Source organism: Anarhichas minor, unplaced genomic scaffold (genome assembly GCF_050575085.1).
Source record: "Anarhichas minor isolate MPS153535 unplaced genomic scaffold, ASM5057508v1 ptg000140l, whole genome shotgun sequence".
Classification (NCBI taxonomy): Eukaryota; Metazoa; Chordata; class Actinopteri; order Perciformes; family Anarhichadidae; genus Anarhichas; species Anarhichas minor.
In genome coordinates this window covers 27,856-99,944 of record NW_027466586.1, presented here as the reverse complement: position 1 = coordinate 99,944, position 72,089 = coordinate 27,856, and the positions used below count along the sequence as shown (strand labels likewise).

At 40.7% G+C, this 72,089-nt stretch overlaps 3 protein-coding genes across 3 annotated transcripts in view; 2 read left to right on the top strand and 1 right to left on the bottom strand.

Moving 5' to 3' along the window:
- The first annotated feature begins 11,997 nt into the window (after positions 1-11,997).
- Positions 11,998-36,854, top strand: gsg1l (gsg1-like). The gene is made up of 5 exons (XM_076085169.1): positions 11,998-12,286; positions 22,143-22,190; positions 31,929-32,081; positions 34,067-34,178; positions 36,494-36,854. The coding sequence occupies exons 1-5, from the start codon at positions 11,998-12,000 to the stop codon at positions 36,852-36,854; spliced, it is 963 nt and encodes a 320-aa protein (XP_075941284.1).
- A 15,321-nt stretch (positions 36,855-52,175) lies between these two features.
- hoatz (HOATZ cilia and flagella associated protein) lies at positions 52,176-52,640 on the bottom strand. Its single transcript, XM_076085134.1, has one exon. The coding sequence runs from the start codon at positions 52,638-52,640 to the stop codon at positions 52,176-52,178; it is 465 nt and encodes a 154-aa protein (XP_075941249.1).
- Positions 52,641-55,783: 3,143 nt separating this feature from the next.
- The window catches only part of LOC142943572 (myosin-14-like), a 26,054-nt gene continuing 9,748 nt past the window's right edge, over positions 55,784-72,089 (top strand). The window contains exons 1-23 of the mRNA XM_076085158.1: positions 55,784-55,948; positions 56,967-57,137; positions 59,778-59,934; positions 61,944-61,971; positions 62,428-62,527; positions 63,396-63,425; positions 63,779-63,871; positions 63,944-64,007; positions 64,137-64,235; positions 64,830-64,973; positions 65,848-65,943; positions 66,054-66,172; positions 66,273-66,425; positions 66,512-66,685; positions 67,591-67,764; positions 68,210-68,324; positions 68,397-68,584; positions 68,971-69,092; positions 69,511-69,580; positions 69,846-70,006; positions 70,464-70,572; positions 71,820-71,951; positions 72,033-72,089. The exon at positions 72,033-72,089 is cut by the window's right edge and continues 150 nt beyond it. Coding sequence (XP_075941273.1) covers positions 55,784-55,948; positions 56,967-57,137; positions 59,778-59,934; positions 61,944-61,971; positions 62,428-62,527; positions 63,396-63,425; positions 63,779-63,871; positions 63,944-64,007; positions 64,137-64,235; positions 64,830-64,973; positions 65,848-65,943; positions 66,054-66,172; positions 66,273-66,425; positions 66,512-66,685; positions 67,591-67,764; positions 68,210-68,324; positions 68,397-68,584; positions 68,971-69,092; positions 69,511-69,580; positions 69,846-70,006; positions 70,464-70,572; positions 71,820-71,951; positions 72,033-72,089 — 2,721 coding nt within the window. The remainder of the gene's footprint in view (positions 55,949-56,966; positions 57,138-59,777; positions 59,935-61,943; positions 61,972-62,427; positions 62,528-63,395; positions 63,426-63,778; positions 63,872-63,943; positions 64,008-64,136; positions 64,236-64,829; positions 64,974-65,847; positions 65,944-66,053; positions 66,173-66,272; positions 66,426-66,511; positions 66,686-67,590; positions 67,765-68,209; positions 68,325-68,396; positions 68,585-68,970; positions 69,093-69,510; positions 69,581-69,845; positions 70,007-70,463; positions 70,573-71,819; positions 71,952-72,032) is intronic.

Here is a 72,089-nt window from a genome sequence, read left to right as displayed (position 1 = left end):
TTGTTTTACTGTAAAGTAGTTCAACTCTCCTGTTCCTCCGTCTCTCCGGCCGTTCTGCTGACTTCATGAATTAGTCTCGTCGTTTGTCTCTTTTTAAGTTTTCATAAGATGCAGATTTATTTTCCTCCTGCTGAAGATACTTCCTGAACCACAACATGATTGATGGAGTCATTATGAAAGAAGATTGTGACATTTGACGTGCACGTAAAAGCATGAAGTCAAATAAAAGAGACGCTTCTGTCATGTTTTTAAATGTCCCCGACAGACGTAAACTAATCTGAGACCATGAAAATAAAAACACTGATGGAATTTGAATTTACTGGAAGTGTTTGTTCTGTATCTTCGGTTTGCAGAATCACTACTACTTTAGAACACGCAGGTATAATAAAACATAAATCACAAAATAAATGATCAAATAAGAAATAAAATATTCTACACTGAACAGAAATGTAAACCTTTTTATTTTTCCTCCTGAAATAAAAGATCTGAGACTTTCTCTCAGCACGAAAAGCTCATTTCTCTAGAATTCCGATCACAAAAGTGTTTGAATCCACGTTAGTGAGATAACCCATCTACCTGACAGGTGTTGCGTATCAAGCTGCTGATCAAACTGCATGATTGGTGCACAGGTGAGCGGAGGGATCTCACAGCAGAAGGCAGTGGCGGACCGTGCACTTCATACCTGGGCCTTCACTGCTGTCCTGCAGCTTGTTTGGTTTCGTGCACCTGGAACTCTTTGAGGTGGGAAGTTGGAAAGCAGCATAAAATCTTCAGTTCTCTCACCAAACACAACGACATGCTGTCGGCTGTCGGCATGCTGACTGCAGGAATGTCCACCAGTTTGTTTCTCTACCACACATCTCCAATTTTGCCCACCGATGAGCCACACATTCACCTGCAAGATCATTTAAAACCAGCCAATGTTTTCTCTTCACGGATGAATCCTGTGATCTGTAATCCATCGTTCAGAGCGACTTTACTGAAGATCAAACCTGGCATTTAGAGTGGCCTTTGACTGTAAAGATCGCTCTGCTCACCTGTTTCATCTCGATACGCCACACATGTCAGGTGGACGGATTATCTCGACAAAAACTAAGCGCTCACTAACACAGATTCTTTTGACATTTGTGACCAGAATTTGAGAGGAAAAGTATTTGATTTCAACTCTTGAAAAATGGGAACAAAAACTAAAGTTTCTCTCTAACATTCTCTTCATGTTTTGTTCATGCTCTACATAATAAAAGACACAGAAGTGAAAAGATGGCGTTAAAGGAAGAGATGAGAGTACATTCTTCTGCATTGGCTTCAGCAAAAAGTTTAGAATCCGTGCATCTGATGTGAGTTTCATGAGGCTTTTCCGCTGCTGTTATAACAAACACAACAGTATCGACGCGGCTCACTGAGAAACATCTCATCTGTGACCCACGAACGCCGGAGCGTGAAACTAAATCATGACTTCAGTGATTTGAAGGTCTTTGCTCCGTCTCTGACTGGATTGATTGCTGGAGTCACACGGACGTCACAACACCACCAACTTATTATGCAGCAGGTTAGAAGCTGCCAAACCCAGCTCATCAACACACTGGTCCTGCTGAGGCATGAAGGTCCTGGATCCAGAGCTTCATGCTGGTCCTCTATCAGACCTCCATCAGTAAAGAGACCATCAGAGAGAAGATGGTCTGTTTCTATAGAGTTATTCTTAATGCTCGTCATCGGAGCCACCGGGTCGGATTCTGGTGAAACCAGATGAACTCATGCAGGTTCACCAGAAACTCCTTCAGCTCAGACTCCAGCAGAGACCGGTCCACCGTGGAAAGACCCAGATCCTCCAGCAGAGACCGGTCCACCGTGGACAGACCCAGATCCTCCAGCGGAGACCGGTCTACCGTGGACAGACCCAGATCCTCCAGCAAAGACCGGTCCACCGTGGACAGACCCAGATCCTCCAGCAAAGACCGGTCCCCCGTGGACAGACCCAGATCCTCCAGCAGAGACCGGTCCGGTAAAATGAGAGGTTTTCTAAAGGGACTCTAGTGCTCAGAAACACGACCACTTTAGTCCGCAGGGACCAACAAAATCAACACAGAATGAAAGTTCCTTGTAATTTTAATAAGTCATAATATGTGAATGTTGTCTTTACAACTTGCTGGAATGCCTTAGACAGCTGGACACTGTCTTTTTTTAAATTATTATTTTAGCATTTTTGCCTTTATTTGACGGCTGGAAAAAGGGGGAGAGGGTCGCAGTAACGTGGGATGAGCTGTAACCTTTCTGCTCTGAGAGCGTTTTATTGTCACTTTAGTTTTTGTCCAACAAACAGGAGCAAAGCACATTTGTCTGCAGACTATTTTCACCTCCAGATTAATCCACATTTGCTGCCCTGAATTAGACCAAAACCATCCCATAATGTCACGTCTCTACTCTCGTTGCTCTGTGTGTTTGTGCTTCTCCCATCAACCTTTTTAAAGCTAACAAATGTTCAGTGGAACCAATTAAAACCATCAACATAATCTGTTTGGTTTGGACTCCCACAGCCGGCGACATTTAGTTTGCATCATTAGTTTACATTTGTTTGTGTCGCACTGGTTCCTCCACCCAGACGTAAAAAAAACGTCCTTGCACAAACCCCCCAGTCACACTGATACATATCTTAATACATCATAGTTTGAATTCATATACAGGGGCTTTCTCCTCTTCCACAACAATAAAACATCTCAGCGAAACATGTTTGTAATTTGGGGGGGGGACTTTTTGGCATAAAACCAGTGGGAGATAATGGCTTAAGATAATGAAAACACCGGCGTTTGGCCTTCAGAAAGTCATTTTGGTGGAACCCCGATACGGACGGCTGGCGGAGACGGATAGATGGACAGAAAGTCCCGTCAGATTAGGAGAGGGAGGCATGAAGAGGAGCTTCAGCAGAGGGTATAATGAGCTGCAGGTTAGCACACAGCCACAGCTCTTTACCGAGGGGAAATCAGGCAAACGTGGGATGAGCCCGCTGCACACACACACACACACACACACACACACACACACACACACACACACACACACACTGCATACAGTTATAGTGTGTTGAGAGGCCAGCAGACAGACAGATGGACTGATATTCATGCATCCACACAGCTCCTCTGCAGCTTACGGAAGTCAGTCACAGAGAGGATTAACAAAGCGCTGCTCTGTTTCTCTTTTAATCTCCTTCTCTCTTTAAAAACATTCAGGTTCACCAGCTGTTTCTGAGAGGAAACACAAGCTTTCTGCAGGCTTTACACACCGAGGCGATAGATGTTTTCAAACTGTTGTACTTTCACACAGAACGCGAATATTAGGCCACGATGAAAGCAACAAAAGTTTTTTTCCACGACAAAGCCGCTTTTTCCGAGCTTGTGCTACGTGTCCTCACACAGCGATTTGTATGATGTGTTACGAAAAAGTTTTTTTTTTTATGTGTTACGCGTTTTCCTACAAAAGTCCGCCAACACGTTTCATTTTACACTCATTACATTCTTTTCAAATTAAACTTCCGTCTTCACAGGAGACTACTTAGTTAGGTTTAGGAAAAGATCGTGAAATACTTAGTTAGGTTTAGGAAAAGATCGTGAAATACTTAGTTAGGTTTAGGAAAAGATCGTGAAATACTTTGTTAGGTTTAGGAAAAGATCGTGAAATACTTTGTTAGGTTTAGGAAAAGATCGTAAAATACTTAGTTAGGTTTAGGAAAAGATCGTAAAATACTTAGTTAGGTTTAGGAAAAGATCGTAAAATACTTAGTTAGGTTTAGGAAAAGATCGTGAAATACAAAAGACATTAGCTTTTGTTTGTGTTCGCCTTATACGTGTAAGTGATGGTGTGATTTCCTCTGGAGGAGAATGTTCGCCGTCACTTTTACTGTTTCAGGTTGATTTTCATATGAAAATATCTCTAAAAAATGGTCCTCTAACTGTCCAACAACCACAATAATGTAGATAAGAGAAGAGAGGAGTTGATCAACATATAAATATAAAATGTGTTACTGTGCGCTCGGAGCAGAAGTGAGTGATACTGTGAGGTATGTACTGAGTTCTGTGGACTGGGTTTTGTTGTTTTTGAGGCCATGAGAAAACAGTATGTCGATACTACTCAGGCATGTGTATTTTCATTCACTCAATATTCTCCCGAAAGGACTAGAATAAGCTTTATTTTCTTCATTGTAACCGAACGTATGAGCTCACCTGTCTGTGTGGTTTCAGCTTCTAGAAGTTTTATTTTTATTTATAATTTCAGTCTCTAGCTTGCACATCATGTGGTCCCTTCGACTCCTGTTGTCAAGACTCAGCACCGTCACCTAATCCAGCCTTTTATACTACGTCTGCATTGACACGCCACACACACCTCTGTCTGCAATCTATCCTCAGGGAATTTGCATAAATGTCATTTACTGGCCAAAATAAACAACTTACCCCCCCCCCCCCCCCAATGCACCCATCCAGACACTTAATTGGAAAAACAGGAGCAGGAGGAATCTGCTGAGCGTGGAATTGATTTGCAGGTTATTTTCACTGCAAACTGCTGTTCATTCTTTATTTATTTATTTAGCTGCTGAGAGTGAGAGGGAGGTATCGTTCCCAATGAGATGACCAGCAACAGCAAAGAGGATCATTTACTCAAGTAAAGGCAAGTCAAAGTGCTGCATTCAAAATGCAATGAAATAAAAGTAAAGCAGTGAAAGTACATCAGAAGTACTTCAGAAGAGTGGGAAGGAAATAAGAAGCAGCTCTTTAATGAGTCACTGTTTTGTGGACGTTATGAAGCCTCAAGTTTGGCCATCTAGTCGTCATCTTGACTTTTAGCAACCGATGAACAGAAGTGACCATATTTGGACTGAGGAGGAGTGACGTAGAGACGCCGTATAGTCTCTGGTAGACCTGTCAATCACCGTGTAGCCCCGCCCTAAAGCATCCCCTGCTTTATGGTCTGTTTGACTCTAAATGGACCATAATGTACTAAATGAACATCATGCTGTATTGAAGAAGACTTGAAACTAGAGATTGAGACCATAAACTCATGTTTACAATGTTTACTGAGGTAATAAATCAAGAGAGAAGTAGAGTCATTTTCTCATAGACTTCTATACAACCAGAGGAGTCGAAACATTTTAATAGATTTAGTCCTTTATTGATTGTCATCATTTAATAAAATTCACATTTAAACTCACATTTATCTCAAGAGTTTCGTTGTCAGTTTCTTCTCAAACTTTCATTTCATCATGAAGAAGGAAAAGAAGGAAGGAAAGAAGATTTAAAGAAAGATGGCGGTTATTTTTTAAATGACTTTTCTCCTCATGAATGTCAGATATGAATCTGTAAAGTAGCTTTATTTATCTTTGAGATGAATGAGGAGACAGTGAGAGCCAGAGCCTCTAAACACAGAGATGTATGAGGTGGATGTGTATTGTTGTGAGAGGTGGAAACAGAGCGACAGCCTGTAAACACTGTTTATCTGCTTTGCTCTTGTGCAACACATTTAATTAAACACAAGTTATAAGTTCACACGGGCAGTCTGGATGAAGGAAATTACTTTTGATCCATTATGCAAGATGTTATGGGAGCGCTGAGGCCTGATCCTGGATCAGACAGTAACAGTTTTAACAATCCGACAGCGTGGAGTTCAGTGTCTGCACTGAGTCTAATGTGAGCCGATAAAGAGACACACAGACGTGTGAATACCTCAAGAACAACGTTTGTTTTAGTCGCTGTAATAAAAATAAAACTCAGAGAGAGTGACGTGTTTATTATGTTTCTACATGCAGACGGATAATTATAAAAACAATGATGAATCACTCGATATGAACTGTAAGTATCGATCAGTAAACAGTTTTACTATTATACTCTAGTATAATACTAGTCTCCTTTTCAGAACAAAATAATATATAAATATACTTTCCTTTACTGTAGATATATTTATATATCTTTTATTATATATAAATGCTGTATGTATCTTATAATATAGATACAGTGTGTATATTGTGTGTCTTGTGTATATATATATATATATTTATTTATATATGTGTGTTCAATGTTTGAGGTGTGGAGTGATGTATAATATATATATACTGTATACTTATATATATACAGTATATATGTGTGTGTGTGTGTCTGAGGTGTGGAGTCATGAGAGCTGACTCTGATTAAACACAACACCCATTCAGTTCACAGGCTGCAGTCAATTTCTGACAAGGTCGCTCTCAAATATCAGCCGTGTTTGTGTGCGCGTGTGTGTGCATGTGTGTGTGTGTGTGTGCGTGTGTGTGCGTGTGTGTGTGTGTGTGTGACAGGTAGAAATGAGAAGCCTGAGGACGGAGTGTTCGGTGTGTTTTGTCTCCAGCAGGGAGTCAGATGTTGATCACTTCCTGTTGGGGTTAATTCCCAGAAGCCCCAAAGGATCTCTTTAAAGAGATCCTTTAAAATGAGGGAACAGTTCATGATGAGGATGTTCACCTGCAGCTCATTTCTTCTGGAACTGCATTTTTGAATTGTTGTTACGATCTTAAAATAAGACTTTAATGAGCGGCAGAAGGTCTCATTAGCATCGATACTGTCCTTATTTTAATGACCATGCAGTTGTTAAAAAATCATAGTACATCCATGGGAGTATACTTACAACAATATATCATATGTTATACAATTATATACTCATTATTTCTGGTTAAATTGTAATGTTAAAAAACATTAAACGAGTTGCACATGTTCAGGCGTCTTTATCTTAGTTTGTGTGACTCTATTTGATTTCAATGTCAACTTTAATTTGGCTGAGAGATCATATTCTGTGTGTGTGTGTGTGTGTTTAATCTGGAGAGTGGAGTCATTTTCCCCTCTAATGAGTGTGTGTGTGTATAAACTGAGTCCTAATAGGATCAGTAGAGTCCTTTAACAGCCCACAGTGCACACTTAGGAACAGCTGGAGGGAGTTCTCACACATACACACACACACACACACACACACACACACACACACACACACAGACGTGTTTCCATCACTTTAGAGGGCATTACATTGACTTACATTCATTTCCTGGAGACTTACCATGAACACAACCTGTCTGTTTCTGACCTTCTACTAAACATTTCCTCAAAATACGCTTCGTAAGAATTCTTCAGATTAAAGTTACTCCTCGTTTTTCGTGTGTTTTCTTAGCAACACGGGGGAATTTGCACTCGTCGGCGAACTGTGCATGTTTATTTGCCATCAACACGATCTTTCCTGAACCTCGACCTTATAGCTTAATAATGAACATTAACTGGGGTTTTGTTTCTTCTTCTTCTTCTGGCTGTTCCCGTTTCTCAGCATGGAAACCTGATTTTAAGATCCACATATTTTGATTTTGGACCGATACCCCCCCATACAGAAACACTCATTATGGGAATCAAACCCTGAACCTTCTTGCTATGGCAATGCTAACCACTGCACCGCCATGACTGTCATTTTATTTATTTTATTTATTTTATTTATTTTATTTATTTTATTTATTTTATTTATTTTATTTATTTTATTTATTTTATTTATTTTATTTATTTTATTTATTTTATTTATTTTATTTATTTTATTTATTTTAATCTATTATTATTGGTCTAAAATCAAAGTTCTTGACAACAGTGGATGTTTTTAACGCTCAAAAGATGGATTTTTTTAGTCTTTAAATTCTTTAAGTGTAAATCCAGAGAGTCCAGAGAAAAAAGCTGCAACAAACATAATTCAGCGTGATGACTTTGTTGGGCTGAAAATCTGTGCAAACACAGGAACAAAAGAGACCCGGACTACCTTTAAATATAAATCCTGCCCTCGACAGAAGATTCTGCTCAAAACAAAGCCTGCAGAGTAGACAGGTGCAGGAAGTGTGAGTGAGCACCGGCAGATAAGTTGGCAGCGCTGTGTTGTTGTTGTTGTTGACGTGTTAACTCGTGATCTACTGGCTGCAGCCAGGATTTAATTCAGACGGCAAACAAAGCTGAGGCAAACCCACAGATGGTCCCATATATCCAATGGGAAATCTTTTCAGGAGCTGTGTGTGTGTGTGTGTGTGAGAGGGGATTTAAGTGTCCCATGGACAAAGTGATTCACAGCTCTATCTTATGAGATTTAAAGCTAGTTGTAGTCGCAAACAACTCTAACACAAAAAAACACTGATGATTCGCTGACGTAAAAGTAGAAACCAACAAAATATGTTAAGTATTGGATTTGTTCTTCAGTGGATTGATGTAGATTGAGACCATAAACTCATGTTTACAATGTTTACTGAGGTAATAAATCAAGAGAGAAGTAGAGTCATTTTCTCATAGACTTCTATACAACCAGAGGAGTCGCCCCCTGGTGGACACTAGAGATAATGCAGGTTTAGGACACTGCATCCTGGTTTTCTCCGCCGCCTGGTTTTCTCACAATAATAAGTCTTTCTTTCTGAGTCAATTCATGTCAACTAAAGGCTACAATTGAAGCAAGGTATTATGGGTAAAGGGACATGTACTGTTCGCTTCAAGACTGTAAACACAGAAATATACCAGAAACATTTTAGATTCAAAGCCTTTATTGTTGAGCCCTCTGTGGATTTCTTGTAATTAAATCTAAAGGATCTGGGTCTGTCCACGGTGGACCGGTCTCTGCTGGAGGATCTGAGTCTGTCCACGGTGGACCGGTCTCTGCTGGAGGATCTGAGTCTGTCCACGGTGGACCGGTCTCTGCTGGAGGATCTAGGTCTGTCCACGGTGGACCGGTCTCTGCTGGAGGATCTGGGTCTGTCCACGGTGGACCGGTCTCTGCTGGAGGATCTGAGTCTGTCCACGGTGGACCGGTCTCTGCTGGAGGATCTGGGTCTGTCCACGGTGGACCGGTCTCTGCAGGAGGATCTGGGTCTGTCCACGGTGGACCGGTCTCTGCTGGAGGATCTGGGTGTGTCCACGGTGGACCGGTCTCTGCTGGACTCTGAGCTGAAGGAGGTTCTGGTGAACCTGCATGAGTTCATCTGGTTTCACCAGAATCCGACCCGGTGGCTCCGATGACGAGCATTAAGAATAACTCTATAGAAACAGACCATCTTCTCTCTGATGGTCTCTTTACTGATGGAGGTCTGATAGAGGATCAGGACTACACTGAGACTGGTTCAGGAACAGATAGAAGTTCCTCACAGTAGCTTTAAACTGCACGTCGTTGTCTCAGTATTCTGTAAACTCTAAACTCTCTGGTTGCTACAATCGCTCTGATCCGGAGGACAAAATGTTCTCTGAAACTCAAAATATATCAGTTTATTTCCCAGAAGTCTCCGTCTGGACTCGCAGCGTTTAAACATGATGTCATCAAACGTTTACATAACTGTTCATATTTGAACGGTTCGGTTCGTCTGCAGTGAAATTCCAACAGATATTATCACACATTCATCAACGTGTTCTGCTTGTTTATCGACTCTCCTGAAGTGCTTCGTCACTCTGGATCAGACCGAGCATGCTGCACGTCACACACACCCACCCACCCACACACACACACACACACACAGACACACACACACACACACACTCACACACACACACACGCACACACACACAGACACAGAGGCAGGGTATTGATCTGGAGGTGGGGGCCATAAAACGAGCGGTGATGGATCGGTGCGGTGGGCGGCTCGGCCTTGTCGCTGGTCATTTTCATGCCCCGGAGTTGTGAGCTCTCTGCCGGCTGATCGATAAAGAGGGCCGGCCCGCTTTTTCTCCACGTTCTCCTCGTTCTCCATCACACCGGGAAAAACAAACAACAGAGAGGTGCGCTCCATTAGCTCGGATGTATCGGCCCCGTCGCAGTGGACCGGGGTTTCCCTAATAACCAAAATACGTCTTTCATCTTCATTCCGTAGCGGATTTTGTCGTCATCTCGTTGATGTGCTTGAGCTCAGACTTTGCATGTTGGCATGAAATATTTTATAAAAACAAGACATGAAGTATGAAGCTCTGCTAAACATCCAGTCGCTCATGTGATGTGCATTATGTGGGATCATACTCATAGTAATGTGGCTTTATTATAATAATAATAATCCCCATTAACAGCTGAGAAGATTCATGTTTTACTTATTGTTTTCTTTCAATAATAATTAAAAGATTATACTGGACGGACAATAATCACTTAAGTCATTTCTCTAAATACCAGCTTCTGAAATATGAGGATTTACTGCTTTCTGTCTTACATTGTAATAAACTGGATATTTGTTGGTTTTGGACTTTAATCTGACAAAACTACACAATTGCATGACGTCAACTTTGATTTTGGGGAAAAGGCGATGAGGCATCATTCTTCATTTTACAGATTTAATGATAGAGAACATAAACGGTAATGAAAATATTTGTTAAGCTGCAGCCCTGCTTCCATTAAATGTCATTATAGGATGTTCAATATTCAATATATTTTTTGTTATCAACAATCTCATGAAAGGACCAAAACGATCAGTGTGTTTGTGCGTCTCTAAAGTCTGTCTGACTTCCTGTTCGTGTCTCTCAGCTACATCGGTTCCTACCGAAGACGCAGATCTTTAAGAACAATAATATGTGGAGTCATTTTTTAAGGTGGACAAATATCTGGTATCACTCTATGAAGCACTCTTCATAAAGGTTTTGTGTGTGGTCAATAATGTTATTGACATTTCCTTTATGAGGACAACTTTTGGGTTGCCAGGTTGTAAAAAGAATCCATCTGGCTGACGAGACAAACAGCGCTGTTATAAACGTTGGTGAGCCGTTAATAACAGTGTATGACGTTACAACACGTCTGCAGTTACAGATTAATAGAAGTTAATGGTGAAAACAGTCTGTTGGCATCGTGGTGAATTAAAGGGTTAATAAAAAGAACAGCAGCAGCAGAGCTGTGACACCAGATTATTTAACATTCCCTTTTTACATTTCTGTTAAAAATGTTTTAAAAAATGCAAGAACTAAACTCTGCATTGGTTCTTTAATTGTCACCGAGCGGTTTGTTGCTGATTGAAGTCACACAAACACACGTCTACTGTTAAAAGAGTAGAGCATGCAATTTATGAAACAATTATAATAATAATGATAATAATAACAATAAATAACCCTTTTTAATTTAAAAACTGCACTTTAAATTAATTCAAATGTATTCAGTGGAGAAGCTTCATTCGTCTTTCAGTGACTTTAACTTAACTATCTAATCAGAGCCTCAATGATTCTTTTTTCTTTTACGTATAATAACAATAAACTGAGTCTGGTGTCTTTCTGAAAATAACCAGACTTTTTTTCAGTATTTTCTTTAAAAAATATTGATTATGACATTCAGTTGCAGCAGCTCTCTGCGTGTCTTTGTAATGAGAACAGTCCGGTCACGGTTATGACGCAGGAGGAACCGAGAAGAGAGAGAGAGAGAGAGAGAGAGAGAGAGAGAGAGAGAGAGAGAGAGAGGGACTGAGAGAGAGAGAGAGACAGAGAGAGAGAGACTGAGAGAGAGAGAGAGAGAGGGACTGAGAGAGAGAGAGAGACAGAGAGAGGGACTGAGAGAGAGAGAGGGACTGAGAGAGAGAGAGAGACAGAGAGAGGGACTGAGAGAGAGAGAGAGACAGAGAGAGGGACTGAGAGAGAGAGAGAGAGAGGGACTGAGAGAGAGAGAGAGAGATAGAGAGAGAGAGAGAGAGAGAGAAAGAGAGAGACAGAGAGAGAGAGAGAGAGAGAGAGAGTGACTGACTGAGTGAGTGATCGCTCTTATGTCGGTGATGCTGGGTACCGGTCTAGGAGCAGGTCTAGGAGCAGGTCTACGTGTCTGGGATGCGGTTCTGAAGTAGATGGAAGATTTCTGTGTCGGGGGATTCCGGACCACCTGTCACGTCTCTCCGCTCTGAAGACAAACGGACTCACAGAGGGGACCAGGGACGCGCGTAAATTTCCTCAGTGCGTCTCCACCGCGCCATGCCGCTCCTCCTCTGACCGCCGCCTCCTCTCTCGGAGGAACTTTCCCCCCCCCCCGAAGACCATGAAGACGACGCGGAAATGTCGCGCGCTGCTGTCCGTGGGTCTGAACCTGTTGGCGCTGTTCTTCTCCACCACCGCCTTCATCACCACGTACTGGTGCGAGGGCACCCAGCGCGTCCCCAAGCCCAACTGCAGCAAGCAGCGGCGCCACAACTGCATCGACTACGGCGTGAACGAGACGGACCAGAACAAGGTGCACTACAGCTGGGAGACCGGGGACGACCGCTTCCTCTTCCGCCGCTTCCACACCGGCATCTGGTACTCGTGCGAGGAGAACATCCACGAGCCAGGTGGGCACATCGGTCCGGAGGGTCGTTACCTCACAAAACAGACGAGTTCATGCAGCTAAAGACCACAGCAAGTTGTTCCAAAAATAAATCTCTTTTAAGACCAGAGCTTATAAAAGTGTGTCGAAGGCGCCTTTGGGACCAGTTTGGCTGTAAGCACGAGGGAATTATTCAACATCTTGTGCGTCAGCTGTTGTTTGTTTTTCGTCCCCAGAAGTTTAGTTTCGTTTAAAGGCTTTTAAATCAGAGCACTTGTGATTCCGAGAGATTTCCATCCTGAATAACAGAAGATAATAAGATAGTAATCTCTGTGCGTAAAGCTCGAGCGCATCTCACTCAGTTAGTTCTGGTTTGGTTCTGTCCTCGTGTTCACGAGCTTTATAGAGGTTGTTCTGGTGCGTTCATGGTGCTCGAAACACTGTGTTCCTTCACAGTTCTGTAGATCTAGGAGGAATAATTCCCAGCAGGGAGGGAAACTACAGGCTTCTTAAGAGCTGAAAGGGTTAATCGATTATTTGATCTATGTTAAATTAATTGGCAGCTATTTTTGTTTTAATCGCTCGAGTCATTTTTCAAGCAAAAATACCCAAAATGTTCTGGTTCCAGCTTCTCAAATTTGACGATTCGTTGCTTTTCTGTCTTCAATTGGAATAAACTGGATATTCTGAATCAGGTCTTATTCTGAATGGATCATCTTCTGATGAAGACGTGTGTGATGTGTTGATATTACTCAGCTTGTTGGAGCGTGTATCGCTTTTAGAATCTACACTAAGTACGCTGACATGCACCAAATATTCAGGTTTTTGCCCTTATTTAGAAGAAGACAATATTCCTAATAATCTGTTTACATGGATGATGAAAATGAATATTCCACTAATATTCCCGTTTACATGCAGCTGTGTATTTTCAAATGAACGTAAGAAGACCTCATGTCTCGTCCTCATCACCAGTGAATCCCACGCAGACGTCGTTCTCTTCTGTGTTTGATGAGTCGACGTCCTCACACGTCGTTCATCACGTCTAAATATGTCAAAGTGAACATCAGGAGCTCACAGATGTTTCTCAGCATGTTCCAGAGGTGGAGGACTTGTTGGACCTCTTTCATTCCTTCAAACAGCTTCTCTAAAATATATTTGTTCATATCTAGAAACCTGTTGATGTCCAAGTCCTTCATGATGTTTCTCCTCCTGTTCTTCTGACATAATCTCTACTGCAGCTCTACTAACTGCTGGCTGGTTGTTTGTGTTCAACGCACAGAGCTGCTGGTCAACAGGAGAGAGATGTAAAAACCTCTGTTGAGACTCTGATAGTGAATGAGCTGTATACATGTATGTATACATGTATACATATATATACATGTATGTATACATGCCCAAAGAATGATATAGAACCTGAACAATATTAACATATCACACATGTTTTACTCTGAACGTCATCCATTCAGAAGTCGTTTACAATATACAAACAGAATATGATGTTTATGAGCTAAATTAAATTCAGAATATTGTCACTTTCAGAATAACAGTGGAATATTAATGTGCATGTAAACATCGTCGCAGATGGTTGTTACTGCAGCTTGCAACACATGACTTCTTTACAGCAGTTATACACAAACAAACTACCAACAGTCTGCGAGATGCATATCCAAAATAAAAGCTCATATTTCTGTTGAGAAGGAGAAACACAAACCTACTTTTACACATTATGAAGGACTTTGATATCAACAGCTTAAGGATATGAACAATGTGTGTCACGGTAATCAGGGTTTGCTCGGCTGCATATCAAAGGGAATATTAGTGAATATTCATTTTCATCAGCCATGTAAACAGCTTAGAGGAAAATTGTCTTTTCAGAAATGAGGACAAAAAACTGAATATTTGTTGCATGTAAATAAAGTGAAATGTAGAGAAAATAAAAAACACCACGTGCACCAACAGCGTAAACAACACAAACTAGTACAAATCCACGTCTCTGCTGAACAAGCAGCGAGCAGATTAAACTAGAACCACCTGCTGCCGGTTTAATCATCAGCTGATGGAGATTCAACGTCATCCTCAAACTCCACCTGCAGCACATTTACCTCGTCAGCAGAGAAACGACCAACAGAGCGCAGCCACAGTCGTCATCATCATCATCACCATCACCATCATCATCATCATCATCACAGGTCCAACGTGAGCCAGAGCTCCGGTCTAATCAGCCTCAGTCACTGAACACACCTGTGTTGAGTTCAGGGCCTCTAAATGCAGAGGATTCATCAGAATTAGAAAACGCTCCATGAGGAAATATGGTGGATTTCCTGCGTCGCTCCGTGTTTAAATCCGCTGTTTTGCTTTGTTTTGGAACAAGTTGAGAATGTGTGATGGTGACTGAAGCAAGTCTACAACGTTTATACAGTTTTATGGTTTTATAAATGACTCTGGATCTTTGAGTTTATTGCACCGGTAGACACGAGGCAGCTCGTTTGTTTTGCATCAAGTCTGTGATGATGGAGTTGATTTAATGGAGTCGACGTTTGTGGATTTTACTTCCAGCTTTGGTGATTTGAAAAGTGAAAAGATGTCGAGCCAATTATTTAAATCCAGTTTAGATGATTATGTTTATTTTACTGCTCGACTCTAAATGATCTTTTTCCTTTTTTAAAGACTGTTTTGTGGTTGTTTTAATTCAATCACTTTTTAAGGTCGTAATATATGTTTTCACGGCAATTTCATCAGGAAAAATGCATCTCATAATATCTGTCACGTTTGTGTCATTTCATACAAAGGATGAAATGATCGAGTTTTTCACCCAAAAGACTGGTGTTTGTGTCCCACATCAAACCAAAAGTCAATGCAGATTCATTTAAAATGGTTTGTTATGTTATGTAACAAACGATAGTTTTTTCACCCAAACTATGATCTTTTCTTTCCTAAACCAAAGTAGTTTTGTTGCGTTAAATTGTTTCCATGGTGGAGACATCATTTTAACGCATCATAAGCACCACCATGTTAAAATCAGCTCACACAGAGCAGATTAAACCAATTAAAGCCCATTAATATATTCTCATACTGTTATTTATCCATTAAATAACCTGAAACCTGCTGTGAAGCCCCACAAGTATGGAGCAACCCCCCAAATCTTCACTTTAATTCAACAATTAAAGGCAGTTTGAAGCGTTCAGACAGCTCTGCTGGTGAAAAACTGCTCTTCAGTCAGAAGGTTGGGGGTTCAAATCCCACATGAGCTGTTTGTGTTTTCAGAGGACGGTTTCTTTAAGGTGTTTGGAGCTCACGCTCATGTTTTGAGAAAGACGTTAAACTTAAAGAATTTCTATTTACACCCGGCACAGTTGAACATGCTACTTCATTTAGCAAAAAGTTAGCTAGCTAAAATATTTATTGGTAGTACTACTACTAATATTAGTAGTAGTACTACTAATATTAGTAGTATAAAGAGGGACAAAGTAGGTAGAGGGAGGATGTTGTGGTTGATAAATGGGTCAAACTCAGGACTTAAACTTGAGAGTTTTGGGTTTGAGTCCCGTAAGAGTCGTGTTTTTACACTTAGTTGACTTATTGTTTTCTGTTTTTTAATCATTTAATATTTTCAGTTCATAGTCACAGTTCGTTACGGTTTAGGCAACAAAAGTATTTGTTATTCATAAATGAACTTTTGGATCAACTTCTGACTTTGGTGAGCGTGTATAGTTGAGCCTGAGCTGAAGGGTTGTAGTACGCGTCTCTTCAAGTATTGTGGCTTCAATTCCAGCTTTCGACATTTGTTGAATGTTTTATCTTTTCTTTTTCTTTAAAAGATAAAAATAAAAGTCCCTTTAAAGTATCGTTACCCCTTGGAAAATAATCTGTTGAAAACTTTTAATAAGAAACAGAAAACCATTAAATCCCTTAAACATTTTGTACATTTTAAAGGTTTTAACCTCTAAAATGTTTTCTCATCAGCAGCTCTGAGTCACTTCAGCTGAAGTCTTGATGAAACAGGTTTTTCACAATCAGTCGTCAGAAGGAAAATTCAAAGAGTGTCGGTGGGATTTGAACTCGCAGCCTTCAGGCTGTGGAGCAGTTTCTCTTTCAGCTGAGCTACCAAGAATCTGTGAAGCATTATTAATATTTCAAACAAAGCTCAAACTCGGGGGGTTGCTGTGTTTGTGAGGGTTCACGGCTACAAATCAAACTTGCATCTTTATAGAAAAATCTATTTTTTTAATTAAGGTACAAAGTCAGTTGAAAATACCTGAAATGCTATTTAGTGCACATTAAGGGATTTTACACAAAGAAAAAAATACTTCCATTTTGAATTAAGGTGAAATAAATAATGAATGAAAATAGGTTTATATATTTTAAAGGATTTAAATTTATTTTAACTAAAAACCTGCAGATGATCCATTAAAAGCTTCAACCAGACAGGTTCACAGTATAATATGCAGGTGAGGGTCAAACCATCAACTCCTCTATCACATTTAAAGTGACAACAAAAGCATTTTAAAATATTCATATAAAATAAATAAATACCTGTCAAGCTAGCTGGCTTGACCACCTGGGCTGACTTTGACTTACGTGTACTCCGGTTTGTCCTCGTTGAAGTTGTAAATTTGGTAATTTGCTGGTTGAAGTCGGTGTGAAATCGAGACGAACGGTTTTTGGTGGCGTTTGAAATTGTTGGTTTGTTGTTTGTTTGTTGGAGACATGAGATCACATACATACATTCATACATTCATCACAATCATTCCTGTGTGGCATACCTGTGGCGGGGATCGAACCCGCGGTGTCCCGTTGGAGGTCGGAGGTCGGAGTCCTTGACCACTGGACCGTCTTCAGCACTGCTAAATTCAGACAACCAGAGACAAAAAGACAACGCAGGAAAGTCCTCTTCATCAACCTGCAGAGAAAGAAAGTTTACAGACTTCAGAATGAAACAGATTCACCTGAAATGTGTTCGCATGTCAGACTCAGCATGTCCTTCATGGTGTCACAGCTGACAGAGTGATTCCTCCACCGTGTAAAGGTTGTGGGTTCAAATCCCTTCTTCTCATTTTTATCTTTTCCGTTTGTTATCCCTTAAAACCCCTCTAAACATTCAGACAATCCATTAAATCAATAATGTGTTTTAAAAGGGTTGTGGCCATTTCACAAACTTCTTTGTAAATAAAAGTGATGGCACTATTTTTGCAACTTTATTTTTGATTTTAATTTTAGCCAAACACCAATTCTGTCCAGTTGACTTCAGTTGACTTTGGAGTTCATCCAGTCCACAATGTTTTGATGAAAACATAGATTAAATAAATATAAAGTACCTGTGAGTTCCTCAGTGTCTTTATTATTTCTGGCTTTAGACGTCACATATATCAACGAGTACAGAGTTATGTTAATTAACATTTTACAGTGCACCTCTCTCCTCCTCATTCATTTCTTCTTCTTCTTCAGCAGTTTGTCTTTTAGGAACCTCATTTTAAACCTCCTCTAATGTTCACTGTAAAGACGACAGGCTGCTCGTCCTCAGGAGCCGCCAGCCATCAAAAACTCATTTACTTCAGTAATTCATAAACATCATAACTGGGAATATGAAGCAACATCAGAGTTTATGAAGCACTTTGTTCACAAAAACGGAAATTTTGAGACAATCAAGAGAAAATCTGTGAGGTTGAAGTCACAGAAGAAATGTTGCTGCCTCAGATTTGATCACATCTTTGGGTCTTATTCTCATATTTTTTCATCATACATACCAGTAATGATAATCAGTTCATATCTGGGAACACGGTGACATTGTTAAAAAGAGAAGTCAGACGGTCAAACAGGCTGTAAATAAACCTGTTAAACTCCTTCATCTGGAGGTCAAACTGAAAGTAAATCATTGTTGTCTGAAACAGAATGAACACGACTTCAGCAGGTCAAAGTTGAAGCGGTGATGTCACCCAAACCTAACTAAGTATTTCACCATCGTTTCCTAAACCTAACTAAGTATTTCACGATGTACATTGATGTACTTGGTGCCACTGTGTGTTTGTGAATAAGTGAAGGCACATCAAAGACAGCATCCTATCCAGCTCATGTGCGGCCTAGTCCGGCTGCATAATGCAGACAGTCACCACCGGAGAAGTAACGCTACATTAATCGTTGTTTCACAAAACCATTCATACTCATTACAGCTGCAATTAGCCCCGAACGACACGGGATCACTGATTAAACAGACTGCGGAGCTGCCGGCTGCAGGGCGACGGAATAAAAAATGAGTTGAGACGGTGAAAGAGGAGGAAACTTGAAACCACCTGAAGCCTCTTTAAAATGAATCCATTCCATTACAGCCTGATGGACTGGCAGCGTGATGACTGGGAATCTTTTTGAGGGGGTTAATTGACACATTAGAGCAGCGTTTTTGGAGGCGTAGGAATACTGATTGTGCTGTTGGTTAGTGCTGTCGCCAGGTCACAGACGAGCCCGCTCGCTCTTTAATTACATTTTAGATTCATGTCCTAATCAGACGGTGAGCCGATCACCTTTTGGCCGTGGAACACTCACTGCAGCTCAGCGAGTCATGAACACATTCATCTGTTGCCTCCACTGTCTCCTCTCACTTCCCTCCAGTTTTAACCTTGGAAAAGATGAATTGTAATACTTCAGATGAGTTTTCTGGGAAAGTATCTTGATAAATAGCATGCTTCATGTTTAACAGGGGAGCCAACTTTTAATTGTGATTATATTTTAATTTAGGTAAAGTTGAGGAACTGGCAGACAAGAAGGAAGAAATGCAAAAGGATCTGAGGGAACAAGTGACAAGTTTCAATAATTGTTTTTCACTTAAAATAAGAATAAAGATTGAAGACAGTTCTCTGCAGACTCCAGAACCAGCATCTTATACTGGTTCTGAATGGTGGAATGTAACAAAGTACATTTACTCAAGTACTTTCATTTTGTGTAGATTTTAGGGGTCCCTGTGGACTAAAGTGGTCGGGTTTCTGAGCACCAGACTTTAGAAAACCTCATTTTACTGCAGCAGGCTCTGACAGTCTGCCCCTCTCAGTCCTGGTTCTCCCGTGCCTCCTTTCCCTCCAGTGGGTCCAGCAATACGTCTTGGGTCTCCAGCATCGTGGTGTCGGTGTTGACTCCCAGAGAGGAGAAGCTCTGCTCCTGGAGGAGGAGGAGGAGGAGGAGGAGGAGACGCTGCTGCTGCTGCCAGGAGCTGAGCTCTCCTCCGGATCTGGGTGGACCGGTCTCTGCTGGAGGATCTGGGTCTGTCCACGGTGGACCGGTCTCCGCTGGAGGATCTGGGTCTGTCCACAGTGGACCAGTCTCTGCTGGAGGATCTGGGTCTGTCCACAGTGGACCGGTCTCTGCTGGAGGATCTGGGTCTGTCCACGGTGGACCGGTCTCTGCTGGAGGATCTGGGTCTGTCCACGGTGGACCGGTCTCCGCTGGAGGATCTAGGTCTGTCCACAGTGGACCAGTCTCTGCTGGAGGATCTGGGTCTGTCCACGGTGGACCGGTCTCTGCTGGAGGATCTGGGTCTGTCCACGGTGGACCGGTCTCCGCTGGAGGATCTGGGTCTGTCCACGGTGGACCGGTCTCTGCTGGAGGATCTGGGTCTGTCCACGGTGGACCGGTCTCTGCTAGAGGATCTGGGTCTGTCCACAGTGGACCAGTCTCTGCTGGAGGATCTGGCTCTGTCCACGGTGGACCGGTCTCTGCTGGAGTCTGAGCTGAAGGAGGTTCTGGTGAACCTGCATGATTTCATCTGGTTCACTAGAATCTGACCCGGTGGCTCCGATGACGAGCATTAAGAATAACTCTATAGAAACAGACCATCTTCTCTCTGATGGTCTCTTTACTGATGGAGGTCTGATAGAGGATCAGGACTACACTGAGACTGGTTCAGGACCAGATAGAAGTTCCTCACAGGCACTTACAGTACAAATCCAAGGTACTTGTACATTGCTATTTCCATTTTATTCAAACCAATTATTGTACCTTTTTACTCCACTTTTTACTCAGAGGTACATATAGTACTTGATAAACTTTATGTGTTGATGTTGATGTATGAATGGCGCATTACTACTTTGTACAAAAATAGAGTAAGCACTGAGATCTTCCTGCTGGTCACCAGATCTATTTTGTCAGTTTTCTGGTGTAAAGTATAAAACCTCCTCTTAAGTTGTACGTAGTTTGGAAGTCGAACTCTCAAGACTCAAGTCTTTTTTAGCCTCTGACTTCACTCATCCTCAGTATGCGGGAGATGAACCGAGTGTCTTCATCTGTGGTTTGGGCGGTGAGTGAGTGTGTGTGTGTGTGTGCGAGGGCGCCGGTGTTCAGGCTGGTTATGGATGGTCCCGCCTGCTGCCGGTGACACCGCAGAGGCTGAGTTATGGCTCGTGTTATAGCCGCCGATCTGTGACCTGCAGGGTCCCACTGAGCTCTGATCAACGTTCTGCAGCCGGAGTGTGCCAGGAAATAATGGAATGAAGGCCAAGATGATTCTGCATTATGCAAAACACCCACATTAATATTTTAGGCGACTAAAAACAGCATAGCGCCATTATTAATTACAACTGTTGAGTGTGTTCCAGGTGTAAGTACATAAGTTTGATGAAGCCACTAAATATCAACACGGATGAGTTTAATAAACTTTGATACGGTTACTGTGAAAGTAACTTATGCTACCAGCTGCTTTCAGGTAAATCCAACCTCCTTCTTTTAAAAGACACAACATGCAATCAATAATCTTTATCTTTATCTTTAGATCCTTATCTTTAGACCTTTGAAGTCAAAGAGAAGAAGAGCCACAATATCAACTGCTGAATAATGCAAAAGAAAAAGGAAAAATAATGTAGAAAGTGTCCTTCACCACACTAACATTTGCCAATTAGCACAAAACACAAAGTAATGTCAAGGTGTTAGATTTCTAGTTTCTTCGTCATAAAGTATTGGAGACATTAAAAGATTGACCTCATGATTGCACAAGATAAAAAGTTAATGGTTTCCCAAAGTTATTAAAATTCATCTGAAGAGAACATGAAAGTCTGAACCAAACTTCAGATCAATCTTTCCAATAGTTCTTGAAACATTTAATTTAAAACCCAAAAAAAGAACCTCATGGTGACACATGTGGAAAAGTCAGAAGTCCATCAAAGTCAGATGGGTTCGTCCTCTGGGGACCATGAATGTCTGTACGAAATGTCATGGCAATCCATGCAATAGTTCTTGAGAAATTTCATTCAAAAGCACAGATGTGAACTTCATGGTGGCACTGCAGGAAGAGTCAGAGGATGACCAAAGTCAGATGGGTTCATCTTCCAAGGAACATGAATGTCTGTAAGAAATTTTGTCTGTAAAACCTTTTGAGATATTTCATTGAAAACTACAAATGTGAGCCTCTTTGAGTGTGAGTGGAAAAGTCAGAGAATCACCAAAGTCAGACGGGTTCGTCCGCTGAGAACCATGTCTGTACGTAGCGAGTTGATGAAATGTTTATTTTTGTTTGAGCCAAACACCTTGATGGTGTTTTGTGGTGCAAATGTTGCTGACTTCCTTGAAGGCATTGCACGTTTTGGTATTCGTTTCAACGAGTGCTGATACTGGAATAGCTCGTTGTATCTCCGTTTACTAGCCTGACGCATTAATCGCTTGTATTCAGTTTGTCACTAACGCTTGTTTCCTCCTTTTCTCTCCACCTTTTGCATTCAATTTCATCCTCTTCTTCCTCTCATTAATCACGTCATCCTCTCTTCCGTCCTTCCTCCCCTCCCTCCCTCTCTTTTCTCTTCCTCCTCTGCTTCATTCCAAACTCATTTCACCTTGTGCTCTTCACCTCTTTTCCTCTTTACATCCCCTTCTTCCTCTCCTCTTCATCTCCCCCCTCTCTCTCTCAGGTGAGAAGTGTCGGAGCTTCATTGATCTGGCCCCGGCGTCGGAGAGAGGTGAGTAATGGCCGTCATTAGGCGTCGTCGCCGCTCCCCGCCGCTCCCCACCTGTTCGTTAGGCCCGGAGAAAACCATGGAAAAAACTACCTGCTAGTTCAATACAAGCACAAAGTTTTTCTGAGGAATCTGTTATTGTCATTTTATCCAAGCGAGATGAGACAGACCTTGCTTCAGTCGTAGGAGGTGTTGGCGTTTTTGTGACGTGTCCTTAAAAGTAAATTAAACCAATGCCATGGTTAGTGACTTCTGAGCATCAGCTCCCAAAACAAGGAAGGACAGTTAAATTTAAAGTGAGAAGACGGACGATTTCTAAGACAGATTGTGGTCTAGAGTGTCAGAATTGGTATTTGTCAAACAAATGTAAAAATAGTTAATTTTAGCAACAAGTCCTCCAAATGAAATGCCTCATTTGTAGCTGACCTTCAGACTGACACGTGGATCTATCGGCTGGATGACATCATTTGTCTTTGTCCTCCAAAACCGCTTTTAAATCCAGTCGGCAACCTCCGGTTCTGACAAGAGAAGCCAAAGCTTCATGTCTTAAAGCTGCATTCTCTCTAATGTCCACCAGGGGGCGACTCCTCTGGTTGTATAGAAGTCTATGAGAAAATGACTCTACTTCTCTCTTGATTTATTACCTCAGTAAACATTGTAAACATGAGTTTATGGTCTCAATCTCTAGTTTCAAGTCTTCTTCAATACAGCATGATGTTCATTTAGTACATTATGGTCCATTTAGAGTCAAACAGACCATAAAGCAGGGGATGCTTTAGGGGCGGGGCTACACGGTGATTGACAGGTCTCTACCAGAGACGTATATACAGCGTCTCTACGTCACTCCTCCTCAGTCCAGATATGGTCACTTCTGTTCATTGGTCGCGAAAAAGAACAACATGGCGACGGCCGTAAACCAAGATGGCGAAATCTTCGAACTCGAGGCTTCATAACATTCTGTGGTTGGCTCCCATGTTAAAGTTCAATGACCCCGACCTCCTTCCTAAAGCCATTAGAAGTCTGTCACTTGAACGTAAAGAAATGTCTCTTTGATGCTTTTTGCTTTTCTGATGAGGACCATCTCAGGTTTAGGCATTTGAACAAAACACCCATGCTGTTATTACATTTCTTTAGTCTCTGTAAACACCAACTGTCCAGACTGTCCAGGAGCAGACTGCTCTGCTGCTTTCCTGTTTGTCCTCAGCTCAGAGGACGAAAAGAAGGTGATGCTGGAGTCTGGCTTAAAGGTACAGTGTGTAGCATTTAGGGGATCTATTGGCTAAAATGGAATTTAATATTAGGAAGTATGTTTTCTTTAGTGTATAATCACCAATAAGAATCTTTGTGTTTTCTTTACCTTAGAATGAGCCGTTTATATCTACGAACAAACCAAGCTCTGGCTCTAGGGCCATTTGCAATTTTCCACGTTGGCCACAATAGTCCTTCTACATGCTTGGCACACGGGAGAAGTTTCAGTTGGTTGGAATCTGCGATCGCCCCGTTAGATGGCGCCAAACACTACACACTGAGGCCCTTTAAGGCCTCAGTAATCTTTGTACACAACTAGTGGCAAAAGGGTCTCTTGGTGTTCTGAAACCTGCATTGTTTAGTCCAGTTGAATTGGTTTGTTTCCCCTCTTAGCACAGTTCATTTGGGTGGATCATGACACAGCAATCGTACTTTGGTTGGTTCTGCAGGTGGGAACATGATCCGACTTCGATCTGACCCAAATTCAAAGCGTACTCTGCAGGTTTGAGCTCTCGTAGCCAGGTGCGCTTTGCATGCTGGGATGAAGATGGCTGATAATTGGGCTGATGGGATTTCTTTTTCAGGACCTTCTTGCTGTTTTTAGAGCGAATATTCTCACGTAAACTCTGATTCCATCATCAGATTAGTGGCTTCCGATGCTCTGATCGTCTGATGCCTTCATTGTGATCTTATTGACGGAGGAGGGAGTAGAGAGAAAGTGACATTTATTAATTGATATGAAACAAGCTCGGTCTTCTCCGGTGTGTTGTCAGTTTTGATTTATGGAAGTTATAAGAACCTGAACCCGAACAAAAACCAGAATGACGGCTGGTGTTCACCTAACATTTAATCCAATTTCCCAAAGTTGTCACAAGTGAAATCATCGTATGTTTCCATCAAGAATGTACCGAACAGGATGATCAGATGAGCACGTGTCTTCTCTTATTGCCGGTATGTTACCTTCATGAATGAATTGATTTCCTCTCAGCAGGCTTTGCTGACTCAGCACAGTCGATACGCGTCAGTCTTGTGTTTAATGATAAAATAAATTTACATTTTTTGGACCAAAACAAAACAGCATTTTTTTATTTTATAGGTATTCTCCTTTATTACTTCATGTTCTTGTCATCATTAATGTTTTAAAAAGCTGTTTGCTTTGGTTTTTATTATTTCTTCTTTTTATGTGTTTTTTAATAGGATCCTTTATGCAAAACAATATATATTTATGCATCAGGAGCTGGAGCTGCTCCAGATTCCTCCTAACTGCAGACGAGAGCAGGCTGTTTTCTTCTTCTTCAACAGCACTCGGTGTTTATATCCTGCAGCTCATAAAAGGAATATTTGAGCGTCCAGAAGAAAGGGAATATTTGGTGCATGTGGGTGCAGCTTCTCTAATTCGCTGGTTCATGCAGAGCAGGTAGTTAATAGTGAAAGTTCTGCGATGGTTCTGTCTGTTAATGCCATCTGGAGGGAAGAGCAGGGGTGTTTAGCACGGAGCGGCGGTGGATGATATGATGTATCGAGCGGGGCGACCTTCCCTCTCACACAAGGAGACAATATGTTAATCTGCCTTCCTCCGAGCCTTAACATGCTCACTGCTGCGTTTCATAACACACAGCTGCTCCTCGCTCACATCCAAGTTCCTTCTTAATGAAAACCTCAACAAATAAACAAACAAGGAAATCCAATTTGATTACAAGGAAACACTCCAGAGGGGTCACGAGTGCAGACGTCCCCGAGCAGAACTAGACACCAACCAAACTCTGTACAATATTCTTAGTAGTTAAGATTTGACTTATTATTTAGTAACCGTCCAATCTCTCTCTTCACTGCTGCAGCAACTCATCTGTTTTATATATTTAGTGTTTTGACTGAAAACAAACCCAGTTTTTAACCTGATTAAATCGTTTTTTTGGCCACTTCACATATTGATGAATGTGAGAGCAGCGCCCTCTTTCTTTCAGCTCTGACTTTGGTCTCCACCAACTCCTGAGGGAAACATGACGCAGACTAAACAAGAGACAAAATGTTTTTCAAGCTCAATTTCTGAGTTTTTCACACCACAAATAAAAGCATCAACCAATTATGTCAGACATGTTAAATGGTTTCTGCAAACCACGGGATACGTTGAATTTCAACGTGACCAAAAAACAAAAACAAAGTTTCGTGAATACGTTTCATATCAGCCTCGTATTATTGAACAATAACGCTCAATGCTGCTGTTAACTGTTAACTGATTTAGGCAGTAAAACTACACCTAGCGACTGAGCTGCAAGTCAAACTAAAGGAAGAGGAAATGGCAGCAAGTTACGTTTTATATATTGTTTGTCTTTAATAATACACAGTATTAGTAGGTCACAGTAACAAGTGTTTAAAGTCTTCTCGTGGCACGTTTGCTCACCTCAATGATCACGACAGTCGAAGCAGCTCAGAAAACTCTTCTGTAAATATGATGCAATGAAAGCCAGTATGACATCAAACCAGCATGTATTATGCACTGCATGAATTAACCTCTCTATTATTTCACTTAGAGATAAAACGATTAACTAATTAGTCCTTTAAACCCGGTGAGTTTTTATAACTCGGGTCCATTTTAAGACGGTTTCAGTCTGAGCTCAAAACTTATTATAAACTTAATTATTTAATGAATTACTCCTGAAATAAATTGAAATATTAAGCAGAAGTGACATCGTCGAAATCATTAGTTGGAACCCTAATTCTATTCACTAGAAGTTATTAAAATGAATCCTCTGATTTAATTTTACATCCTAAATCCACCATTTAATCAATTAATCTGTAATCGTGTCGCTGAGTCTAAATCTTAATAAATATGCTTTCCTGACATGGAAATGTTTTGAGAAAACCCTGAAAGATGGAGTCAAACACAGAAACGGGTTGACGTCATGCTTCACGGACACACGCACCCACACACACACACACACACACACACACACTCTGAGAGTAATTAAAGTTGTAATTATACGAGGCTCGGTCTGATGAGCTCCTTCCTTCCTGTTATCAGCTCCTATTTGCTGTTTAATGAAGTCTTACTCTGCTGATACATATTCAATAAGGTCAATGTTGTTGCATTGTGAGTTTCCCTTAAAGGCATTTTACAAACCCAGGAACTTGTTTCCAACGACTCGCTGGAAATTAAAAGCTGCAGCTAAGTAGAAAGTGGAGAGTGAGGTTAGCGATTCAGAGTGACACTTCATTAAAACTGTGATTATTAGGACGAGGTTGTTGTACATTCACTGATCTGTTTTGAGATTTTGGGCTTCCATAACACGTCGACTAGAGGAAAGAAAACATTTATTTCACTACTTTGTCTGTCTGTAGATTTCTCCTAAATTCACCAAAAGTTGAATGCCTCATTTGCATATTTAAACATAACATGTCAGAGAACTTTTAATACAATAAATACTCCTCTTAATGTGAGTGATGAAGTGGTGAAGTTTCATGGTGATATCTATGAGTTCATGTTGTGACCCTATTCACCTGTAGAGTCTCTAAATGTGAGTGATGAAGTGGTGAAGTTTCATGGTGATATCTATGAGTTCATGTGTTCACCTGTAGAGTCTCTAAATGTCTGTAATGTAACTAAACGTCTCTTTAAAGGACGTTTCCTCTAAATGAGTTTGTTCTCAGACTCTGATGATAAATCTCCACTTCAGCAGCTCTTACATTCACCAAACTTCACTCGTTCATTCCTCTCTGTGTGCTGAAGGTTCACACATCACTCACACACTCATTTATACACATTTATTAATAAAAACATGGAGGAAATAGGGTTTTTAATGACTGTTGACAGTATTTTCTGATTTATGGAGTGGTGCAAAGAGACATCCTAAATTCCCTTCTGTAAATTGAATTTTGATCCTGCTTCATCCAATGTTTAGATTAATGTTCTGGAAATGTTTGCAAGTTAGCACATATTTAATAAGTGTAAGAAATCAACTAGAGAATTTTCATGGAGATATCTGGTGTTGTTAAAAGATGTTATTCACGCTTCTTTGAAATTCAAATTGACTTCATTCAAATCGTCTCAGCGTGCTGTAAAACATGTTCATGACACAATGCTAACATTAGCTAATTAGCACCAAACACAGCTGAGGCTGTTGGGAACGGCATTAGTTGGCTTAATGATGGCGCCTGATGAAAAGTCACCAAAGTCTTTACGGTTCATCCTGAGGGGAACATGAATGACGAGTCATCACGATCCGTCCAATAGCTGTTGAGATATTTCAGTGTGGACAGACGGACGTTAGAGAACACGGCGGCGGCACAACGCGTTCTACCAAAGAAGAACAAGCATCAGGATGGAAACGCCGCTCGGTGTTTCCATCCTGAAGGTTTCAGCTGCAGGTTTAGTTTCTCCTTCAGATGATCTGAGCAGCCGTCACATTCCTTTCTGCACCTCGACATCGTAAAGTGGTTAGTGCTGCTTTTATCACTGATGCCCCCCCCCCCCCCCAGGAGGTTTCTGCTCATCCTCTCTGTCTCTTCTCTCCTGCTTCTGTTCTGCAGCTTTGTTTCTCACCATGAAATATGACATAATATATCTTTATACAAGACTTCGCCTGTTTCAGATCCATCTGAAGTCTGTTGTCACGCTGCATTCATGGTCTAATGGGAAACACTGTATTTATGAGCTTTCTACTGAAAATCCCAGCTCATATATTGTAAATACTGTACTTAAACAGCTGTTAGTTTAATACTTGGGCCCAATCTAAATTATTAATGAGTTACATAGTTTCTTAGCACAGTGTTCACATCACTGAAGTCTTCATCGGTGTCATTTCTCCGGTGTTTTAAAGCGGTACGGCCGGATCGCTTTGCGTTTTTTAATCGGAGCCTCTAATAACACCGTGCTCTGGTGAAGGCAGATTTAAACACAGGGTTGTGATAATAAGCAGGCAGGTTCTGTTACAAACTGAACGTCGTTCTGAAACCTTCTCAAGTCCCGGAGCTCTTCTTCATAGAGTGGATGCCTTTAGCTCGGTTTTTAATCATTCCCCCTCTTCACATTATTTGCCTCCTCCGTCAACGTCGCTCTGTTTTGCAGTCCCCCCCCCCCCCCCCCCCCAACCTTTATTAACAACACATTAATAATACAACACACATTACTGTGGTTGTTCCACCATCCAGGGGCGTCAATATCAGGCGGCAAGCTCCTGTTCTGTGTTAAAGCTGCATTCTCGCTAGTGTCCACCAGGGGGCGACTCCTCTGGTTGTATAGAAGTCTATGAGAAAATGACTCTACCTTTGTTTTCCCGGGAGATCGTACCTAGCGGCAATGAGAGTGAGGCTGATAGGAAACCAATCTAAAATCAGATGGTGTCATTATTCTACAGCCATTAAACTATGCGATCAACATTTAATTCATAATGATACGTTAAAGCAAAACTTGTCTATTGCTACTTTAAGTTGTATTGATGCAGCCTAATTCATTAAAACACTGAAAGTTAGAAAGAGTTTTAAACTTAAACTTAACCCCCATTGCAGGTCTGTTGATAATCTTCTATTTTAAACAGATTTCTGGCTCTGGTCATGTGGTTTGATGCAATTTTTTTTTCTTGCAAATTTTAAAACATAAACCCTTCGGACATTTCACATCATCTGCCAAAGTTCTGTTTATTGTTTCTAGAATAAAACACAACCTGATGGAGCTGCACAAGTGTGGAACAAACATCATGAGAATGTTCTCTAAACGTCATCTTTCCCATTTATTTTCCTTCTTTTTCGAATGCTATCATTATATTCTGTTATTACACTCAATGAAACACTCTGGATATAGAAGTAAGCTCGCCTTCAGAGAAGCGTGACACAACATTTATGATGAATTTTGTCTGTTCAGGGATCCTGTAGCTCCCCGAAACTCCCTGAAAAAGTCAGCGTGGAGGTCGCAGAGAATCCTGTTTAATTCTTTCATTTAAAGTGTAGACTTTCCACGAGGAGCCTCTGCCTTTTAGAAGTGCTGGATGTGGAGAGCTGTGTGAGTGTGAGAGTGGATCCTGAGGGCAGCTTCACTTACAGGATGACAACTCCTCTCTCCTCTCTGCTCTAAAGATGTTCACATTTCCAGAGCGCCAAGAAGCACAGAAAGGTTGTAAAACGTGTTCATCATCCTGCGTAATGTCTCTCTGCTCTGATGGGATTTTTTTATTTTTTTTATGTACAGCCCCGGTTTGACCTGAGGGCACAGCACAGAGCCAATCAGTGTGTGTCAAACAGGCAGGTGGTGAAATCAAACACACCTCCCCCCCCTTTACCCCGATCAGAAACGAATACTTCACCTTGTGATGTATCATCGTCCTCCGAAGATTCATCAGAGTCTCATCGGTCGTTTCAGAATAAATGGACGGACAACTGAACGTCCTCAGTTTGTGCCCGGAGGACAAAAATACAACAAAATGGAAATCGAATATCCACATTTTTATGAAAGCATGATAGAGAAAAGGTCGACACGGACATTTTGTTAGAGACGAAGTTATGACAAGGAAAGTCTGCTTGTAGAGCACATTCAAGAGGGAAAAGAATAAAAAGAGTAATACATACTTCATAAGGTGGAGATGTAATACAATTCAAATCCAATACTGCAGTAAAAGTACTAATAGTATTAGTACTTTTATTAGTCTAATACCACTCTGTGAAAATACTCCACTACAAGTTAAAGTCGAACGACCTCCTTCCGTCTGAAGTCTCCTCAGCACATGTCTCCTCCTGGTTCTTCAGCAGCGCTCTGTGATTTGTGTTTCTCTCTGAGCACCGAGGAGAAACGCTTCAGATGTTTGGAAAGTAAAACTCTGACCTCCAGAGTCCAGCAGCTCCTTCAACACGACTTTGAGTTTCTCTTTTTGTGAACTTTTGCGTTCAGTTAAAAATGTATTTCCTACTGAAGGTTTCCATTTGAGAATGTTTGAAGTCGTAATGCTGAACATTGTTCTTAAGGGAAAGTAATTAAAAACATGTTAATAACTAACCAACACGTCTATACCCACGTGTACAAACACATTTTATTATGGACTATTTCATTAATAGAAAAAATATGTGTATATTTGGTCCCAGGATTTTACTTGAGTGGAAGAAAACCTCGGAAACATTAAATAAACCGTCAGAATTTACCGTCTGCTAGTTACCTCGGCCATGAAGGTCATGTGTCTTTGTTTTAGTTTGTGTCTTTGTTTTAGTTAGTTTCTTTGTTGTAGTTTGTTTCTTTGTTGTAGTTTGTTTCTTTGTTGTAGTTTGTTTCTTTGTTTTAGTTTGTTTCTTTGTTGTAGTTTGTTTCTTTGTTGTAGTTTGTTTCTTTGTTTTAGTTTGTTTCTTTGTTGTAGTTTGTTTTAGTTTGTTGTGGTTTGTTTCTTTGTTGTAGTTTGTTTCTTTGTTGTAGTTTGTTTCTTTGTTTCTTTGTTGTAGTTTGTTTCTTTGTTGTAGTTTGTTTCTTTGTTTTAGTTTGTTTTAGTTTGTTTCTTTGTTGTAGTTTGTTTCTTTGTTGTAGTTTGTTTTAGTTTGTTGTGGTTTGTTTCTTTGTTGTAGTTTGTTTCTTTGTTTTAGTTTGTGTCTTTGTTTTAGTTTGTGTCTTTGTTGTAGTTTGTTTCTTTGTTTTAGTTTGTTTCTTTGTTTTAGTTTGTGTCTTTGTTTTAGTTTGTGTCTTTGTTGTAGTTTGTTTCTTTGTTTTAGTTTGTTTCTTTGTTTTAGTTTGTGTATTTGTTTTAGTTTGTTTCTCAGCAGGATTAAAAGCTCTCGGCCCGATTTTCATGAAACAAAATAAAAGAAGAACCGGCGTTGGCGGAGGTCTTTTCGCTCACCGAATGCCTTTCTAGTTAGCGTTGATACGACCGTCAAGCTTTCCATCCTCGATGATAATTTTGAACTCATTCTTAGTTGCAACAGCTGATTGCATTCCTTAAACAGCAGCTGAGCTGTTTTTAAATGACATGTTCGAATAAATCAGTCAGTCAATCATTCAGCTTCTTGTTTCTAATCAGTCAGTTCACTGATCGATGGCTTTAACTCAAGCCGTGTTTTCTTATTCAAAGTTTTAATGTTGTGTGTTTTTCATGCAGACATTTCTCTCAGTCCAACACCATTTTTCTCACATGGGAGACAAATAAGTAACCTCAGCATTAGCATTAGTGAGACTTGATTGAAAGCGTCCTCTCTGGCTCTTTAATGTTTCTGACGTATTTTAAAACCAGAACTCAGTAAAAGGGTCGCAGGTCTGCACTTGATGGCTACTTGAAGCCTTTAAAACACTCACCAGTTCATGCTATTGTTCTGGTTCTGCAGGACTGTATCATCACACAGTATAAAGAAGCATGTAAGTTCACAGTTATTTCACTTCTATAGTAAACCCGACTTGTAAACAAGCAGGTCAGGAGGTTTGGTTTATGCTTTAATGTTCCTATTCCCGAACACCGTCTGTGTGTAACAGCTGTGTGTGTGTGTGTTGCAGGTGTGTGTGTGTAACAGCTGTGTGTGTGTGTGTTGTAGGTGTGTTGTGGCTGTCCGTGGTGTCCGAGGTGCTCTACATCCTGCTGCTGGTGGTCGGCTTCAGCCTGATGTGTCTCGAGCTTTTCCACTCCAGCAACGTGATCGACGGACTCAAACTCAACGCCTTCGCCGCCGTCTTCACCGTGCTGTCCGGTAAGACGTTTTAAAGACACACAGAAAGAGCATTTCTCTGCTCCCTGTGTTTTTTGGAAGTAGGTGACAGACGGACGTCACGTTCCTCTGACACACTTCTACATTCAGAGGTGGCCTGAGGATCAGGAGGAGACTGATGCAGATTTGTGAGCGCTCGTCCAGGGTCAGAGGTTATCCCCTGGAAGCCTTTCGCTCTGATGGATTGTAGGATTTTTTTCTCCAAACTCATGTTAAACCTCTTACACAAGAAGTTGGCTCTGTGTGCGCCGTGTCGCACGCTGCCCTCCTCCTCCTCCTCCTCCTCCTCCTTCTCTTCTTCCTCCTCCTCCTCCTCTTCTTCACTGATTCTTTTTTAAAGCATCTCTGACGATTCCTGTTCTTTACCCCTCACTTCACAGGTGATAGAATTAAAACACAGTTTGTGATGCTAATGAAAGTCCTTTAAGCTTGTTCACCATATATATTTTTAATTTTCTTATTTTCTATTTTTAAATGAAGTCTTATGCTATTGCACTTTTACTGTTGCGTACCAAATCACCGAGTGTAACGTTCTTGGTAATAAACAGTTTCTGATTCTGATAAAATAATCCTGAAGGGAATTCTTGTGCCAGATATTAATCAGTTCTCTTCTCCGAGGTGATGATATTGAGAGGACCGAGATCAGTGCAGGCAGATTATTTAACATAATGTAGTAAAATATACTCATCACTGCAAAAAGTGATGGTATCCAACTGCTGTTTATCTCTACCTAGTAAATCTCTAGTAAATGATGGTCCATTTAGAGTGAAACAGACCATAAAGGAGGGTATTCTGTAGGGCGGGGCTACACAGTGATTGACAGGTCTCTACCAGAGACGTCTGATGGACAGGCAGATTGTTTTTAGCAACCAGTGAGCAGAAATGACTGTAGCCCCGCCCTAAAGCATCCTCTGCTTTATGGTCTGTTTGACTCTAAATGGACCATAATGTACTAAATGAACATCATGCTGTATTGAAGAAGACTTGAAACTAGAGATTGAGACCATAAACTCATGTTTACAATGTTTACTGAGGTAATAAATCAAGAGAGAAGTAGAGTCATTTTCTCATAGACTTCTATACAACCAGAGGAGTCGCCCCCTGGTGGACACTAGAGAGAATGCAGCTTTAACACATGAAGCTTTGGCTTCACTTTAAAGAACCAGAGGTTTCCTCCTGGGGGAAGCAGTTTGCTCGCTTTTTTTTGTTTTGGATGCTGTGTTTTTACGACGCTGTACTGGTTGTATTTAATAACCCACAGTCTGACACACCTGGTGGAGATCTGCACTTCACTGACTGCACCATAAACATTAGTGACAGGTAACATTAGAGCTAAAATGTACACAGCCAAAAATACAGGGAAGCAGGTGAATGACCTCATGTATTTACTAGCATGTGACACACACACACACACACACACACACACACACACACACAATTCTAAGAAATCTGTCATGGTGTTAAGGTCGAGGAGAAACGATGCTCTCTTTACTGCGAACAGTAAATCTGGAGCAGCTGAGTTTTATTTACTGTGGCATGATGCTTCACACACACACACACGCACACACACTGATTACAAATACAGACACGTGGCTCTAACCCATCACACACTTCCACGTGACACACACACACACACACACACAGGGCAGTGATGTATAACCGCTGCATTAATGTCATTCTCTCTCATTTACACTGTGGTGTTTTTGATTTACTGTATGTTTATGAAGGATTGTATCCCTATTTCTAATTGACCGAGTGTCTCACGTTAAATCAATTGGTGCAGCTTGATGACTAATTATTACGTTACATGTGCTCTGATTCATCACTGATAAAACGTTGAGCTGTGACTTCCAGGTGAAGTGATTTACTGCTGTTTTGTTAATGGTAATCGACCCTTGGCTCGGCCCATTTTGGATTTTGTTTGACGTATAAAATGTTGCCTATAATGATGTGTGTGTGTGTTGCAGGTCTTCTGGGTATGGTGGCCCACATGATGTACACTCAGGTGTTCCAGATCACAGTCAGTCTGGGTCCTGAAGACTGGAGGCCTCACAGCTGGGACTACGGCTGGTCCTTCTGGTCAGTCACACACACACACACACACACACACACATCATTTTAATCAAACCTATTGTGTCTAAAGGCCCCTGCCTTATTACTAAAGGACAATTGTTCACTTGTTTTAAAATGTCAGAATAATCATCCACTGTTGCACCAAAATCACACCGACGGCCGATAAACAAATACCCATAAATCATCCGTTCAGGCTGTTGGTGTGATGGCAGTGTGTTGAGGTGCACGGGGAGCTTCTGTTCTCTCTGATAATTAACCAGACAACACATGAAGCACCTCGACCTCTTCTGCTCTCTGCATGGAAGGTAAAGCCATCTGAGCTCATTAGTGGATCGAGGACAGAGAGTCTGAAGAGAGAGAACCGAGCGCTCTAAGGACGTCTCATCCTCGCTGCCTCAGAACGTCTTTCTTTACTTTAGAAACATTCTATCCGCTGATGAAGGTCATGTGAGACGCTCAAAGGCTCCAGAACAGCTACTAAATGGAGCTTGAGGGGAAATCGTTAACGTCCTTTCTGCTGTTTGCGAGGTCACCGATGTGCTTTGAGCCCCAATAATGACAACATTAGTGACATTAGTAGCATTAAATATGGATTACGAATAGCGATATAAAACAATAAAAGACATAAAATGTAAAAAAAATCAAAAACAAGAATTTTATATGGAGACACCGAAAAACAGTAAAATGTATCTTCCATAACTCGTCTTCTTTCAGACGAGAGGAACTAAAACATTTATTTTATTACTTTGTCTGTCTGTAGATTTCTCATAAATTCACCAAAAGTTACCTTTACATAATGCCTAATTTGCATATTTAAACATAACATTTCAGAAAACTTGTAATACAATAAATACTCCTCTTAATGTGAGTGATGAAGTGGTGAAGTTTGATGGTGATATCTATGAGTTCATGTGTTCACCTGTAGAGTCTCTAAATGTCTGTAATGTAACTAAACGTCTCTTTAAAGGACGTTTCCTCTAAATGAGTTTGTTCTCAGACTCTGATGATAAATCTCCACTTCAGCAGCTCTTACATTCACCAAACTTCACTCTTTCATTCCTCTCTGTGTGCTGAAGGTTCACACAGAGGGGTTTGTTCACACAGCACTCAGAGACTCATTTATACACATTTTAGTACTAAAAACATGGAGATTCAATTATTTTTTTACGACTGTTGATAGTATTATCTGATTTATGGAGTGGTGCAAAGATATTTCCAAAATTCCCCCAGTAAAGACCTTCTAATGTTCAGATGTATGATCTGGAAATGTATGAAAATTAGCACATATTTAATAAGATAATGCCTCAATTACACATTTAAATATAAAATGTTTAGAAAACTTGTAATACAAAAAAGAATTGCCTTCATGTCAGTTATCAACTGGGGAAGTTTCTAACAGATACATTTTTTAGTGTCTCCCGTTGAGAAAATGAGAATAAAATGTGACGACAGAAGGAAAGAAATCAGGAACAAGAAGCTGTTAGAAGGAGATTTTCTCCGTCAGTCATTCGAGTGAAGGCTGCTCGTTTAAACACCTCGAGGGAGTCGCTCAGGATCGTCAAAGTGGAATAAAATCAGCCGGAGTGATGAATCTCAAGGCCAAAATGCTCCTTGAGGACGAATAAAAAATGTGAATTTTAAGCTCTTTAGCTTCATTTACAGCCTGAGAAAACAGCTGACACACTAATCACCTCGTCAATAAATCATCTGTTGAACTGCGTTGTACTTTATATCAGAAAAAGAAAGTCGTTCACTGTTCCAAACAATAGTTATTGAGTTGTGTCATCGCCTGATGTTTATCGGTTTGATGTATGTTTTGGTGATACTTTTTGATTCATTGTCTTAACGTTATCCTCTTTCTTGTGTTTGACTGTGAACACATTGAGAGACAATAATATAATCGATATTTCACACATTAATTCTTTGAGGGACATGAATATCCGTCCCAAATTTCTTGGCAATCTCTCCAATTATTGCAAAGACGTTTCACTCAAAACCACAACTGACAACCTCACGGTCAAAGTTAGCAGGTGTTATTGTCTGGGGAAGAAGTGGAAGCATTGACCTGCTGTTGGTGATAAAGGAAACATTAATAGGAGATCACCAAAGTCTTTAGAATTAATTCTCTGGGGGACATGAATATCTGTCAAAAGTTCTGAGCAATCGGTCCAATAGTTGCCGAGATATTTCTGATATTTAAGTCTGGACTAAAGACTAAAGACCAACCAACAGCCATCCAGAGAGCCATCCAGAGAGCCACATGAGTATTCACTACCTCTTCTTCTTCTTCTTCTTCTCTCACTGTGTCCCTCTCCCACCAGCATGGCCTGGGGTTCCTTCACCTGCTGCATGGCCGCCTCTGTCACCACCCTCAACTCCTACACCAAGACGGTGATCGAGTTCAGACACAAGCGTAAGCTGTTTGAGCAGGGCCTGCGCGAGGAGCAGAATTACCTGGACCAGGAGGCCTTCCACTACTTCCAGGACCGCTCCCTCCAGTCCATCTCCAGCACCGTGGAGGTCTACCCGGGCCACAGCGGAGCCAGAGCCGGGCTCGTCGTCGGGGGCCCGGTTCCCGGTCCGGGTCCGGGTCCTGGCCCCGGGCGAGGAAAGATGAGAGGCACGTCGGCCTCCATAGACCTGGGGGAGAACACAGACTCGCTGGGGGAGGAGCAGTGCTGAGAATCCGTGAACGGTTTCTTCCACCGAACACGAAAGCACAGCAGCCCTTATTTTCTGTTTGAGGAAGATTATTAACTCGTCGAGAAGAGACGGAGTCAATGAATTAACTAGACGGATATTTTCCTTATATATCAACTGAAAATCTATATAATGTGTGAAAAAACAGAAAGATCTGTGACTTTGAGACCTGGGAAAAAGATCCTTCGTGGACGGGAAGGTGTTCTCCAGCATAAGTCAAGGTGCTATGTGTAGTATTTCAACAGGGTTGTTATAAATTTAGATGCATTAAAAGTGGGCCAGAAGCGGCAATTACAAAATAAAAGGTTATTCGGAAGAGTAGCAACAAAAGTAGAGAGCCGTTAAATGTCAGTTACACAGGAATATCTACCGTAAGTTTTCTAACATGAGCCTCCACAGAGAGGCGAAGTCTTGCCTCTTCCGGTGGACCACCATGGGACCTTATGTCGGGAAAAAATATGTACGAGTAGGGTCATTTTCTCATAGACTTCTATACAATCGGAGGAGTCGCCCCCTGCTGGACATTAGAGAGAATGTAAGTATTAAGACAGTTCTGCATTGACTTCACTCGGCAGAACCGGAGGTTACCGGCTGATTAAAAGAGTAGCTGGATAAAACACGTCAGGGAAGATAACGTTACATTAGGAACACCGCTAAGTTAGCTAGCGACATAGGCGAGGTAACGGCCATTTTAGTGTTGCTGACGTACATTGTGCGAGATGAGAGATGTAGTTCAATGATCGGTTTCACACTAAACTAACTGATGCTACGACAAACTGCGACTTTCTTGACGTGAAAAATTATCTTTTAAATTGACAAACATCGTAAGTGTAATTCATGGCACAACTGAAACAGGATCAAAAAAAAAATATTTGTCTCTCACCGTTGACTACCGTAGATATTCTTTCAGAAATAAGGTCACCAGAAATAAGGTCATGGGGGATACCGAAAGGGGCGGGACTTAGCCTCTCTATATAAGCTGTCAATCATAACAAACAAAGTGAGGCCCTGATCAGACAGCACGCTTTGCACAGCTTTTTTTGCAACCACCGAATAAGTGCTAACGTTAGCTTAACACAAACCATGAACTGTACGCTTCCTGAAAGTTAATAGTGCAGTTTAAATAACAGAAAACAGCTTATTGGAAATCTCAAGAACAGCATTAAATATAGCTTTTTGCTTTTGTTGAGATCATCTATCATCAACTCTCACGACATCAGGCGCTTTTTAGTAAAATCGAGACGTTGAGGGTGCTCGTGCAAAAACTGCCGTAGCATGAAAACCCCTCTGAGTTAACGGAGTTCGTAAGGGTGCGCTCTGTAACAGGAGGAAAATGTTATATTTATGTCATAGATGTATTTTAGAGCAGCGCAGATTAAAACCAGAAAAGTTAGAAAGTTGACATTAGAAGACAGCGTGGGTGGAGATGCTGCAATGATGTGTTATGCATGCTTTCTTTGAATGCTGACAAATTAATTGTTGTTTAACTTTGTTGTAAATCATGAAGTAGATGTAAAAATGGAGAGAAAACCACAGGAACATGTGTCACCTTTCAGGAAGAAAGAAAGGTGAGAGGACTTCTGCTCTCAGTAAACCAGTTATTTTTTCAAACCAGCATCTTGTGGCCATTAGAAGAACTGCAGCTTTTTACTGATGATTTATGCCTCGAGACAAAAACAAAATACTACACATAGCACTTTTAAACAGGTTGTACAAAGCCGAGCCCTATTTATGACGCTGAATGTGAAAACTAATGTTAAGAGTTATTATTAAAAGCTACATGTCCTGTTCATGTTTTCGACTGTGTTGATCCTGTTGGTGAAAACCGGAGAGTAACCACAAAAATGTTTCTTTCGTTCTTTAATATTTCATTTAAGAGTGAAAGCATAGATTAGTCTTGTTTCTCTGTTCTTCTAATACACTTTATGAGTGTAAGCGTGAATATTTGCCTCCATTTAATAACTGCTAATGATTTGTTCAACGCGAGTTTCGAAATATAATTGCAGTTGCAGATGCAGATGCACATAATGTGAGCGTTGTGGTGAAGGGGCTGTATCTCTATTACAACACACTGGGCCTCAGGAACAAATTCACTCCCAAGATGCCCTGTGGAGTCTAAACAAACACACATTTATATTCAGTGTTTTTCTCTTGGAGGTCTAACAAATGTGTTGAATGCATTTCCCTCCTCATAAAACATTTAAAGTACTTTTCAATCCTATTTTATCTTGTTTTTGTGTCCAAGCGACTAATATGGACAACAGTTTTTTAAAACTGGTCCAGTGTTGAAGGAGAATACTGCAGCAGTACATGGACTGTGGTGCAATCACTCGGGGCAACTCACCGCCAATGTACGTTCAGTACGTCATGTGACTTGTTGCTTGTGGGAAACAGAGTGTAACAGCCACATATATGATTTTTGTTTAATGTGATATTCCTCCAAGCACTAGCTGGTGTTTTCGGACTGTCCTTTGCCATTTTAAGCTCATGCCAGTAATCGCAGATGTTGCTGATTGGGAAAAGGAGCTGTGAGGCCGATGAGGAAGTATCTTAAACCTGCATTCTCTCTAGTGTCCAGCAGGGGGCGACTCCTCTGGTTGTATAGAAGTCTATGAGAAAATGACTCTACTTCTCTCTTGATTTATTACCTCAGTAAACATTGTAAACATGAGTTTATGGTCTCAATCTCTAGTTTCAAGTCTTCTTCAATACAGCATGATGTTCATTTAGTACATTATGGTCCATTTAGAGTCAAACAGACCATAAAGCAGGGGATGCTTTAGGGCGGGGCTACACGGTGATTGACAGGTCTCTACCAGAGACGTATACGGCGTCTCTACGTCATTCCTCCTCAGTCCTAATATGGTCACTTCCGTTTATCGGTTGCAAAAAAAAAAAACATGGCGACGGGCGTGAATCTTAGATGGCGACGTACACTTCTTATATACAGTCTGTGGGTGTTTTTTGTTTTTAATTTTAACTTACGGGCACGAAAGTGAAAAATAAATGCCTTGATATACAGTATTGGTAACGTTATGTGTGAAGCGGACGGTGTTGTCAGAGTTATCTAAACTATTTTTAAAGTCTTGGCTGAATATTTAGATGATTTCAACAACGTAGATGTGTCAGATCTCAGAACGAGACTTCTCCTTGAGAGAGAGACGCACAATAACAAACATGCCGGATCAAGCGAAAGGTAAAGAAAAAGTTTTTATTTCTCTTTAGGGTTCTTCTCCATAATGTTGTCAGACACTTATAATAACAATCTGAGTCCGTTAGTGGCAACAACAAGCACTTTTAGTGGACGTACATTGACGGTGAGGAGTTGCCCTGATATAGTACACTCTGTATATTTAGAAGCAGGGGGATGAACAATCCTTCCACATGCAGTAGTTTGACAGTTTTGAAATGGCTTCGGGCAAATATTGACACCATGCACCAGTAAAGTAAATTATTAGAGCACAAAGCAAAATATAAAAGCTTCCACTTCCAGTCTTTTCCATAAAACACATTTCATGTTGACAGTTCTGTGTTGGGTCTGGCTTATACGTTCTTTTTAAGGGGAGGGGGTCAAACATATGACTGACAGCTCCATCACCCAGAGGTCAGATGGTCAACCCTCTCAGGAAGTATACGTGCTCCACCGGCACACCGTGTCCTTGGGGAGGCTGCTGCTGCAGGGAGCCGTTCACCTCCGACCTCTCTGGAAATTAACCGCACAAATGTTCTGTATGGGAGCGGTGCGCTCTGCCTACCACATAAATCCTAATAGTGACTCAATTTCAAAAAAGGAAAAAGGTGAAATTGAGCGGCTGTGTTAGCAGCGGACACAAATAGATCAGAGCAAGAGTTGTTTCTTTTCAGGTGAAGTAATTATTTAAAAAGTGAATCTATTGAACGTGTCTCTATTTGAAGATGATTTAGTGAACTGACACGGTGATCAAAAGAGATCTATGAGTCCGCTGCAGGAGCTTAACGAGCAGAAGCTTTGAGCTTCTCATAACCTGAAGAAGCGTCACGTTCTTTATTGTATGATATAAATTATTCAGCAGGGAGTTTTATCTGTAAAGTTATTTTAATGATCTTATGAATCATCAAGAATGATGAAAATGATATTAACTATTAAAGTAACATTGTGCACACAATCCGTAGTTTACAGAAACAAATATACAACAAAGCAAACATGCATGTTTAATATTCTGAAGAGTCAGAGTACTTTTCATTCTAAACACTCATCCTGCATTATTTAGGAAAGGTTGCTGCTTTTCTGTCCCCTGAAAGAGTTTTATCTCCTAACGAAGCCTGTAACCATGGCGACATGATAAATCTGGGGGTCGTTCAGTTCCTGTAGTGGAAAAGTCTTGTATGTTCAAACCGGGCTACGACAAGGAAGAAGAGGTTCCTAAACATGTGCTGAAAATAATTAAAATGCACAGTACGTCATTTTCTGCCACGAGGAAGTCGTTTGTTGAGGTGGTGAAGCAGCGTGGCATCATGAGCTAACTTCAAACCACATTCAGGAGATAATTTGTCTAATTTCAGATTAGATTTTAGAGGAAATGGTGCTTAGTTACAAAATCATTTCACGACAGGTTAATAGCAGACCACCTCAAGGTGTCACTCAGAGAGAACCAGGACATTCTGATGGAGCATTTCTGATGTAAAATTTCCTGCAGTGAAATGATTTTGTAACTAAGCACCATTTCCTCTAAAATCTAATCTGAAATTAGACAAATCGTCTCATGCATGTGATTTGAAGTTAGCTCATGAATAATGATAATTTGAGATCCAGAAGTCCGATGGCTAAAATCCTTCATTCCAGTGAGAAACCATCAAGATCTTTCAAGTTTATTGTAAAAATGTGTCTTAAAACTGGATAAAAAGTCAGTTCATGATCAGCTTCTGGTGGACAACAACAACGCTGACACGAGAACAAAGAGGACATCACGCCACTGACAAATTAAACATACCCTTACCTTGATTAAAATTAAATTATTGTTGGTTTGGAAATAGGATATTGTAAGTACACAACTCAACAACATAGATTTTGTGGTTTTAAGACATTTTATTGTGGAAAAACATGACATTTCAAGACTTGATTAAGACTGAGTTGGTCGTTCCTTCATCTTGATTTCATGCATTTACAAAAACAAACTAATGCCCTGAGAATAATTTCACCAACACAGACGTGTCATGTCTGAGACGTTTGTGACGTCAGTCAGACGTGAACACAGAAACCAGCGTCTTCTGCTGCTCTGGTCTCTGGTTTCTCCTGGAAGCTGACGGTGAGCTGCTTTGCTGGGAGTCTGTGCTGTGACGTAACTCGTGGGATTAAATTGGCTGCAGAAGTAACGGGGAGTTTTATTTTAGGAGGTAATCCAGACTCTAAAGTTCTAAATCCCCGTGCTGCCTGTCTGTAAACTGCTGGTTGGTGGCAGGTCATGAATCCTCTCTGTACGCAGATGTAAACATGGTGACGACTGAAAGATATTATTGAATATATTTATTTATATATATTTACGATGTATAACACATCCTGTTTCCTGTCTTTTTTTCCTCCAGCACATATATATATATATATACAGCTGAATATCACACGGTGACAAACTTATTCTTATTATGATTCAATCAATCAAGTATTTTATTAATTCAATTATTCATCATTCAGTCTAGAAAATGTCTCAAATGAGGAATCAAAAGTTTCGTTTTTTCGTGTCTAATGAGCATCACAGCCTCGTTAGACCGAACCAGAGACTGTATATAAGAAGTGGACAGAGACGTGACGTCACTCGTTGGTTTGTGGACTGATGTTTTGAAGCCTCGAGTTTGGCGATTTAGCCATCGCCATCTTGGTTTTCTGCAACTAGGAAGTGACCATATTAGGACTGAGGAGTGACGTACAGACGCCGTATAGTCTCTGGTAGAGACCTGTCAATCACCGTGTAGCCCCGCCCTAAAGCATCCCCTGCTTTATGGTCTGTGTGACTCTAAATGGACCATAATGTACTAAATGAACATCATGCTGTATTGAAGAAGACTTGAAACTAGAGATTGAGACCATAAACTCATGTTTACAATGTTTACTGAGGTAATAAATCAAGAGAGAAGTAGAGTCATTTTCTCATAGACTTCTATACAACCAGAGGAGTCGCCCCCTGGTGGACACTATAGAGAATGCAGCTTTGACACTTGAAGCTTTGGCTTCACTCGGCAGAACCGGAGGTTGCCTCCTGGACCGAACAGAGACAAACATGTTTTGAAAAACAGTTGAGATAAGAAATAGGCAACGCAGTAACAGTCTTGATTCATATTTGATCAATGCTGCCTAATTTGACATTTTGATGGCAGTTCTGCTGCGTTGTGATGGATGAACCCTGTTTGCATAAAGTTCGAGATTATGCAAATAGTCAGTCAACTAATAGCATCTTTCACAAATGTCAATGAATCCAATCAATCTCCACCTGAACACATTGTTTTTACATTATGGTAATTTGTGCACACAAATTATTAATTCAAGGAAACAAATGAAGTAACGTGAGGGCACAGGATACTACTATAAATCCCAATGATAATTTGTAAGCATGAATCATAAAACGCGCTGTTTTCTGAACTTTATCTGATTTGTAGAGACCTCGAAAGATGAATCAAGAGCTCCGTGCTGCCCTGCAGTTATGGATTCCTTTCCCTCCCATCTCTTACAGATGTGTCGCTTTGATCCATATTATATCCACGCGCAGACGTGATGAATGGCCTCTGGGAGCCGTAATGGCCGGCAGAGATGCAGAGTGGGAAGATTGGCTGAGCAGTTAGAGCTTCTGTTTCGCTGCTTCGCTGGATGTTGTAAATGGAGGTGGAGGATTTATAACTAAAGAGAGACGCAGAGAAGAGCGTCTGCCTTCCCCATTACAACACGAAGAGCTGCTTACTGTCACAGGAGGGCAGGACAGTTCATCTGCAAGAGTCTTTATGTCAAACATTCGTTAAACATGTAACTCATCACCTCCAGTTGTTTCTCTTCACAGGTACCGAGCAGACGTCACATTTTAAATGCTAAATGTTGAATCTTTTCCCAAATGGCTGGTGGAGAAATATCAATATGCTCATTGATTTTACATCCAGGTGACCCTCTTTATAAAGTTCATGTCTTCAGATTCACACAAATGAAGTGATGAACTGTAGCACTTTCCTTTAGAGATGCTTTAAGTGTCGGTGCTAGCTTTTACCTTTTATCAATCATTTAATAAGTGTTATCACTTTTGTCTCAGTTGTAATTTAAAATGTTGAATGTTTAAAGTTCAATGTACAAATACTAACATTGACAACAGATCTTATGGTGAGATTGTTTTCTTAACTGCTGTCACAAACTTACAGAAGGTACATAAAAGAAAGAAGAACAAACTCAGCTGGATTTTCTTTAGTTTAACAATTCATGTTGCAGATTAAAATCATTACAAAATCTGACAGATTTTAGACTAAATCCAGCCTTGTGGCACATGAATGAACTGCAGTGAATTGGCTGTTGGACAGAGCCAATAATTTCATGCATTAATTTCTGTATTTACGAGTTTAAAAATGCAACAAATAGGCATTCATGTGTTTACGTTTAAAAAAGTTCTACATGTATCAATTTCTGTGTTTACGTCTTTAACAATGCAACTTGTTTCAATTTATGTGTTTTTTTGGGATGCTAATTTTGGCTAGCGAAAAACAGGCTTGAAGCAAAATGTGCATATCGGAATAAATGAGCAGCTGATTTATGGAGCACCTTTTTGTACAACCGAGCGCTGAACAACGCCCTTAAATAATCCAAACTTCAAGCCTTAATATAATTCAAAAGGCTGAGTTGTAAAACATTCACCCCCTTGTTGTCATGAACAAGATTATTATCTATAGAGACCAAAACTGTCCAGGCTGTAAACATGTTTATTTCTGCTGTAGAGTTTGGTATTTTAACATAGAGGTCTATGGGGATCGACTCGGCAGGTTTACAGCGTTCTGTAAACACCAAACTGGCATTTTATCACCTCAAGAATCAAACTGATAAACCAAAACGACAATAAATAAGATGTTAAAATCATTTAATCCCTCGATAAAATAATTGAGACGCGGGTCAAAACTTTAGTAGCGCCTTCCTACTCGACACACGATACACTTGTGCAGCGTCCAAACAATGACAGGACTGTTGTCTGGCACTGAGTGAGTGTCAGTGTCAGTCCTTGGAGAACACATTAGATACATATTTGTGTGCTGCTGCTGGGCTTAATGGGGCTTGATGATAGCAATGCCTCATCTCAAGGTGGACCTGCATTTTTCAATCTGTACAAACAGGCACACACTCTATGACCTTCTCTATTAGCAACGACACAGCAATAAACAAGAGCTTTTATTCACTGAGGTTGGTAGGTCATCACTGGCTGTTGTTTGCAGAGAATCTGGTAATAGTGATAAAATACATCGGTCACAGAACATCCAGAGGAAGGAGGGAAACAGGTTATTTTTTATCATCAGAAAATAGGAGGCATTTATAATGATACAATTCATTTCCAATGGGACATCCCAGAGATCAATACCCTTTATTCTCATATACTGAACTGCCCATCCTTCCCCCCTGCTTCTCAGAGGCTGATCAATGCATAACAGATCTCGTTAACGGTGACATTTCATGTATCTGGTCCGCAGAGCAACTGAAGCTCCAGCCCGGTCTCACGAAATCAATTGGTTTCGATGTACATGGACACACATTGTTGTTGTTTTTTTCGTGTTGCAGTGGACAAAAATAGTGACAATAAAAAGTAAATTAGGATCTTCTTCTTTGTGGTGGACACATGAATTAAATGCAACCAAGAGAAAGGTGGTCGACACCGCATTGTGGTTTTATGGTGGTGGTTATGTTGCCCAAACTTAAAGTTCAGGTCAGTTTTCCTAAACCTAGTATAGTGGTATTGTTGCCTAAATTTAACATTCATTCTGTTGCCTAAACTTAACTGGTGGTTTTGTTGCCTCAACCTAACTGTCGGTTTAGTTGTCTAAACCTAACTGTCGGTTTAGTTGCCTCAACCTAACTGTCGGTTTAGTTGCCTCAACCTAACTGTCGGTTTAGTTGTCTAAACCTAACTGTCGGTTTAGTTGCCTCAACCTAACTGTCGGTTTAGTTGTCTAAACCTAACTGTCGGTTTAGTTGCCTCAACCTAACTGTCGGTTTTGTTGTCTAAACCTAACTGTCGGTTTAGTTGCCTCAACCTAACTGTCGGTTTTGTTGTCTAAACCTAACTGTCGGTTTAGTTGCCTCAACCTAACTGTCGGTTTAGTTGCCTCAACCTAACTGTCGGTTTAGTTGTCTAAACCTAACTGTCGGTTTTGTTGCCTAAACCTAACTGTTGGTTTTGTTGCCTAAACCTAAAACATTTACTCTGAAAGCCAACAACGGAAAACTTCCCTCGTTTCTCAGAAGCTCACTGTGGTGTTTGTGTTAAACTTTTAGTTTTTACTCAAATGAGGACGTTTAAAACACGGCCAATTAAATTTACAGGAAAAAACCATCTAATCAGCAACAATCAGACTGAAGAGATTACTGGAGGACTAAATAGTTGTCTTTATTGTACTTGCCATAAATTGGAAAATCTCCACCTAATTATGACCAAATTGTTTCCTAACGCTTGTTCAACACTTGCTTTTATTCAGTAAATTCTATTTTGTCGAGAGAAAAGAGCAGCGGGGCCGTTTAACATCTCTGAGAACATCCCGGTGAATCCCAAAGGACGAGTCAAAGTCAGAGAGCAGCCACGAAGCTCCTTCATTAAAAGTGGGACTTTCTTTTTACAAGATCCTGGTCCTGCTACTATCAACTGTAAAACATCCCGCTGGGTACGCAGCATTTATTGGAGAGGAGACGGTTGTATATCACCTGCCTTTAAACTCAACCTCAGGGACGTGCGTCTGTGTCGCTGTGATTTGTGTCCCTCTCCAGTTTATTGTCATTTATTTTTATTTTATTTTTTTATCACGCGTCTGTTTTCTTGTGTTACACAACAGGTCGTCGCAGACACCAGAGACGGAGCTATAAACATCCTCAGTGTTCCTCTCCAACACCAATAATGACCTTCAGTGTGCTGGAGCCTGCAAGTGTGTGTTCATATTAAATGGTGCACACTAACCCTTCCTCTGCAGGAACCTCTGTTCCCATTAGGAACGCACCTGATCATGAATACGGTATTGCAGGAAAGCACAAATAATGTGATGGAAACTGATATTTCTTCTACCCAAAGTTGATCGTTGTTATTCAGGGAGGGACGCCATTATTGTCGTGTCTGTGTGTAACGTATCCTATAACAACGGTTCGTATGATATCATACTAAAAGTTACAAATAATTTTTAGTGCGTTTTGAAAGTCCAGCAGCACGTTTCAATTTCATCGTTTGTTACATGAATACAGACTTTTCAAAATAAAGAGGTCATTCACAGGAAATGACCTCGTTAAGTTAAGAGAACAAACCTACTTAGTTAGGTTTAATTAAAGATGATGAAATACTTAGTTAGGTTTAGTAAAAGATGGTGAAATACTACATATTATTTTATTTTAAATACATTAAACAAACACTTCAGAAATGTCTAATGACGCCATCTGCAGATCAAAGGACCCCACAGATGACCCCAGCCCCAGAAATTGACCCCCAGTGGCTCCTTGGACTACAGACTGGACCCTACAGAGGCTTCTGAGAGGCTTCCTGGCTCCTTAACTGGACTATTACTGGGAGGTTGCATCAGGGAGCGACGGCCCTTTGATGCTGCAAGTGTTGTATTATTTAACAACGGACGAGCATGAAATGTCAAAAAGAGAAAATGCACAAAGTCTATCTTGACAGCAAAGGATTTAGACAAGTAAAGGGTGTGTTTTAAAGCTGCAGTTATACATTCCTGGCCACTAGGGGGCAGAAAAACACACCTGCGTTTAACTAAAGTTATGTAACACAACATACTTATTTTAACCCAAACAATCTTTCCAAATGTTTTACAAAACTTAGACAAGTATTTATTTTGCCTAAACCTAACCAACGTATAACACACTTAAATTCATAATCCCATTATGGTCACATAATAATAATAATAATATAATGATGTTATCATATAATGGTCATATAATAATAATAAAAGCAATAACTATCACAACAGTTATGATGACAGCAATAGGTGCGAGGCCAGACAGCGGAGCGGCATGCGACGTATTTTGGAATTTCTTTCAGACAGAAATAAGTGAAAGTTGGTGTTAATATTATAGTTCAGCCACTGAAGACAGAGTTTAAATGCATTCAACAAAGAGTGTTCTGTCTGTGACATCACACGCTCCCTTCAGAGCCGAGTGAACCATTACATTACATTACAGTCATTTAGCAGACGCTTTTATCCAAAGCGACTTACAATTCAGATTCTATCACATTTCTACACCGTAGGCACAGCTACGGGAGCAATTTGTTAAGTGTCTTGCTCAAGGACACATCGACATGCGACTAGCGGAGCCGGGGATCGAACCGCCGCCCCTCTGGTTGAAGGCCAGCCCTGCTAACCACTTAGCCACACAAGCCCCAGAACCGGTTCACACCAGAGCTGTGTGAGCTGCACACCTTGACTCGGGGAAGTTAATGCATTATGTAAATCAGGGTCCTCACGAGTATAGAGGAGAGTATAGAGGAGCAGACGTGTGTGTTGTGTTCGTCCTTTAATAACAAACCCAGCTGATCCGTCTGAATACCTGATTGGTGAGTTTGTGTGTGTCGATTGGATACAAAATATACTGAATAAAAAACTAAAATAAATAACAGTTAATGTGTTGTTTTTTAAGTAGACGTCGGCCAGCAGAGCAGCTGCCTCAGCATGATACGGAGCGTAATGAATGGACAACACACATTTTAATTACAGCTCCATTGTTGCGGCGGTTTGGGAATCAAGTGTTTGTAATCAACAGGTGGTTTTATTGCTGTTTTTCCTCTTCTCCATGTCCCTGATCGACCCTACGACTAAATGTTATTCACAAGCTTTCAGGTCATTTAAGCAAAACAAAAACACAACAAAGTTCCTTATGTTTAATACAAACATCGTAGTTTGGCTGACTTGTCTGGTTAAAGATTTTATGAAACATTTTTAATAAACTCTCTCATCAGGAAGGTGGACGGAGAAGAAAAGGAGACACTTCCAGACTTTAAGCAACACGTTGCCAACGCCGTGCAGCTGAACATCCATCCGATCGGCTCTGTTATCAGACACCTGAAAGTCTCCAGAGACTCTGCATGAAATGTCAGATAAATATCAGGAGCATCAGCTGACCGTCGGGCTCTCACAGCAGACTGAGCGAGCGACAGCTGGTGTTCAGATATTACAGCATCTGTTTTCACCCCCTGAGAAAAGAGACGCACCAACACAGCCAGAGAGCTCCTGGACGTCACGCTGAATTATTGGTATTAAAGACAGTCTGGGTGAACTCAGGAGCAGGTAGCTACTGGTTGTAGTGGAACATATAAATTCACCTTTTGTGTCTGTGGAATATACAGTTTATAATCACAGAAGCATCACAGACACTCTGAGGTTGTTGTGGATCAAGTGAAGTCCATGAATTAGATTCTACTGACATCTTATGGCAAATCTGTATCATTACATATGAGGTCGTGTTAAAACCTGGACCAAGATATTCTAGGAATTAAGACTAAATGTCCACAACTTTCAGCTCGGAGCTCAGTGCTAACTCATTCGTGTTTACACTTTTTTTTAGGACCTTGTAGTCTCTCACACTCAACCATTTAACGGTGACGTCCCTGAGGGTTCAGGGTTTATAGGTTCAGGGTTTAAGGGTTCGGTGTTTAGGGGTTTGGGGGGACATTGGGATCAGGCCTCTGACTTTTCCTCCAGCGCCACCATCAGGTCAAACTAATACCTGCAGAACTAATGACATCCTCATCGGCCTCATCAGCCAATAGCATGCTAGATGAACGGAGCTGCTGTCACATCTGCAGACTCTTCAGGAGGAAATAAAGCATCCGTTGGGGACTATTTTCAGCTGCGGATTAATCCACGTTTGGTGCTCAGCGTTTGTATGCGGGACTGAGTCAAAAATAAACTACAGTGTTTGTGTTCACGGTGATGAAGGAGCAACAGCGAGGCTCAATGTTTTTAATGGAGATCAATGGCTCACACATATTTGAGAGCAGATGTATTCAGTGTTGGTTTTGGTTTCTTTCATTTGGTTGATAGAACAAGAGGAAAAATACGGATTATCACCAGATTTATCCTTTATTAAACTGAAGTTGTTCTTTAGCGTGAGAACAAATTATGACATCGGACATCAGTGACCACAGCTTCTATTTGCATGCAGACTAAAAAGGAAGCAGTAAAAAGTTCCCCTTAATCTACCTTTCATTCATATCATATTTCTGTCAGTATATACTGTATAACTACACATGCTGCTCCCGTTTAAACCTCATGTTTATTGTAAAGTTCTTACAGGCAGCACGGAGGAGGATTGTTGATGTGAAGCTGGATTTAAGGTGGCGGATCAGTCTAAAGCTGCTTACGGGTGAATTACACGGATACAGAAGGTTTGAGAGGTTAAAGAGCTTCTGTGTGCTTTGAAACCTTTAACCAAATTAGCTAAAGTCAACAGTCAGCGGGCTGCTTCTTATCCTATTATGGTTGGGCCTCCTCCACTGGGTGTTTGGAATTTGAATATCACACAGGCTTCACTTGACGTTACGTAACGCTGTCTGAAGCAGACTGATGTGTGCCGGCTCCAGCTGACACCAGAAAGAGTTTAAATGCAACCAGATGGTTCAGTTATCTTTAATATTCTAAGGCAGGCAGAAATACTTCATTTAAGAAACATTGTTATTCATGCACTGCTCAATTTAGAGAGTTTGGTTTATTCATCTTCCATAACTCGTCTTCTTTCAGACTAGAGGAAAGAAAACATTTATTTTACTACTTTGTCTGTTTGTAGATTTCTACTAAATTCACCAAAAGTTACCATTACATAACGCCTCATTTACATATTTAAACATAACATTTCAGAAAACTTGTAATACAATAAATACTCCTCTTAATGTGAGTGATGAAGTGGTGAAGTTTCATGGTGATATCTATGAGTTCATGTGTTCACCTGTAGAGTCTCTAAATGTCTGTAATGTAACTAAACGTCTCTTTAAAGGATAAATCTCCACTTCAGCAGCTCTTACATTCACCAAACTTCACTCTTTCATTCCTCTCTGTGTGCTGAAGGTTCACACATCACTCACACACTCATTTATACATTTATTAATATAAACATGGAGGAAATAGGTTTTTTTTCAGGATGTCGACAGTATTTTCTGATTGATGTAGTGAAACAAAGAGACATCCTAAATCCCGTCAGTTAAAACCTTTAACTCTAATATGTCAATAAAATAAAAGAAGAATTTTGAATTTGGATTTATCCAGTGTTCACGTTTATGTTCTGGAAATTAGCACATATTTCATAGGATAAGGCCTCATTTGCATATTTAAACATTTAAAAAAAGTTTTAACAAATGTGTCTTAATGTCAGTAATCAGCTGGTTACGTTTCATGATGGTATGTATTAGTTAGAATGTTAAAGGTGACCTCACACAGGTGATTTCAGGTTATGATTAAACCTCTCAGGATCGTGTACATCTCTATCATCCCGTTGGTGTTTTTGTTGTACTTGTACACTGTTATCATTCTCATTAGTACAGCTTGGTGACGGCACATAACATATTTATTATATATTTTTTCCATATCTTTTGGTATGTACGATTGGTGTTTAATGTTATCAGTTACACCTGTGCTTTACCTGCTATGACAAGCCAAAGCTCCACTTACACACCTGCCCACAGGTCTAATCAGGTGTCATTGAACACACCTGTGTGTGTGTGTGTGTGTGTGTGTGTGTGAGCATCTCTCAAAGTGACCAATAATGTGAATGACTTTGGTGATCTGGTGCCATAATCAGGATGAACTTTATTTTGTATTTGTCCAGTTCTCATCAGCTTCACAGCACTTTGTGTTTAATGAGCAAACAAACATTATATCTGCAAAACATCAGATTGTTAACAACAGAGTCACTCATCATGAGCAGGGTTACAGGACATTCAGTTGGGACAGGATTCAGGTGTTTTACCTCAACACCAGACTTCATAGAGAATTTCTCACATTAAGAAACAGAACAAGGTTTAACTGAATCTGCTTAGAATTAAAGCGTGTTAACAATATATGAGATCATTTAGAAAGCCCTTTAAAACAAATCGGCACAGTCGCTTCATCACTTCACTGCAGCTGCTTCACCAGCTCCTCGTCCATCTCAGAGTCTGGAGGATTTCGCAGCTTGGACCTTTTCTCTCCGCCGCCGAGCTCCAGCTTCGGTTTGAAGTCCACAGAGAGCATCTCCCTCCGGATCCTCTGCTCCCTCTGCCTCCTCAGCAGAGCCATGGTCTCCCTCCTCTGGTCGGCCATGGCCGCATACCGCTGCCTCTCCTCCAGTCTCTGCAGGAGAGCATGCTCACAGCTCGGGTGCGGCTGCTGCATGCTGCATGACCGCTTGGGACCGGTGCTGCTGCTGCTGCGCTGCGGCCGGGACACCGGCAGCCTCTGTCCGATGTCCGCGGACACCAGCCGGGACTCCAGCGGCGGCAGGAGAGACAGCGAGCTCCACAGCAGCCGGGCGTGAGACACGTCCCCCGGAGAAGAGCCCTCAAACACGGTCAAGAGTGGGTCCTCAGCCGGGGCAGACATTTTACTTGTAGTCCGGAAAACCTTTTATTTTGCAGAAAAATGTTAACAAGAAAATAAAAAATAAGTGCGCTGTTGCTTGGTGTGGTCACCATGGAAATGAGAATGCTACGGGAAGCCGGCCAGAACAAACGAGAGCTAAATCTTCCGCGTAAACCTTTCAAAATAAAAGTAGGTTGTTGGGAGGCTACTTTGTTGACCTTGAGGGTAAATTGGGGAGATATGCCCCCCCCCCCCCCCTTTAAGAAAACTGTGTATAAAACATGCAGAACGAGGTGTTTGAATGTGAATATTGTGCATAAAACAAACCCAGTTCTAGGGGTAGCCTACTGTTCATATACCAAGTCAGAGGCTGAATTACATTAAACCAATTTAGATTTTGGGTATTTACAAGCTTTGAAATTTACAGAATGTAAACTCTCACTGAGAATATTTTTTAATTTTTATACACTGACAAATATAACGTTAACATAACAAAATGTCAGCTTTGTGACCACTACATTGTAAAGATAGTTATACATGACTAAATGATGGTTTATGCCCTAAGTGATCATTTTTATCTAAATGCTAATTGTAGTTAACAGTTATTTCTACTTGAGTAAAAGTAACGGTTCAATAGTGTGAACATAAACAAGTACTGAAGTAATTAAAAGTAAAAATACTCATTATGAAGCTGAATGCCTTCTGTTAAGAGAATGTTATTTGTGTGTGACATTAACTTTAATGTTAGAGGAGGGTGTGGAGGTACTCACGGACAGTTTGAACTAGTTCATCATATTTTATAAACTCGTCTTTTGTTTGTATTTTAACGTCTTAATCTGGAAAACAACTAACGAGTAACTACAGCTGTCAAAGGCGTTGGAGTAATATATTATTATATTATTAGTAATATCACCTTCTGAAATATAGTCGAGTAAAAGTTTAAAGTAACAGAAATGGAAATACTAAGTAGTGTACTGTGGACTTCTCATTGTGTCCTTAATAAATATATTATTATTATGTACAAGTATCTCAAGGTTGTACCTAAGTACTCTGCTTGAGACTACATAGCCTCCTCTTCACCTCTAACTTCTAACAAACTCTTCACTTTTCAGTCTCTAGAACAGTAAACCACAAATTCAAAGCTTTTAATTTGAAGGCAGACCAATTAAACCTCTCCTCTTTGCTGTGATTGGCTGGATGGACGTCGCTCGTGGCCGCTGCCAACTTTGGTGGAGAAAGAGCTCCACCCCCAGGTGTCGCGGGCCCGGTTTAAATAGTGTGGAGGGAGGAAGGACGGCATCATCATCATCATCACTTCATTTACCTGACATGATATTCTCATTTCCCTGGAGTTGAGCCTCCATCCTGCACTGAGGGCTGAAACACTGCACAGTGAGTATGAAGACTTTTATTCTATTATATGTTATATAACCTTATTTAAACATGTTTAATATACAGGGGACAGGTGGTTATTAATATACTTCTATACATGTTCAATTAAGGCTATTAATATTGTTTAAACATGCAAAATAACTTTATAAAATAGCTCTTAAATACCTAAAAGTCATATTTCTGTCACTCTTGGAGCATTAAGTGTTATGTTTGCTGCTGAAGAGTAATACAATATTTATAAGAAATTAAGTGTAATTCAAAACCAGCAGCCTGCTGCATCACCCTGAAGTGTTAAAAGTTTTTATTTTTTATTTTTAATAATTTTTAAGTATTTTGTTGACGTTACATTTCTCAGTAAATGTGTCAGAAATGTCCATGAAGAGATGCTGCTTGTTGCTTCCCGCTCACATACCTGCTCCGGCCACACATGGACGCACCTTGTGACATGTCACCATTTTGGTGTAAACGGTAAGCTTGGCTGGACACATAGAGCTGCACCTTATAAGGTAGCATGCCTGCTAAGTCCCTAGCATCCCCTCTTTGGGCTACCAAAGCTACCAGGAGCAAAGGGTTAGCCAAACATGGGCATTCCAGCATGGCAGCCGAGCTGTTTGATTATAGGGGTTATCTGTGTGCTGCTTTTCATGTTTTATTGCCTGCTGCTCAATGGGAGGTCAAAGCAGCCCTGTGGCCCGCGTGAGGAGGCAGAGACCAGGATAAGGGAGTAAGTAGCTCATCGCACGGCTGTAGGGAAATGTTCGGAGGCCGTTATCTGCAGTAATCTGTCACTGAAACCAAATGCAGCTCATCTGAGTGAGTTCGAGAGTCAGAAAAAATGTGTTTTATTGATGCTCGTTTGTCTTCGGTGTGGCGATGCGACAGATTGTGAGTGATGTTTTATTCTCCTCCGCTGGATGTTAGGAATAAGTTTGTTTAAATCAAAATGTGAAGAGTTGTCAGCTCTGTCTACCCAGGACTTTTGTGTTTTTCAAAACTTTTGTTGCTTGATTAGGATTAAATATTAAAAGTTACAGAGAAATGCTTAAAATCTGAAAACGGTCAAAGTCTTTACTTACGTTTTCTGTTAAAGTTCAGCTTTCGGCACTTTAGGCCCTCAAGACTTTTCACAACACTTTGTTTATGAGTTATTTAGTTAAAGCAAAAAGTTTATTTGTGGCACATTTCATACATAAAGGAACATTTAAAGTGATTTCCATAAAGCATTAAAAGGTAAAAATATACAACAGACAATAAGGCAATTTCTGTATGGAAATATTAAAGAATTTAAAAGTTAATTAGGATTAATTTAAGAGACTATAAGGAGTAGTTTGACATTTTGGAAAAACGCTTATTAGTTTTTTTGCTTTGACTTAAAGAGAAGATCGATGCCACTCTCTTGTCTCTGCGGTAAATATGAAGCTGCAACCAGCAGCCGATTAGCTTAGCTTAGCATAAAGACTGTAAACGGGGTGAAGCGGCTAGCGTGGCTCCGTCCAAAGGCAACGAAATGATTAACACGTTATGTAGCACTATTTCTTGGCTGAGAGCAGTGATGAGCTGGAGTCTCCGGTTGCTGCATCCTCATTGGTCAACTCGGTGTTGATTGATTTGTCTGCAGGCCAGAGCTCAAACCGAGGTCAGAGGTCAACCCAACTCCCATCACCCCCCCAGAGGCCGACCCAGTCTCCAGTGACGATCCAGACGTCAGCCCGACTGCCTCTGAACCGACTGAAGCGATCGACCCCGCCGAGCCTCAGACCGACTCTTCCAACATGGCTGACCCGGCCGCCGACGACAGCAAGTTCCTCTTCTTGGACAACGACTTTCGCAACAGCGGGGTGGCGCAAGCCGATTGGTCGGCCAAGAAGATGGTGTGGGTGCCGTCGGAGAAGGAGGGCTTCGAGACCGCCAGCATCAAGGAGGAGAAGGGCGACGAGGTAACGTGCGCCCTGACGATGACATCATTGTCAGGTTGTGATGCTGCTGCAGTCACATGACTTCTTAGTACTTTTAACTCGCTTTAATAATGGCACCGATAGAACGGACCTCACGGGGTTTGTAAACTCGGAGCCTCTACCGAAAGGTTTAGATGTCCGATGACGCTGATTAAAGTGAATGAAAAGACATTTTTAATCAACCATCTCTTGTCATTGACAAAACCAGAGCTTAAAACTAACTAATAGTTAAATAAAAACAACTAGTATTAAGACCACGACTAGACTTAAATATTAGAAGAGATGCTAACAGAAACAAATTACCTCTTGATACAATATAGAGTTAATATTATCTACAAAGAAAAATACTTTCTATTTATTGGGTGTAAGTGGACGCACACCCCTCCCCCAAATCACAGTGGAGTAGTCCATAAAGATGCAGTGCTCTATACATGAAGCTTAAACTCTTGATTAAATGATAAATTATCTTTTTAACCATTTTAAGATCACATCCACGGTCATATTGTCCACCTATTTAACAATATATGAAAAAAACTTTTTATAAAGAAATCTATTCGTTTGTGTTTTTGTATCAAAATCTAAATTCTTCCTGTAAAACATAAAATGACGTGTGCTTACGTCAGCTAAAATAATATGAAATCCATCCATCAATGAATCTAAACAGTCCTTTGTAGCTCTACATGCTACATGCTAAGCACGCCTACTTTTTAGCGGCCCAATAAAATGCAAAGGATTTAATGTAAATCCCTCTTGTGCCTTCAAACCGCTCAAATATTCTTAAACTTCTGCATCACTGGGACTTTAAACAAATACACCTGAGGGGGTTAATCACCCTAAAGACCCCTCAGGTACTTTACCTACAAGTTCATGTAAATCTACGGTCTTTATACTCAAAGTAAATTTAAGAGAAACGTAACATTCAGAACTGGTCTTAAGAAATGTAATCTTATTCCAGGCAGGGTTTGAATGTTTGTTTTAGCGAGTGTGTTTGTGGCTGCAGGTGCTGGTGCAGCTCTCCAACGGTCAGAAGGTGACGGTGAACAAAGACGACATCCAGAAGATGAACCCGCCCAAGTTCAGCAAGGTGGAGGACATGGCCGCCCTCACCTTCCTCAACGAGGCCTCCGTCCTCCAAAACCTGCGTGAGAGATACTTCTCCAGCCTGATCTATGTGAGGAACACACACACACACACACACACACACACACACACACACACACACAAATGAAACATTCAAGCAGAAGAAAGTAACAAGAGAACTAAAATGCAACTAAAGACATCAAGAAACACAAACTCAAATACTGTTATTTAGACTCTAGTTTTAATAAACTTGCCTTCTATTCATCATCACCACTTCATATACAAACTCAATATTTCAGTTTTTTAAGATGTACCTACGGATGTTTGCGGACGACTTGGTGTTCTCTTTTCTAAAAGTCTACGCGCATAAACGCTGTATTTGATAGTGAAGGTTAAATCAAGCTGACTTTGTGTCTGTGGAAAACAGACAGCAGAGCAGCACATTTTAAATCTAAACATCAGGAGAACTTTGCAGTAAAAACATTCATAAACCGCCTGACGTTCACCACATTCAGGTGTGAAAGTCCTCGTTTAGGGGCCGTGTGCAGACACTCAGGATGTACTCGGGAGGATCAACAGCTTATGTTTTTTATTTTTTCAGTCCGTCTTACAAAGTCTAATAAGGTACGGGGATGTGAAATTAAAATCCACGCTGATGCATCTAATACAGAGTGCCATGAAGATCACTGGAAGCTCCAGACCCTCCAGTCCATATATGAGCAGACAGTAACTGAGCGGCCGAGAGAAATGCTCATTCGCTCGGCTCTGAATATGAGCTGTGACCCTCTGGAAGATGATACGGAGACTCACAAAGTCAAGTAAACATTTACAAAAATATATATATTCATAGCAACCTACATTTAAACTTAAATTATAACAAACTGTATCATTTAGTTATCACTTAATCTGATGATTATATTCTAGATTGTTTGAATCATTTCTTGGTCTACAGAATGTCAGAAAATGATGACGTTTTAAAGTTGATTTTGGTTTTTTTTCTGTCCAAACCCTCAACATATTCAGTTAATTAATATAATTTGAGTTCTGCGCAGGCACCTCTTATCACCAATATCCCTGACGCTCAGTAGATGTGTACTAGTGATGCTCTGGGTGTCGTACACATCACATGCCAGTTTGTAATGTTTCCAGTCAGGATGATTTCTGTTGCTCCTCTGTAAAAGTCAAGAACTTCTTAAGTTTCATTAAGAAATGCAGCCGTTTATGAGCTTTCTTCACCAGGATAAAGAAGCGTGAGGACGACGTCAGGTTGTTTGTGATGCTGATTATCAGGAACTTGAAACCTGTTCACTGGCTCCACCTCAGCTCCATTGATGTAAACACGGGGGTGTCTGATTTTGCCTCCTTTTTTCAGCAATTTTTTGCTAAAAAATAATAATAATCGATTGTCAAAATAGTTGCCTTTTAATTATCTGTCAAGCGTCTAAATTGATGAAAGGTTTCAACTTTATTACATCACAAATTCCCGTATCGGCCATTTGAGACTTTAAATGTCGAGTGCAGACATGTAAACATGAATGAAGACATCTCGGACATTAAATGTATAAAATTAACAAAGAAATCGTCCAAAACAAACAGGTATTTGTGTGTGGGATGTTTTAACGTTTGTGTGTATACATGCATGCTTGTGTGTTTAAGTTTATTTCATTTATAAAGTACAGGTTTTGCACCAAAGTGCTTCACAAAGATATATATACATATATATATATATATATATATATATGTATATATATATATATATATATATATATATATATATATATATATATATATATATATATATGTATATATGTATATATATATATATATATATATATATGTATATGTATATATATATATATATATATATATATATATATATATGTATATGTATATATATATATATATATATATGTATATATATATATATGTATATGTATATATATATATATATATGTATATGTATATATATATATATATATATATGTATATATATATATATGTATATGTATATATATATATATATATGTATATGTATATATATATATATGTATATGTATATATATATATATATATATGTATATATGTATATATATGTATATGTATGTATATGTATGTATATATATATATGTATATATATGTATGTATATGTATGTATATATATATATATGTATATATATGTATATATATATATATATGTATGTATATGTATGTATATATATATATATGTATATATATGTATATATATGTATGTATATGTATATATATGTATATATATGTATATGTATATATATATATGTATATGTTATTAATGCACCACTTACATAGTGTGCTTTACATGGAAAGCCGAAAGTGCCATTAAACGCCTCTATTTTCACACGATTTATGTTAAGAACGCTGCTTTTTGCGGCGTTTAAAAGCAGTAAAGAATGCTGTCTTTTACGGTGTATTTTCCTGTTGGTAATGAACCCCTTCTTCGTTTGTACAGCCAGTAAACCCAAAGTTTCCGTAAGCAATCGGTCAAGATTAGAACCAGACCAAAGCAATGCAAGTGCTGCAAGTGTCTGCCATTGTTAGGATGGCAGACATTTGTAAAAAGTGGCGCTTTTCTGGTTAAAAACGCCGCAAAAAGAATAAAAATAGAGGCGTTTAATGTCACTTTTGACTTTCCACATGTTTAACGTCATGAACAAACCAGATGGACCGCTGTAAAGTGACTGGTCTCCTCCCACAGACTTACTCGGGTCTCTTCTGCGTGGTGGTGAACCCCTACAAGATGCTGCCCATCTACTCGGAGAAGATCATCGAGATGTATAAGGGCAAGAAACGCCACGAGGTGCCGCCTCACATCTACTCCATCACAGACAACGCCTACAGGAACATGATGCAAGGTGACTGTTATATGATATATTTAATCACCAATATACATCAAGCTGCTGTCGGGTTCTTATTTAAAAGAGGGAATCCTAAAGTTTTTATGCTAAAGTTTAAATGAGGCATGTAGGATTAAGTGTTTTTGAAGAAATATCACAATTTTTAGCTTCAATTTGGCTGCTTTTTCTGACCGAAGCGTCCACACATGATGTGTTCAAAGGCCTCTGGAAAGATGAAAATCCAATGATAATGTCAGTTTTCAGATTGTATGGCTACGATAAACGCTGTAGTTTTGGTGATTGTTTAACGGAAACATGCTTTTCTATCCCACCGGCATGTTTTGGAGGTTCAGAGGGTTAAATTCTCTTTACATCCTGAAAACAATCAATGAATCAAATGCTCTGACATAAAAATGTCTGTCCACCTGCTCGTATTCTACCTGTGCACTCATTACTCTTCACTCAGTCCACAGCTGTGAGGTCTGACAGCAGCCATGTTGATAGTTAAAGTTCATAATGATCATTTTGGGGGAGTGTCTTTGGAGGGAGGCCTGAGGGAACAGGCTGTTAGTGCCGTTACACTTTATTATTTTTAAATCTAGCGTTCACCAACCCTTCCTTTAAATCATTTTCTGTAAAGTTATGGTTACAGAGTTGCTCTGCACCTCCCTACGCTCATATTTTGAGTGTAAATATCTATAAACAACACTTAAAATTTGAAATACTCAACTGTGAATATTTTATGTTGAGGGCTTTTATTGTGAAAGGTAAGAAAGGAAGGAGTGGATCTTGTCTGCTGTGACTTTGTCGAGGTGGAAAGGCGTAAAAAAGAAGTTTGCCGTTTTGGTTTGGACTATGGAGCCTCTGTGTTGTTGTGCAACATATTGCACGTTATTAATATGTCCGTTCTGCACAACAGTTGGTTGATGCCTTCATGAAAGTAAAAGCCAGAATTAATTTGCCAAAAAAAATAAACAGAATGCCATGTATACAGTAGCCCAGAATGTATCCCATTATGGTTTATTCAGAGTCAAATAGACCATAAAGCAGGCTATGATTTAGGGCGGGGCTACACAGTGATTGACAGGTCGTTACAATGAAGTTGTCCGTTGTTTAGTCTTACAACTTCAACCTTTTCACAGTGTGTTTCCACTTCATGAAAGTTCATTGTAACATTTATGGTCGCTTAAAAAATGTCTTATTCAGCGTTTGGTTGTACTTAGCTCCGCCCTCTCGTGTCACTTCCGGTTGCAAAAATCCAAGATGGCGACGGCCAAAATGCAGAACTGAAGTCACGGTGACTCCGTCCACTTCTCATGTACAGTCGATGGGAGAGAGTCCAGGCTTGAACTATAGTCATCTCGTACTACTTCTACTACTACTACTAGTAGTACTACTGTAACTACGATACAGTTCAGGGGGGAATGGTGACGTTTAAAAATGCTGATTTAGAGCACAATATTCCTCCAAAACGAAATGTGTTACAACTGTATTAAATTATTATTTTCTAGATCAATTTTTCACTCTCTTTAGAGTAGTTATTCAAACAGCACACACACACACACACACACACACACACACACACACACACACACACACACACACACACACACACACAATCACCAAATCAAAGTTGCCAGATGGAAGTCAATGGTGGCAGCGAGCAGCTCCCGGCTGAAGCCTCGGAGCGTGCCGTCGGGTCTCCGGATGGTCCGCCAGTGACCTCAGACCAACTCCGTTCTTTCCATTCGGCCCCAGAATGGCCATACATGGAGCCGGGAGACCAGATTACAGCGGCGGAGCCTCTGCATCCACCTGCTATTTTTAGACGACGGGAGTGATGGAGGCTAACCTCCCTCCGAACGAAATCCCAGAGCTGTTTTGCTCTCGTGTATCCGCCTGCAGAGTTCATGTTTGGTGTGTTCAGCTCGGCTTCAACTAATGAGTTCAGCTCAGTCAACATTTCACATCATTCCCCCTTTTTTTACCCTCCCTCCCTCCCTCTCTCCCTCCCTCCCTCTCCACAGACCGTGAGGATCAGTCTATTCTCTGCACGTGAGTCTAAACAACACTTTTTCCATCACACCGGGCCATGCATGTGAACACACACACACACACACACACACACACACACACACACACACACACACATTTCCTTCCTTACATTCATTCATTGAGACTTGAACCCAAAAAGATTGAATGATTTAAACTCTTGGATTTATGATCAGTTCATTTTTTGGTCTGTAAAATGTCAGAAAACAGAAATATGAAAAACGACTTTAACGATTAATTGGTTATCAGAATTGTCGATCAACTATTCGGTTGATCAACTATTTGCTTCTTATTTACTGTCATGAACTGAATATTGTTGCAGAATATCAGCTAAAAATAAACCAGATTTATTAATCACTGTCTCTCCTCTCTGATCTGTTCTCTCTCTTATCATCCCTCTCTTCTCTTCCTCCATCTCTTGTGTCCTCGCCCCTCGCCTCCCCCTCTTCTGTCCCCCAGAGGTGAGTCCGGAGCGGGGAAGACAGAAAACACCAAGAAGGTGATTCAGTACCTGGCCGTCGTCGCCTCTTCGCACAAGGGCAAGAAGGACGCCAACCCTGTGAGTGGAAACGTCATCGAGACGGTTCAAGATTAAACCAGCAGCCAAAATAGGGATTTTATTAAAGTTAAATACTGTGTATCACAATAATAAACTTCAAGAACAAACTATACATTTAAGGAGTTTATTCATCACATCTTATAGATGTACCTCCTCAATAATTTCATAAAAGTTTATTAATTCATGAGACAATCTTAAATCTTCAGCATGTGTCACATTGTTTTCACAATTTTGCCCAAATTTTGGCCAGTCACCTCTTTTATTTAAGTAAAAACTATCAATACCACAAGGTAAGAAATACTCCTGAAAGTACTCATTATGTCAGTGGTATAATAAAATATACGTCATTATTTATTTGTTGATTATATTTAGCATTGTTATTGTGAATAACTAAAGCTGTCGGATAAAGTTAGTGCAGTAAAAAATATATATTTACCTCTGAGATGTATTGGAGTAGAAGAATATTTTAGTATTTTACTTTACTGGGAAAAATCTGAACTGACGTGCTGTTTTACTCGTTGATGGATTCCCTCAATTATTTTATATTTTGTACATTTTTAGTAAATTTACCCGCTAAAGGTTTGATGACCATCGTAGTAAAACTGATATTTTACTGAAGACTTTCTGTTTGTTGCTCGCTCAGCTGTTTGTAATCCAAAGAAGAGATTCTGTGGTTGGTTGAGCCGGGAGTTACTGCTGCTCGGCCGCTCTGCTGCTCTGCCGCTCTGCTGCTCTGCCGCTCTGCTGCTCTGCTGCTCTGCTGCTCTGCTTCCCTGCTGCATGTCATGTGGGGGGGATGCTAACTGTAGCAGCTAATTAAATGAAGATACATTTCTAAACACTTTGTGTTTCATGTTCCTTCCTGCAGCCGCAGCAGCAGGCCGGATCTCTGGCCTACGTGAGTGGAAAAAAATCCTTTTACACAAGAAGTTCTTCTCATTATTCATTCTTTTTTTATCGGTTTGCATCACTACAATGTCACTCTACATCTACTGTATGTGCATGCTCACCGTTAAATACACAGAATTCTAACAAATACATAAGCACATGTACTGTACAGAGGGTGGTGGAGGAAGTATCCAGGTGTTTTACTACAGTAAAAGTAGCAACACTACAGTAAAAATACTCTGTAATAAGTAAAAGTCCTGCACTCTTAGCAGCAAAAAATACTAAAAGTACAAAAAGTTGTGTATGTATATGCATCATATATTTATTTATTTCAATATTTGTTGTGTGTTTTTTGGGCTGCAGGGGGAGCTGGAGAAGCAGCTGCTGCAGGCTAATCCCATCCTGGAGGCGTTTGGAAACGCCAAAACCATCAAGAACGACAACTCCTCTCGATTTGTGAGTTTCTTTTTTAAAATCGGTTTGAGAGTCACTCAACGGTGTCTCATGTCGCTGCTGTCGTCTCCACAGGGAAAGTTCATCAAGCTCAACTTCGATGTGGCCGGCTATTTGGTAGGGGCCAACATCGACACCTGTATCCTCTTTTAGATCAAGTACATATATATATATATATATATATATATATATATGATCCACTGTGTTTAAAGTATTAACATGAAAGCAGACCTGGTTATCTTGCTTAACCCTCTCCTGACCGGATCAGACCTGCTGGAGAAGTCTCGCTGTATCCGACAGGGCAACACCGAGAGAGCCTTCCACATCTTCTACTACATGGTGGCGGGAGCCAAAGACAAGCTGAAGGGTGAGCAGGAAAGAGTCAGTGTGACACGAGTTGGAAATGCTCTTCTCCAGAGTCAGTTTCATCCCTGAACGTCCAGAACTCAGACTAGTTCAATATGAAAAGGAAAACCTAAAACTCAGATATTCGAGGTGAGACTGATCATAACACACACAAGTCACGGATCAGATCAGCGCGAAACAAAAAAAGGAGCGAATATAACTTTTAGAGATTCACTGATCACGTTTCTTTGCCGTTGATACCAATGGACGATCACTGATGATCCATGTTGGCAGATAAAAATCGTTTTTGTTGTTTTGTTTTGTTATAGCAGCTGGTCTACAAGGATCCAGACTATTCTTTTCCATCACCATCCCAAAAATCATTTCAACCAATCTGAAGTCAAAACTCTAAATGTTATACTTTTACCTTGTTATCGTCATCTATAGTGTTTTTTTCTTCTTCATAAAAACACACAATTCAAATTGCTTCTTGTCTTTACGCTAAGCTAGGCTAAATGTCTGGGACGCAAATATTAGTTTTTCCGACGAAAAGATGAAATATTAGTTTTTCCGAAGACTGAAGATGAAACTGATGTTTTCTGCTTCGTGTGTTTAGAGGAGCTTCTGCTGGAGGACTTCAGCAGCTATCGCTTCCTTGTAGCCGGCCACGTGGAGATCTCCGGTCAGGAGGACGACGAGATGTTCATTGAGACTCTGGAGGCCATGGAGATCATGGGCTTCACCGAGGAGGAGAGGATAGGTACAGCCTGCTACCAGAAGCAGCTCCATGTGGCCAAGTTATCGTTCTACTGAAGATATAAAGGAATATGAAAGAATAACTAGTTAAATTAACTGGAATAAGTCATATTTCAATAAGTTGACTTTACTTTTAAAAAGTCAGGAAACCGATTGCCTCAGAATTTTTAAGTGAAGTAGGTCGTTCATTTTAAGTTGTTAAAGCTGAAAATAACTGTTTCTGTAACTCGTGTCACTGCAGTAAACCTGAGCTAAGTTACTCAGAATAAAGTTGACTCTCAAACGTCACTTCAGACAATTTCAAAGATCTGAGTTTGTCGGGTTCTCTCCTTCACAAACCACGAGTGAAGCAGCCAGTAACTGAGGGAGCTTTTTAAATATCCTGCATTCATTATTATAACAGATTTCAGATTTCATGGCGCCAAGTTGAAGTATTCCTTTTTGTAGTCCTTCTACGTTGTAGTTTCAATGGCAGACCTACGTCGGTGACATCCACCGTGGTGTCATAATTACATAGTTTAGTGATAATAGAGTTGGACTCTCTGAGCACCACGGTTGTCTTTTCCTAATTCATGAGTTCACCTTCATATCTTTCCTAAACCTCATGACGTCTTCCATCAAGGTCAAGGAAAAGTGGTTAGGAAAAGGCGTTAGGAGGTAACTTTTTTGACTTTTCGACCAGGCAAAAAGGAAACTTCCTGAACATCACTTCCTGTTACCCTGTTTAGTATTGGCTCACTTCCTCTTCAGTGCAGCTATTCACAATCCCCTCCAGGTGTTGTTAAAGGACATACAAAATAAACCTCTGATTGTTTTGGGCGTCCGCTGTGTTGTTGGAAGATCATCTGTAATATCTTCCCTCCTCTTCCTCGCTGCAGGGATGATGAAGGTTGTGTCCACGGTGCTCCAGCTGGGCAACGTCAAGTTTGAGAAGGAGAGGAACAGCGAGCAGGCGACCATGCCCGACAACACCGGTAACCGTTTAAAATAAAATAAAAAATACCAACGCCGGCTCTGTGAATGAACCCTCGACCCGTGTGTCTGACCTCCTCTGTCTCCTGTTACCCATCAACCCCCTCTCCAGCTGCACAGAAGGTGTGCCACCTGCAGGGCATCAACGTCACCGACTTCACCCGCGCCATCCTCACCCCTCGGATCAAAGTGGGCAGGGAGGTGGTGCAGAAGGCGCAGACCAAGCAGCAGGTAACGGCAACCCAGACCTCCAGATGTGGAACCTGTTTGTTGCATCACTTTTCCGTCAAAAAAACCATCCCAGAATGAATCCTAAACTTTCTCCATGCAGGCTGATTTTGCGGTGGAGGCTCTGGCGAAGGCCATGTATGAGCGCCTGTTCCGCTGGATCCTGGCCAGAGTCAACAAGACGCTGAACAAGAGTAAGAGGCAGTCGTCCTCCTTCCTGGGCATCCTGGACATCGCCGGCTTTGAGATCTTTGAGGTGAGCGACTTTATCGAAACCAAACGTGTTGTCTTCTGTTTCATCGTGTCGTTCTCTAATCGTCTCTCAACGTCTCCCCGCCTCAGGACAACTCCTTCGAGCAGCTCTGCATCAACTACACCAACGAGCGTCTGCAGCAGCTCTTCAACCACACCATGTTCGTCCTGGAGCAGGAGGAGTACAAGAGAGAGGGCATCCAGTGGAACTTCATCGACTTCGGCCTCGACCTGCAGCCCTGCATCGAGCTCATCGAGAGGCCGGTCAGTTGACGTTGATGCCCACGCGTCTGACATGTTTGATTGATTTAATTGTGAAGCATAGAGGCGCTCTCGGAATTACACTTCAGAAAGAGACGACGAAAGGTCGTCGCTGAGCAGCACAGGCTCATGGCAGGTCGAGAAATAGTCACGAAATGCAACCTAACTGTTGGTGTAGTTGCCTCGACCTAATAGAGTCACTTTGTTTAGGTTGCATTCACCATATTTTGTTGTTAATGCACTAAATCATTTGTTGCACTCCTCTGTTAATTTGTTACAAACTGCGTAACAATAGACCCTTTTACAGTTTGTTACATTTCCCTCAGTGATATGGTATTCTGTAAAAACTGAAGTATTTAAAAAATGTTAATTTTATTTGCATGAAGTCCTAAAAAGTCCAGTACAATTAAAATATTTTTAAAATGTACTATATTTATATTCAAGATGAAATAGGAAATATGCTGGAAAATATTTAATTAAGGCAGGAATTATATTTGCAGGAAGTTCTAAAGTCCAATACAATTTAAATAAAAATATTATAAAAAAATAAAATCTACTATATGATATTTTAGCAAAAAATAAGGATGAAATTATAGGAAAATTTGCTGGAAGATTTAAGTCCAAGCAGGAAAGAAAGTCTGCTGATTGTGACTGAATCTTATTACATTGCAAACAAAATCAATTGCAGATTTGCACAACTGATGAACGCAAAAGAAAGCAACATGACGTCTAATCAAATGTTCAAATCAATCAATAATCTGTTTCTGTGCTGCAGCCGACCACTGTAGGATTCAGATGGTGAGAAGCAGGAAAAGGGATTTAATTTAAACCCAAAATCTAAACTTTCAAATAGTTTCTTGTTTAATAAGTAAAAAGAGGTTCTCTCCGTGTCCCTCTCGGTGCTGCAGAACAACCCTCCGGGCATCCTGGCCCTGCTGGATGAGGAGTGCTGGTTCCCCAAAGCCACCGACGTCTCCTTCGTGGACAAGCTGATGAACACCCACACGGGTCACGTCAAGTTCTCCAAACCCAAACAGCACAAAGATAAACTGATGTTCACTGTTCTGCACTACGCCGGTAAGGTGAGCATCCCTGCAGGCTGCAGGTCTCACACAAACAGCCTCATGCTGACACTAATGCTCACTAGAAACGTGGATACATCCGCCGCTGAAAATAGTCCCCAACAAAGTTACTGTTTCTCTCTGTTGTCGGATAAAAACTTCCGTGAAGTGAAACTATATATTAGTGAGGTGTTCTTAAAGATCTGTTCTTACTCTTGAGAGATGGAGTCGTTTATATTCATGATCTCCAGAGGATGACGGTGAAAATAGTCTCAAATAACTTGAAGATAAAAACTTGAAGTGAAACTCTATATTAGTGAGGTGTTTTTAAAGTTGTACGTCCTCAGTAGGAACCGGTGGAGTTTAGAGACGCAGACAGGAAGTCAGAAAGTAGAGACTAACATTGTTGGTTGTGGTCTTTTTTAATAAGACTTAAATAACAAACAGGACTTCCGTTTTCTTCCAGGTGGACTACAATGCAGCCAGCTGGTTGACCAAGAACATGGACCCTCTGAACGACAATGTGACCACCCTGCTCAACAACTCCTCCAGCAACTTCATCCAGGACCTGTGGAAAGACGGTGAGTCCTCGTGTCTCCACGGCTTCTCTCTCCGAGTCTCTGAGTAATCACATGTGGTTCTGAATCTCTCAGCGGATCGAGTGGTCGGTCTGGAGACCATGACCAAGATGTCGGAGAGCTCGGCGCCCACCAAATCCAAGAAGGGCATGTTCCGCACGGTCGGCCAGCTGTACAAGGAGTCTCTGGGGAAGCTGATGACCACGCTGCACAACACGCAGCCCAACTTCGTGCGCTGCATCATCCCCAACCACGAGAAGAAGGTGAGAGCTTCTATATTCACATGAAGCGGGGACGTGAGGTGAGCAGGGTAAACGTATCAAACTCATGGATATCACCATGAAACTTCCCCACTTCACTACTCGCATTAAGACGATTATTTTCTATGTAATGGTAACTTTTGGTGAATTCAGTAGAAATCTACAAACAGACAAAGTAGTAAAATAAATGTTTCTTTCCTCTAGTCTGAAAGAAGACGAGTTATGGAAGATGAATAAACCAAACTCTCTAAGTTTAGCAGAACATTAAAACAATGTTTCTCCCTTTAGTGTCTCCTTGAGTTTAGTCTCATAAACGTTTCCAGAACAAATGATTTGATTTGAGCTGAAGCTGCAGGTAGAGAACGGAGACTGAGTCTGCTCTGCTGCAGGCGGGCAAGATGGACTCCAACCTGGTTCTGGAGCAGCTCCGGTGTAACGGCGTGCTGGAGGGCATCCGGATCTGCAGGCAGGGGTTCCCCAACCGCATCGTGTTCCAGGAGTTCAGACAGAGGTGAGCAAACGTCTCAGACCACATGTACACCGATCTGATATTATTATCATCATTATTTAGAGAGATGGAAGAACATATTCATAGTTTTGTTTGCACTAATGGAGACTCTATATGTAATATGCTATAGTGTAACAACATGAACTCCTGTTTCATGTAATGCATGTTAATAAAAAGCATCATCTTTGTGGGAGATAACTCCATTAACAGTGTTTGAGCCATTCATTTAAATGCAGTGTTGTAGCTCCTCAATGTGACCACTAGAGGTCACACCCACACTAACACTCCATTTAAAGAAACAACCAAAACCATCAACGGAAATCACCATTTAATTAAAATGTAGTTTAATGTCTTGTGTGTAGGTTGGTTATTTATTTATTATTCATATTCATACTTCAGTGAAGAGTTTCTTGTTTTGTAGATATGAGATTCTGGCTGCTAGCGCCATCCCGAAGGGCTTCATGGACGGGAAGCAGGCGTGCTGTCTGATGGTGAGCCTGTTAAGTTATTATGCTGTTGATGATATTACTATAACAGTGTTGATGATATTACTATAAGAGTGTTGATGATATTACTATAACAGTGTTGATGATATTAATAATACTATAATAATGTTATCAATACTGTTGATAAGTGGAGAGGCTGCCCAAACGTAACATAAACTGATCAACAGGAATTTACTTGAAAAAGGAAGAATCGGATTGTTCTCTTTGATCACACTCCTCTCCTCTCTTCTCCTCCCCCCCCCCCCCTCAGGTGAAGCACCTGGACCTGGACACTAACCTGTACCGTATCGGTCAGAGTAAAATGTTCTTCAGGACGGGAGTTCTGGCTCAGTTGGAGGAAGAGCGGGACCTCAAACTCACCGTCGTCATCATCGCCTTCCAGGCTCAAGCCAGAGGCTTCCTGGCCCGCAAGTACGAATACAAATACTCAAGTACACAGGTTTGAGGTACTTGTACTTCACTGGAGTATTTCCATGCTCTGCTTCACTGTACTTCAGAGGGAAATACAGTTCTGTTTCCTGCAATATAACAATACAAAATATAATCAAAACATAAATCATAACATCTTATTATAGATTAAAATAAAACTTTATCGATCATGGGGGGGATTCACAAGCTACCCAGTAGTATATAAAGTAGTTCAAATGAGATCCGCTTCTTCCAGCTGCAACATTAGTTATTCTAACATTAATACATCAACAGTTATAATACAGTGATATATTAAATATTTAAGTATATTTTGACCTGCAGGAATAGAGTATTTCTACACTGTAGTATCACTACTTTTACTGAAGTACAAGATCAGAGTACTTCTTCCACCTCTTGCTGTTTATAATAATAATAATAATATTTTAATCTTTATCTTCAGGGCGTTCAATAAACGTCAGCAGCAGCTCACCGCCATGAAGGTGATCCAGAGGAACTGCGCCTGTTACCTCAAACTGAAGAACTGGCAGTGGTGGAGGCTCTTCACTAAGGTCACACACTCTCACACACACACTCACACTCACACACTCACACACACTCTCACACACACACTCTCTCACACACTCACACACTCACACACACTCTCACACACACACTCTCTCACACACTCACACTCATACACTCAATCACACTCACACACACATACACACACACTCTCACACACACACACACTCACACTCTCACACTCACACTCTCACACACGCTCACACTCACACACACACTCATACACACACACACACACATTTCCTTCCTTACATTCATTCACACACACACTCACACACTCTCACTCACTCTCACACACACTCACTCTCACTCTCACACACACACTCACACGCACACACTCATACACACACTCATACACACACTCTCACACACACACTCACACTCACACTCATACACACACACTCACACACTCTCACACACTCTCACTCTCACACACACTCACTCTCACACACACACTCATACACACACACTCCCACACACTCATACACACACTCTCACTCTCACACACACACTCTCACTCTCACTCTCACACACACGCACTCACACACTCGCACTCACACACTCATACACGTACACACTCTCACACACACAATGTTCACGTACATAAGAAAGATATAAATAAAGTCACAAGTTAGATGTCACACATGCTAAACATGTTAGCATGCTAATGTTCTAACGTGCTAACGTGCTAAATGTTAGCACGTTAGCACTCAACAGTTGTTTCAGGGCTTAGTTTCAGGCAGCCAAGAGACTTCAATTAATACAGCAATAAAAAAGCAGAAATAATAAAAATATAAGAATAAAAAAAGCAGTTCAATTTGAAAGCAAATGAAGCAACGACAACTAAAAGGACTGGAAGTGAAATACGATACAATGTTATTCCAGGTTTCAGGTGCAGAATGATGGAAAAAAGCATTTTTTTAAACACATACACAACAAATACAAATGCTACTACACAATGTATAAAAAGAAAAACATGTAAAAAGGAGAATCCAACAATAAGACGTGGAAGTCAAATAGAATATCTGTGAAATAGAATGTTGGTGTAACTTAAGCACGCTAACATTAGCTGTGATTCGGCTAATGCTAAAGTTAGCAGGCTAATATTTGCATATTTGTGTCATGGCCCTTAAAGTTTAGGTGATAACATGTTTTATTTTGTCAGTAGAGTTTGGTGGTGAGTTATAAGATGAACTAAGTACATTAATCACGTGTTTAACTGTTGGTGGTGCAGGTGAAGCCACTGCTGCAGGTCACCAGACAAGAAGAAGAAATGGGTCAGAAAGATGAGGAGCTGAAGGCAGCGCAGGAGGTGGCGATCAAGTCGGAGGCCGAGCTGAAGGACGTCACCCAGAAACACACCCAGGTGGAAGAAACGCATGTTCTTATCTCCTCCTTTAGTTTTTATCTTAAAAGTTCTTAAAGTGACAGAAGTCTGTTTTTGAAGCTGATGGAGGAGCGAGTCCAGCTGGAGACGAAGCTGCAGGCGGAGACGGAGCTGTAT

Coding starts and splice junctions, on each gene's coding strand:
- gsg1l (XM_076085169.1), top strand. CDS start 11,998: ATGAAGACGACGCGGAAATGTCGCGCGCTGCTGTCCGTGGGTCTGAAC. Junction 12,287..22,142: donor GGAGAACATCCACGAGCCAG/GTGGGCACATCG, acceptor TCTCTCTCTCAG/GTGAGAAGTGTCGGAGCTTC. Junction 32,082..34,066: donor CGTCTTCACCGTGCTGTCCG/GTAAGACGTTTT, acceptor TGTGTGTTGCAG/GTCTTCTGGGTATGGTGGCC.
- hoatz (XM_076085134.1), bottom strand. CDS start 52,640: ATGTCTGCCCCGGCTGAGGACCCACTCTTGACCGTGTTTGAGGGCTCT.